General features: G+C 39.5%; 1 protein-coding gene across 1 annotated transcript; it reads right to left on the bottom strand.

The window, feature by feature from the left end:
* Positions 1-18024: 18024 nt before the first annotated feature.
* On the bottom strand, positions 18025-43058 carry LOC147887242 (uncharacterized). Its single transcript, XM_087394254.1, has 3 exons — positions 42835-43058; positions 42267-42744; positions 18025-18360 (listed from the first exon to the last, which is right to left on the bottom strand). The coding sequence occupies exons 1-3, from the start codon at positions 43056-43058 to the stop codon at positions 18025-18027; spliced, it is 1038 nt and encodes a 345-aa protein (XP_087250380.1).
* Positions 43059-72089: the final 29031 nt, after the last annotated feature.

Raw genomic sequence — 72089 nt, 5'->3', positions numbered from 1 at the left:
ATTACTTTGAGTTGTGTTCGCACTCGCAAGGCGACGTCCACTCCACGATGGCGCCTTGCAGTGGCAGATCACGAGAGCATACTTGCAACTATTGGCATGAGAGCTGATCCTGAGGAGTAGCACATTACATATCTTATTTTTTGGGATCATCAGTTGATCAGATTGATTTTTATTGGGTATCACTAGTTGATTACACTTTTTTGTATTCGATATGTATAGGCTCACTGTGTGACCGTACCATTGTAATTTTCATGGACTCATATTTTGTATTTCACTATGATGGCTGTATACACGTTCATACACATCATTGTATTAGATTCTATTTTTAACATGATGTCCGATGTCTTCTCAATGGGATTTGTTGTGTTTGTAATACAAAAAATTGTTTATTAGTAGTAATGTTGTAATTTGTTTTGTGCATTAGGACATTTTAAAAACGTGACTAAGAAAATCGCGCACGTACTAATGAAATACGCGTGTGGACTTGCTTGTTGGGGATGAAACTTCGCACGACTCTTAGGCCACCCTAGCCAATAGTCCACGTGAGATTTGGTCTGAATTGATTTGGTGTGCGCCACGTGGAAGGTACAATGCGTACATTTTTACAATCCCTACTAGCACTCGTGACTACGTATGAGCTATGGCGCATGTACTAACGAAATGCGCGTGTGGACTTATCTGTTGGGAATGAAACTTCGCACGACTCTTAGGCCACCCTAGACATACATCCACGCAAGATTTGTTCTCCAACTTATTTGGTATGCGCCACGTGGAAGGTATAATGCGTACATTTTTACAATCCCTACTAGCACGACTACGTGTGAGAAATGGCGCACGTACTAACCAAATATACATGTGGACTTATCTGTTGGAGATTAAACTTTGCACGGCTCTTAGGTTACCGTAGACGTACATCCATGCAAGATTTGGTGCCCAACTGATTTGGTATGCGCCACGTGGAAGGTACAATGCGTACATTTTTGCAATCCCTACTAGCACGACTACGTATGAGCTATGGCGCATGTACTAAGGAAATACACGTGTGGACTTATCTGTTGGAAGTGAAACTTCGCATGACTCTTAGGCTACCGTAGACGTACATCCACGCAAGATTTGGTGCCCAACTGATTTGGTATGCGCCACATGGAAGGACAGTTGCGTACATTTTTACAATCCCTACTAGCACTCGTGACTACGTATGAAAAATGGCGCACGTACTAATGAAATACACACGTGGACTTATCTGTTGGGGACGAAACTTCACACGCCTCTTAAGCTACCCTAGATGTACATCCACGCAAGATTTGGTCTCCAACTGATTTGGTATGCGCCACGTGGAAGGACAAATGCATACATTTTTACAATTTCTACTAGCACGACTAAACCCTAAACCCTAAACCCTGGACCCTAAATCCTAAACCCTGTTGGGCATGAAACTTCACATGCCTCTTAGGCTACCCTAGACGTACATGCACGCAAGATTTGGTCTCCAACTGATTTTGTTTGTGCCATGTAGAAGCAATCCCTACTAGCACGGCTAAACCCTAAACCCTAAACCCTAAACCCTGGACCCTAAATCCTAAACCCTGTTGGGGATGAAACTTCACACGCCTCTTAGGCTACCCTAGACGTACATCCACGCAAGATTTGGTCTCCAACTGATTTGGTTTGCGCCACGTAGAAGCAATCCCTACTAGCACGGCTAAACCCTAAACCCTAAACCCTAAACCCTGGACCCTAAATCCTAAACCCTGTTGGGGACGAAACTTCACACGCCTCTTAGGCTACCCTAGACGTACATCCACGCAAGATTTGGTCTCCAATTGATTTAGTTTGCGCCACGTAGAAGCAATCCCTACTAGCACGGCTAAACCCTAAACCCTAAACCCTGGACCCTAAATCCTAAACCCTGTTGGGGACGAAACTTCACACCCCTCTTAGGCTACCCTAGACGTACATCCACGCAAGATTTGGTCTCCAACTGATTTGGTTTGCGCCACGTAGAAGCAATCCCTACTAGCACGGCTAAACCCCAAACCCTAAACCCTAAACCCTGGACCCTAAATCCTAAACCTTGTTGGGGACGAAACTTCACACGCCTCTTAGGCTACCCTAGACGTACATCGACGCAAGATTTGGTCTCCAACTGATTTGGTTTGTGCGACGTAGAAGCAATCCCTACTAGCACGACTACACATTAGCGTACCACCAAAGTCAAAAGAAAATAGTAAAATTAAATTGTGGCCTAACATGTCACACCTTCCTTGTACTCCCATACATGAGTGGAGTTTAAAAGGGAGAAGTGGGATTGTTAATATGTGTATATTTTTTTGGTGCATAGCCTGTGCAACAACCCTTTCTTTTTACATAAACCAAATACCAACACTTTTCCTTATACCAACCGCCAATCCTTTCTCTTGTACATAAACCACTAAATGCAAAAGAAAATAGTGAAATAAAATGGTGGGCTAGCATGCTACACCTTCCTTGTATTCCCGTATACATGCATTAATTGCCAATTGTGTTGATTTCTCTTCTTTATGTTCATTATCTTTTATACATGCATAATAATTAGATTGGTGCATTGGCAAATGTCGTATTAAGGAAATTGAAATAGTCCTTAGAAACTTGGAAGGCATATGCGATTGTGATTTGGAAGGCACATGTGATTGTGGTTCAAATATGACAAATAATTAGGTCTTGTTTTCTTTGATCACCAATTAGCACAAGTATTGTTAACAATAACAGACAAATTAAACACTGAGTCATAATAAATAACAGCAAAATCATGCAAAGGACAAGTCTAACTCCATTTTTGAAAAAAATCCCCAAAAAATTTATATTTTTTAAAAATTGTAGGGACAAAATATACGCTTCATGTCAATAATATTAAAAAACTAGAATTGTGAAAAAAGAATGCATAAAATATTACTTATATTTTATTGCAGAACCTAAAAATATCTAGTATTACCATTTGCAAAAAGTATTCTCTCCTTTAATTTAAAAAACATGACAAATTGCAAAGGAGAAGAAACTGCTTCATTCAACTAAGAGAGTTGCTAGAGCTTTTTCTTTGAAATACCAATCGTTTTCTATGCAAGTGCCCATATCAAATCCATATAAAAGAATTTCTACACCCTACAAACTAAGCATGTCCACACATTGGTGATTTCTAGAATTTTTTCCTTTTGTCATGTTGTTTAAGTATCTCTAGATCACACATTCCCTCAAGTTCATTGGTGTTGAAAGAATTTTTTATCAATTGATTTACACATAGGTAACAACATTGCCCTCGAAGTCATGGATAAGTTTTGTACCAATATACATTTCTAGAATACTTTTTGTAAATAGCATAAATTGAAAGTTGGTAAAATTGATGTTACTTTAATATCTAATTTCATTTGATGAAACAATTTTACATTGGGCTATGGCATTGTCTAAAAAAAGTAATTTTCTTTTTATACAAATTAGTTTATCAAATGGTTGAATTTCAACATATTTTGATATTAAGATCGGAAGGCTAGATTTGGAAGCATGAATATGACAATAGTTGTCTTTTTGAAGAATTGATGAAAATTTGGATTTTGAAACACACTTTATTGACAAACATGAATAGAATAAAATTTTTGTTTAAAAAATGAAAAACTTTAATCCGCAAAATAAAATTTTCATCCAAAATAAGATGAATTTTGATATGTTTAATGTTTAATGTTTGCAATTAATGTTTAATGTTTACAATTACTTCACATGGCATTCTTTTTTAAATACCTTATGTATTAAACAAACTATAAACTGAGATAAACTGAGATAAACAAAGTGTGAAGAACATCATGAAAGTACGAAAATGCTCATACATCATAAAAGTGGGAACAATATCATGAAAGTACCAAAATGAATCTGTACATCATCATCATCATGCTGCAAAAGTGCATCCCTATACAAGAAACGTGTGAAGCCTAAACAATCAATCTGAATCTGAATCTGATAACTCTACATATGATCCTCTAGTGGAACGCTGACGTGGCTCCTGTATGACTCGCTGCCCAACCGTCCGCTATGTGCCCTCAGGCAATGCCGGCTCAGATGGGCCAGCCTCATCACCTGCATGAGATGGGCCAGCCTCATCCTGATGAAGAGGAGGGCATGCTGCATGCACCACTGCTGCCATCTCTGCATCCCTCGCCTCCTCTATGTACGCGCGTCTCAGCTCCCATAGCCGTGCATCTGCGAATACTCGTGCCTCAAATCCAGCGTGAGTAATCGTCTCTACATGTGAAATACGCTGGTCTCGGCCCCGCCCTAGCTGCTGCTCCACCCACTGCTGCAATGATGTCTGCAACTCTGCCTCTCGCTCAATCCGACGTGCCTCCTCCGCTCGTGCCTCGTCACCTGGCATGAAGTCACCGTACGAAAAGCGGCGTGGAACGCATGATGCAACCACTGATGTATCCGCACCCTCCTGCATCAGCAATGCTCTCTGTGCCTCCTCCCTGTAGTGCTCTGTCAGGACTACACGGGCGAATGGATCAACAGCCTGACGATGACCAGGATATAGATCATCCATGCCCAGTCCTCGGTATGTCGCCACATCAATGTCGGCAAAGCATACCGGGCACACTGAACGTGCCACCATGTGGCGGGTCATGCAGTGGAGATGTGCGATGTGGCCGCACCCTAGTCCAAACCACCCTACGGTGTCAAAGTCCTCGTGGCAGAGGACACAAGTGGAGGTAGGAAGCCTCGCTACGACTGCTGCGTCTATCGGTGTCCTAGTCGGCACATCTACAGGAGGAGCAGGGTATAGGGCCACACTATGGCGCGACGGATCACGACTGATATGCCTCAACTGCAAGATATAGTGCTCTGCGCGATGGTATGCTATGCGTGTCCGAATCCTTTGCTCCTACAAATCTGTCTGCAAGAGTCGTACGCGAGACTCCATCTCCTGATGCAAGAGTCGTACGCGAGACTCCATCTCCTGACGCAATAGATGTGCCTGCAATGCAAACATGTCGCGTACATGGTGAGAATTAACCAAAAAACTTCAGTTCAAAACATGCTACAAAAAAATAAACTAACATAATCAAAATAACTAACCTCGTCCCTAGACTCGGCCAAAACAGCCTCCAACTCTGCAATCTGTCTGTCTCGAGCCTCCAACTCGTGCTGAGGCGCCGTAGATGTGGGAGGTGGTGTAGATGTGGGACGCTCCATCGATGATCGAGGTGGGGGAGGTGGAATCGCAATAGATCTCGATAGGGCCGAGACCATGTGCTGCAAGGATGATGCCACTGAATGAACATCCCCCCTAATCTGTCCTCCCACCGCTCGCAATGCCGGTGCACGGATGGTGTGCAACTCTGGTCCCTCGCGTCGACGCCGAACACCTACAATCTGCCGCTCCTGGCGCCCCATCCTACCATGTCCCGCTCCTGATCCTGGACGGGTACTGAGGTAGTCCACCCGATGACCAAGGACAAACTCAGCATAAAGCTGCATGGCAAACGACCTCGCTATCTGGCGGTTGTGAGGCAACCGACCACCATTCGCAGCAAGATATCTCGGATAAATGTGTGCTGCTATGATGGGGTGCCTACACCGTAAAATATGCAAGGGGAGCCCTGATCGTGGTCGCTGGCCCTCGGTGTGACCATCCCAAAACATGTCATCCAAGGCCTCCCTGTGATGTGACTCCCGCTCAAATAACTGTCGAAATCCAAGCCACCACCAGTGATCTCCGCCTCGGCCTGTGCCTGAAAGCTATCCACAACATCCTCAACTGTCTCCAATCGACTCAGAGCCTCAATAACTGAATCCAGGCTCGCAACCAAGTGAGGGGGTGCCCTAGCATCCTGCAGTGCCCTCATCTCAGCTCTCAGCATCTCTATCTGCATACGAATAGTGGTGCTAGAACCTGTGCGCTGGCTGGCGCATGCACAAAAAAAACACATGGAAATTAATATTCTATTTGGGTAATGAAAATAATATTCTATTCAATATGACTTATAATCTATTTACGTAATGAAAACTATTTGTACGTACTCCTTGATGAGGTAGATCCTATGCACCTACCGACCGGTAGATGGGCCAAATGTGTGGCTCAATATTAATCAATATTATTAATAATTCTTAATTTTGATTAGAATTTTTTCACTCTAGTCGTTGCATTTTAAAACTTAGATGTCTCAAATATTTTCTCCTTATATGTTTCCCTTTTTTCACTTTTTATCCAATATGAAACTTTTCCACATGTGGTGTAAGGACCACATTGTCCACTAATGGCCCCTATACTAAGGACAGATAGTGGAGAGGTTTGGTTAATAAGACCTTCTTTGAATGCTTTACTGCCTTGGGTTTGCAATAGATATGGAGGAGATAGAAGGATACCTAATACATTACTTTGAACGATACACAAGCAAGGCACATCTAGTATTTCTCGGACTACACATTAAAAATGAGAGCGGGTTCACACTACAGACCTTTTAAAGCGAGAACTTTGAGAAAATAATTAAGCCTTCTCAATATTATCTATTTTGGTTGGGCAATCCACCTCAACTACTGGCCATTCCTATAGATCATCACTTGGTTCAAGACATTTTGTATAAGACTCACTCGACTTCTAGTTGTAAAAATAGTTTTGGAATGAGATCATCCACATACGTAGCAACAACAAAGGGCACAAGATCCCTAGAAGAGGATTCAAAAACTTTGAAAATTAAATCCTTGGATGTCCCTATGCAATGGGAAGGGTTGCATACGATAACTAATGTTAATTTTGGTTGAGCTCAAGTAATAAGCGTCACCATTGCCTATGGTTGGACTAGCAAGAAAGAGACCACCCTTGCTTACAATGAAACTAGCATATAATTCCTTGAGCATGTGGTTGACATTCCATGTGTGACATAGTTTCAACGAGGGAAAGGAGATATGTAGCATCCGCACTATTTTGGTTATGAGGTGGTTCACGTGATTATTGATACAAAGTCTTTTTGGGAAAACATCTTAGTCGTTTGTAAAAGACAAGATAAATGTTGTTAACATTAGTCATAGGTTTCCCTACGGTGCAAAAAGGGATGTATGTGTGCCACATGGCGAGCTGCCATGTAGCAAACAACATGGAATGGGATGCTTCAAATGTCGACTCTTGAAGGTTATGGAGTTCTCTCTCTCTTAAGTCTCTTATCTATGATCATTAAGGGATGATTAGGAGAGATTTAGTCATTAACAGGCTCTATTTGAACTTAGGTCTATAGTTGATCAAAACACTTGCATATATTAGCATGAATGTGGAATGAATATAGATCCACTAGAGTCCCATGTGCAATGAATGTTAGGTATTCTAGTTAAACTTTCAGTTTCTCTATGGCGTATTTCTTTCTTCTTATACATATAAGAGAAGTAGATGAATTATGGAACTAGACAACAAACATGATCAAAGTGCTAGATCTAAAGCATGCCATAGTGATAGCATAAGAATCTCAAACAGTTTATAGGCACAGACCGTAATATTCGAGTTCTTGAAGACCCATCCAAATATTCTCAATCTTGTAATATTCTTTTTTCAGTTATGCTAGAGTCTATGCATAACTTAGAAGAATTAGACATTTGCAACTCCATGTCTTCTTAAGGTCTAAGCCACTATTTCATGTCTTCTTAAGGGATATTGAAGATTTGGACTAAGCCACTATCTAGGCATTTCCAAGCTATAGCCTTATCATGCATGCTTAGTCTAATCAATCTATTGACTAATAGGGGACATATGCCTTCAACTTATTTCCTAGTAGAATCGATCCTTACTAATTGCCAAATAGTTAAAGGATGATTTATCATTAGTAATTTCCCAATATATTAGGGATGATTACCCAAGCTTAAACCTAGTTTCCTTCTAAAGAACTTGCTTGTCCCAAAGTGTCTAGTCAACTTCAAGCTTTGGTCACCAACCATGTCACTAGTCAATCTTTAATGTCCAACTCCAATAGTTGACTAGTAGGTTTATGTTTGTGTATTAATTCGATAAGTCGAGCGAGTCTTATACAAAATGTCTTATTAATTTGATAAGTCGAGCAAGTCTTGTGCCTCATTAAACGTTTTTTAAATTTAAAATTTTCACATTTTAAATTTTAAATGTCGTAATTCAAAAAAAATAATAATTTACAAATGCATTTCAAATTTATAAATACTTAAAAATTATTCCTATGAACGTTTTTTTATTTAATAGAAAGAGCTCTATTTAACAAAAAAAAATCTCATTTCACATTTTAAATAAAAAATGTCGTAATTTACAAATTTCAAAAAAACATTAAAATGCATTATAAATTTTGAAATTTTTTATAATTTTCCTTATAAACTAAAATTTAATTAAATTCTACCAAAAAGAAAATGCTACATTAAAAAAACAGAAATATAGAACTCCTAATTCAAAAATTTTAAAAAAATTTACAAATGCATTTCAAATTTATAATATTTTATAATTATTAATATGAACGTTTTTTTAAAATACAATTTCATATAAAAAAGCTCTATTTTGAAAATACAATTTCATTTTCACATTTTAAATAGAAAATGTCGTTATTCATAAATTTCAAAAAAACATTATATTGCATTTCAAATTTAGAAAATTTTTATTATTTCTCTTTTAACCTAAAATTTTTTATTATTTCTCTTTTAAATTCTACCTCATAAAAAAAACAAAAATATTTAACATTTTCACATTTTTAATAAAAAAAGCCTCATTAAACGATTTTTAAATTTAAAAATTTCACATTTTAAATTATAAATGTCGTAATTTAAAAATTAAAAAATAAAATTTACAAATGCATTTGAAATTTATAAATATTTTATAATTATTAATATGAACTTTTTTTATTTACTAAAAAAGGCTCTATTTAAAAAAAATAATTAATTTTCACATTTTAAATAAAAAATCTCGTAATTTATAAATTTAAGAAAAACATTAAAATGCATTTTATAATTTTTCTTATAAACTAAAATTTTAAATTACGTTTTTTAAAATTAAAATTTTCACATTTTAAATTATAAATGTCGTAATTTAAAAATTAAAAAAAAAATTTTACAACTACATTTCAAATTTATAAATATTTTATAATTAATAATATCAACGTTTTTTTATTTACTAAAAAAAGCTCTATTTAAAAAAAAAAGTTAATTTTCACATTTTAAATAAAAAATCCCGTAATTCATAAATTTCAGAAAAACATTAAAATGCATTTTATAATTTTTCTTTTAAACTAAAATTAAATCAAATTCTACATAAAAGAAAATGCTACATAAAAGAAAATGCTACACAAAAGAAAATGCCAACCTGGACTCTCCCGCTCTTGCTCCGTCCATCTCCGTCGAAGTCCGTTCGTCGCTCTCCGTCGCTCGCGCTCTTCCGTCGAAGTCCGGCAAATCCGAAATCGGTGAATGAGGCAGAGCTCGATCGAGGTATGCCGAATGAGGGGGGTCGCTCTCCTTTTATAATAAAAATTAGGGTTTACCTACCTCGATCGAGGTATTTTTTCCATGCGCATACATCCCGGCACATATACCTCGATCGAGGTATTGGCATGGCACGATACCTCGATCGAGGTATTCTTGACATAACCATGCATATCGTTGGCATGCCACAATACCTCGATCGAGGTATTCTTTCCATGCGCATACATTCCGACACATATACCTCGATCGAGGTATTGCCATGCCACGATACCTCGATCGAGGTATTGTGACATGCCCATACATCTCGGTACATCCACGTCGATGGAGGTTTTGACATGCCACCATACCTCGATCGTGGTGTGTTGGCAGAAATGGGATGCCAAGTCATGTGTCCACGAAACCTCGATCGAGGTATGTCATCCGCCCTGTTGGCTGCCCTTTCGGATGGCACATACCTCGATCGAGGTATGCTGGACATGCCACGTGACCTCGATCGAGGTTGAGCTGGATGGCCACAATACCTCGACGAGGTAGATGTGGCATGTGTAGCTGGCTTGCCAGCAAACCTCGATCGAGGTACAGGCTCGGTCCGGCAAAAAAGCTACGTACCTCGATCGAGGTATGGGCTAGGCTCGGTTGTGCTCGTGTGTGATTTTCATTGGAGCTTATACCTCGATCGAGCTATAGGAGACCGAAGCAAAACCTTTGTATTTTCACTCGAGCGGGTGTCACACTCACCCGAAAGTGGTCCGGAAGTGGACACCCTTAGCTTGCTACCTCCCATATACTGCTCCTCAGTAATCAACCCGTCATTATAGAAGTGCCTCCATGTATCTCCTCTACAATGGTGGCGGTGGTAGGCTATCTCGACAGGAGTAGGGTACCTGCCCACAATATCCAGCTACAAGATGACACAATTTGCGGAGGGGTTAGTACAAAGAAACAACCTCCTAATAAACTACATAAACAATATAATTTGAGATCGATACTTACAAATTAGGCCTCCCATGATTCAACACCCCCTGCTCCAAAATGCACGCTTCCATATTGCTCCATTTGGATCCTTCGTGCCTCCATGTGCTGCAGACTGGGTTCCTCCTTCGCTGACTTCATTGCTTTCTTCCACTCACACTTGTGAGCGGTGTGGGGCGGGCCCCTTAATGGTTGACCTCCCTCGAGCTTGGCAAGATTCGCTAGTGCCTACTTCTTAAGCGAAGATCTTTTATTGCCAAGTATCGTAACAATCTTTGACTTGGCCCATTTATCTGTGAACTCAACATTGGGGGGGTTAGGATACCTAGAGCGAATAGTAGTGATGGTCTCATCAGCCAACCTCTTTGGATGGTCTTTGTAGTGAATAAAGCAATCTCTGTAATTGTTAGCAATTACAGAGCACATGAAGGCCATGATGTCCTTCCCCTGTGCATCCATCAAGATGCCTTCTATCTGAGTGATGTCATAGTAGATCATACCATCACCTGGAGGCATGTCTAAATCATCTCAATCATCCTCGTCCCCACCACCACCCCTCCCAAAGCACTATGCCATGCATCCCCCACCGCTCTCCCTACTACTATGCCTACTATTGTGTCGTGTCGAGCTAGTATGCTGGCCACTCGTAGCTGGAGAAGTGACTCTCGACTACATGGGACTACTTGGACCACTCGTAGCTGGAGAATCGAGTCTCAACTGCACGGGAGTACACCGATGGATCTACGAGGCAGAAGGGCCTCCTAATGGCATGGGGGAAGGGGCATAGGACGGCATAGGGGAAGGGGTTCGGCTATGTTGATTCCACTGGGGTAATCTCAGCTGGTGTGGGGTTGGGGTGGTTTGGAGTCTGTAGTGCCGACTCCTGGGGGGTGTTTAGAGTACCCGTCATGTAACCGTATTTCGCCTCAAAAAATTAATAATAGATTGTATGTGGAAACTTTGTGGGGTTTGTAGTTGATTCTAAAAGTTTGAAAGATTTCCAAGTCAAGAAAAACTTGAATGATAAATGCATATTTGTCTTCTTTCTCAAAATGTATGTAGGAGGAAATGTGATGTCCACTTTCATGTGGCATTCAACATTTAAGGAAGGTGGGTGAGCTTATTGCAAGTCAACAATCATCTGGAGAATCACTTATACTTTTCTATAGAAATAGACAATTGTATTATTAGAAGTCAAACGTCCAAAGCCATTGCAAAATAGATATTAAATGGATATATCCCTCGTGAATATTGTGTATGATCTAGTCAAAGAGATGAAGTCTACATCTTATCAAAATCAATTTTAACTTGTACATATTGAGAATAAGAAGTCAATAGCCATGCTATGAAAGTTTCCTCAATCATATGACATTGAGATACAAAATTCAAAAAATACTATTTACCTCTTCTTGGAAAGGAGATAAGACATAAGTTTAGGGGGATAAGTTTGCAAAAAAATTTCATGAAGCCATCAAATTCAAGAATATAGAACATAACACGATTGGCTACCCATGTGATAATCTAAAAATGAAGCTCTTTCACAAAAGTGTGAGTTGTAAGAGTTCCAACATTTAAAAAGATTGCAAGTGCTTTTTTATTATTTTTCACCTCAAGAAAATAATAACCCTTCATATTTAAGAAAAACTTGAATGGTAAATGCATGTTCTTCTTCTTTCTCAAAATGTATGTAAGAGGGAATATGGACTTCCATAGGGCCTTCAATATTTATGAGGGAATGTGGACTTGCATTGGGTGGAATCTAGGGTGGAAGCTCATTGCAAGTCGACAATCATGCAGATAGTAGAAATAGACAATTGCATTATGCATGCAACAAAAGCAAACTTGGTAGCATGGATGATTTTTTCATGTTAGTTTAGCTAAGAAGCAAAACTTTAATATTGGTGTCAAAAGTTTGTATACCTTAATAAAAATAAAACATTTGAAATATTCGCCTGGATTTGAAACTTTTATGAGAAATATTTTAAAGTTTCAGCAGGATTTACATCTTTACTTCAAAATTCAAAGGGAAATATATAAAATTCTACCATGTTCTATCAATATCGTGAAACTAAAAAAACTAGCTTGATAAACATTTGTGAGGATTTTATATTAATATATAAGTATAGCTTTGATAAAAACATCCACGCTTGGTAGCAAAATTTAAATATTATAATTTATTTTTAATTATACTTGCATTTATGAGTATGCTTTGAAATTGCGCCTTTGGAGAATGGGGACAATGACTTAACATCTATATATTGTTTTCTTTGCATAATTACCAATAACGGAAGTATAAAGACTTGACACTTAAAATATCAATGTGAAGTTTTGTAACAAATTTCCCATGTAGGTTCTCAAGTCAACCATCGATGTGATCCAAGCCACACAGTGTCCAAACATTGTATGATAAGAAGCCATTTAACTGCATCAAGCCATCTTGGATGGTGTGACTCGAAGAACTTGCCAGCATGATTCTGAAATAGAGTTGCTTGGCAAAGATGGGGGAAGAATCTTGTGGGGGGAAGGCATGGAGGGGAAGGAAGACAAAAGGAAGGTTGGATTAACATATGGGTGGGGAGAAACTGTCAAGGCTGGAGATGAGAGATTTCAAGAGAGGCAAAGAGGAGGAAGTGCTTAAAGGAAGGCGGGGGCCTATGACGCGCACCAATGACGTCGGAGAAACGGGGTCTTGGGTAGCACAAGAACTTTCCATGCGACCTTTACGTGAGCTGTTTCCTTTTACTATTTCTCCGTCGCCATTTCTCGTCATGAAACCCCTCCCCATAAAATGTCCCCGCCCTTTTGGTTTCTAATCATTTCTGCTTCTTCGCCTCCTATGCACCATATAATACTCATATTGCCCACCATACTGCCTCGTCCTCTAATTCGCTTCATACACTCATCGTCTTGCTTCACTCCCCTCTCCGCTTCTCCTACACTAATTGCAGCTTCTCCAACTTTTGTGTTGCCTTAATCTCCCGTCGCTATACCTAGCTCTATCCTTCTTCACTCACCTTCTGCACCTGATCTCCCGACACATCGCACGGCTCATACTCAATAGCATGGGCTTCCACCCACTTGTAGCTGCCTCGATACTCCTCGCTAGTTTGTTGGGCTTGGCTTTCCTACCCCAACGTGTGACAAGTGATCAAACTCTTCCATCAGGCCGTACTCCTCACAACGCTCTTCCCATTCCCCCTATCATCAACGTGAGTGCAGGCATCCCCGTCACTCTCGGCGCTTACAAGATAACTTAGGTACTTACACGGATGTCCCTCAATGAAACACATATCGTCAGAAGAATCCGAATAAGACACTAGTGCATGTTGTGAATTATATTACTGGGATTGCTATGTCGTGAGTAAAGGATCTATCTCTTGTGGCACTTATCTGACAAAATTCTCTCTTAATTTGTTTTGCAAAAGCTACACAGAGACCTCCCTGACAACACCCTATATGGCTATGGGACAAGTCGTTCTATTGCCACGTATCTAGGGCCAACTCTAGAGGCTATTCAGGGGATTGAGGCCTCTGTCCGATGGGAGAATCATATCATGGATCAAAACCATATGCTTGCAGTAGACAAGACACTGCATTGGGCAAATCCATGCCACGGAGGTGTCCCTATTGTGACACACTTACACGGAGGGGAGGTTGATAGCTCGTCGGATGGCCACCCAGATGCCTGGTTCAGTCAGCATGGGAAAACCGGCCTAACATACAAGAATCAAAACTACACTTACGCAAATACTCAGGAGCCTATGATGGTATGGTACCATGACCATGTGGTTGGTATTTTCACTCTCTCTTTAAGTCATAAACATATGTCCTTTGTGCAAATAGGAACAGATGGGGGCTTCCTCCCCAAACCCAGAGAGCTTACCGAAAAACTTTTACACCAGTTGAGAGATTAGACGTCCTCATCGACTTCTCTAGTCTCAAACCTGGGGCTGAGGTTGTTCTGAAAAATTCAGCGCCTGCTCCATTTCCATTTGCCTGCTCCATTTCCATTTGGTTTCTCTGTATTCGACAATAACAATCGAACGAAAGTGGTGATGAAATTGGTACTGGTGGGCAGTAGAACTAAAAAGTCTCCTATCGCTGCTATACCCAAATCTCTCCCTGGACCCCTCGAGAAAATAAACCACCGAGACGCACTTATCCGCAACCTCACCCTGCTGCAGATTAATGATCAGAACAACAACACCATTCAGACTTTGTTAGGAAACCAGTCTTGGGTGGATCCCGCTATGGAGACGCCGAAGGAAAGGTTTGTAGAGGTATGGAGGATAATCAATCTTACTAATAGGTCTCACGCAATCCATCTTCATCTCATTTCGTTTCGGGTACTCGACCAGCAAGACGTCGACGCTATGAGGTACCAATCTGACGAGTGCTCCTTAGACGTGGCCTATCCCAATACAAGGAGCTGCTACATAGGACCGAGGACGAAGCCAAACACAAATCAACTTGGCTGGAAGGATACTGTTGCGGTCTTGCCTTAAAAAGTTACTAGGCTACTACTGCGGTTCACCAAGAGAGACGGAAAGTCTTTCTCCTTCGATGCAACAGTAGAGCCTGGGTATCCATGGCATTGCCATATGATAGATCACGAAGACAATGACATGATGCGCCCGATGAAGGTTCTGAAGCCGTGAAGCTTGAGCTTGCTGTGTGAGGTTCCATATGAATGAGAAAATGCATATTCAAGAACTGCTTTCAACTCTGTAGCAATGCACAAAGATATCCAGACAAAATCTTCACATTGAACCCTTACCATTTTGTCGAACTAGGTTAATCCAATTCATCCCAAAACATTGTGAAGTTACTCATGATTTCTACAAACACTGTAACATCTAATTCAACTATGTAACATTGGTACCCGTTTTAGGATTCCCTCAAAAATTCATTACAATTATAACTTTTTCAAAAAAAGATCATATTTTGCGTAGTGAATTTTTCAAAACTTTTAAAATCCTATCAATTTTGGTACATAATGCCCGCAAATTATGAAGGACCTCGACTATAGAGGACTGTCAATGTATTTAGAAAAATCAAGAAGTCTGTAATTTCTTTCCTTCCTTTGAACTTTTATTTTCAATAGAAAAACTAAATGATACAACTTTTAATCCTGCGTGTAGTAACATAACCTTATCAAAATTCTTAAGTTAAACTTTGTAGTATCACATAAAGTAATGAAAGGGTAAAAAAATATCATAAAAGTAATGGGAAAAAGTAAATGCCTCCTTCTTCAAAACATTCAATGCATATGGATTCTCGAATGTCTTAGAAACACTTGTCTATTGAAACAATTCAAAATCACAAAGTTGTCAATATAATTCCATAATTGGAGTCTACTCAATTCTCCCATATGTGTCATCTATATCATCTTCATAACCATCCCCAATAACAAATTATTGGGAACAACTAAATGTTCAAAACATTCAAAGCATAAGGATTCTAATATGTCTTAAGAACACTTGACTATTGAAACCATTCAAATACAAAAAATTGGCACTACAATTCCATAACTAGAGTCTACTCAATTCTCCCATATGTGTCATCCACCTCATCTTCATCACCCTCCCCAGTCTAGGTATCTTGTATGGGTTTCTCAATCACTTTCTCTTTCACAACCTCCTCCCATGTATCGGCTAGCTCGCCTACCTCCGTGAAACCGAGTTTCAATATCTCAGGAGGTTGGGGTTCCCTTGACGAGCCTACCACCAAATCTGCCCACCAAATCTGCATTGAACTTCCCACCTTTCAAACCAAGCTCTTGATGCTCATCAGGAAAGTGATGAATAGCAGTCACTCTCTTCTTTATGTAATCACATTGAATAGGATCTTTTTCATTCAGTTACATTTTGACCCTTTTTTAAGACACATGTTGTGACTGTGCCTGAACCAGCAAATAGATCGAGTACCCACTCATGCTCATTTGAAAATAGATCTATGAGTTGATTACTTAGGACTTGTGGTTTTTGATAAGGATTTACTATCTCCCCATTCTTATCCATGGTCACATGCCCAGGAGATTCTAATTCTTCACAGGTGGAATAATGAAATGATTAGGAGTAAATGGAGTTGATGAGGGAAAATTGATGTGACCAATATTTTTTTTTCCATCCACAGACCAATACCCAACTAAAATGTTTTCATCTCATTTGTCTCACATTGGGTTTCATCCTATGACATGCAATAAAAATAAGTTTTAAATTTAAACACAATTATAACGATAATAATTGACCCAAAAAAATCTTTGCATTTCATTGCTGCACTCATCAATAAAGGTGGTCACGTCCAACACATTTATCATAGATGACACTCATCACTGCCCCAGACTGCAAGTCTGAATGAAAAATTATGACACGCCAAAGCGTTGCCGACGTAATTGACATGAACTAGTCAAGAAGACTCATTAGTTCCTTTGCTTTATAAGGGACCTCATCAAAGGTGGATCCGTGAATATTAAATCCATATGGTACGTCTGCAATGACCAACGTGTACTCATGATTCTTTGGAACTATCCTTGACAATTCATTGCAATCTCCATTGAGCAGACGATAAAAGTTTGGCGGATGGTTTTCCCCCCTATCAAACTCTAACAGTTCATCACTAAAAGTGATAGATTGTTGTCAAGTTCGACACTCTTTTTCTTTTGCAACCCAGTCAATCAATTGATTAAAGCTTGTAGGCATCATACTACTCTCAGATCCCTTCTTGCCTCTTTCTGAAGGTGGTTGTCAAAATTTAATAGTTTAATATTTTAAAGATTCAAATCTATAATTCAAAAGAAAAAATTCCATTAGAATATGTATACCAAATTTGACATACCATGCTTTTGAATACAATGAAATATGGAGCCAAGGTCTCCATCCTGCTGCTCTCTGGATACTCCTCCCGAACAGCATTCCAATCCGGCATGTTCAATTGCCAAATCATTGATTCCTGCATTCTCATGTATATTTTATGCCTTCATTGAAAACACATGTAACACAGTTGAAACAAAGTCTATTGAAACATTATTTGTAAAGAGATTAATGTAAAATCAAGGAGAGACATGCATATGATGCAAAAGAGAAGTTCACTTACTCATCAAATTCATTGCCCATTTCATCCAAAGAGAGATCCCCAGACACCACTCTGCCAAGCATAGAATTAATTAGAATCTCATCTTTAATTCCCTGCATGCTCTTCCATGCTGTGGTTCAAATTTCTTCAAGTAATGCCTTCAACGTCTAGGTAACTTCTTTCTTGACTCCTTTAGGTATGAGTTTCTTCTGCCCTTTGATTTCAAAATTCTCCCACTTGGAAAAATTTGCATTTTTCAAATCCCAAACTTCTCCACTACGAAATGCAAATTCAAACATCCAGTCCCATGATCTGAAGCTGTCACTTGGCCTTGACAGATCTTTTAAAATTGTTGCAGAAATCCTAGTCTCATTCAACAAAGACAAGCAAAACTCTAGAGTGATCAAAGAACGATCCTCATTGAGTTTCGTAATGAACTCATTTGATAGAAACAAAAACGTTCTATCCAAGACATGGACTTCCGATACTCATTGTCATTATTGTGATCAAAAGCCAGTAAGTTTGCCTCTGAATCAGTCAAACCAGCATAAACTGTACAATTACATGTCTTGTAATGAGAGTATGTGGAAACTCAATATTCAACTGCCTTTTTGCCTCTGTTGAATGGGAGCCTCCAAGAACAAAGTAGTTATAATCATTTGCTTTCCGACGATCAAAAGATGCCTTGTCTGAACAATCTTTTGGATCCACGAGCACAATGTAGTTCACAACTTGTGCATGCAAATTGTCCTTCATTCGTGACCTCAAATTCTCAATATGAAAAGGATGTATTTTTCGCACCTCAAATGGTTGAAGGCCAGTCCTAGGATCAATAGGAGGTCTGATAACATGATCAATGTGCAAGAAGAAAATCTGTCCATCCACAAGGTTATCTCATTGTACCTTTGCTCGGACTCTATTTGTTGTGTATCTGAGGTGCCATCTCCAATGTCAGCTCTTGGTACTTGCAGCTCACCATTGGTTGGGATTTCAATGATATCCAATGGCTGTACTGTCCTTGGAGCCTTTGATCCCGGTTTACTCCATTTTTTCCCTTGTGCAATAGATGGAGTCTCCTCGACAACATCCTCATAAGACTCAAGAGAAAACGCACTTGCAGCCAATAGAGGTCATTTTAGTGGTGCGCTCAAACCATGCCCACTTGGGGGGGCGCTCAAACCATGCCCACTTGGGGTGCACTCAATCCATGATGGCTTGAAAGAGAAGGTTCTCTCAATCCATGTGAACCCCTAGGAGTTCTTAATTCTTGTGTATTAGAGCCAAATTTTTCAGCTTCAACACGAGAAGATCCCTTTCCTTTTGACTTTGAAGAACCTCTTGGTTTGATTGGTGATGTTGTAGTATCTTCTTCATAACCCTCCTTTGTATGCTCCTCAAAATCACTATTAGAAGTTGATACCTCCATCTCCTCGATTATTTCATCAACCTCAACAATTTGATTTGTCAAGTGATAAAATAAGATCCTGGACACACAAAACAAAATTGAATCTCTCATAGTATTCAAAAGAAATTACATAAACAAAGAAAATTAGAAAATACTTATGGATAGTAACTAACCTTCCCTTCCTCTTTGATCTGTTTTAATTGTTCAGCTATAGTGGGTGGAGTAACAGCTTTCAAAGAGAACTTCTCTTCCATAACAATACAAATAATAGGTTTCTTATTGTTATCAATCCCAAGCATTTCAACACATTCCTTGTTGGACTCACTTCTTGCGATATCTTTAATCTTTATTATTGGCTTAAAAACTGATCTTCCAGTGGGAAGTGTCTTTGGAAGCAATAGAGTCATCTCTTCCGTATCAATGTCAACTTTGATGGTCCATTTTGAATCAATGTTATTGTGTACTTCCGCTATGTCCCATAAATTTTGAATTTGCAACAAACCTTCATCAAACGGAGCAGGAACATCATAAATCTATTGAAGCTATTGCACCTCAAGACTTGGATCCTTGGCACTTTTCTTTGGTTCCTTGGTGCCTTTATTTTCCACCCTTATCTTTTGGATCCTAGTGGAAGCATCCTCCGATGTGGGATTTCCGACACAGATTTCTCCGAAAGTTTGTTTGTTCGACATGATACCTACAAAAGACATAAACAATGTCAAAATATTATGATATCATGGAGAGAATATCTCAAGTTGAAAAAAACAAAAGCTAGTACATCTACATTCTAACATCTACATTCTTCATGGAAAACGATGTAGACATGCTTATTACTGGAACATGATTTTGGACTAGAGAATAAAAAACAAAAAAGCATGAAAAGTAACAGCACCAATGCAAAAATGATAAAATTATGGCTAAAATGACTCTCTCTTAAATTTAATTAAAAAACACTAAAAAATAACTCCATAATTCAAAGAGAAAATTCTACTTTTCAATACAAATCAACCAAAAAATGAACAAAATTTACTGACAAACCCTCTCCCTTATTCTCTCTCTCTCTCTCTCTCTCTCTCTCTCTCTCTCTATCTCTCCATCTCTCTCTCACTCCCTCACACCCCCTCTCTCTCTGTCTCTCTCCCCTCTCGCTATCTCTCGATCTCTCTCTCCCTCTCTTTCTCTTTCTCCCTATTTCTCTCTATCTCTCTCTATCCCCTCTCACTATTTTTCTCACAGTAAATGGCAATCAGTGAAGAAAAGGACCAAATATGAATATTATTGTGAGAATATCAACCCTAACTATTGGATCACATAATCTCAGAAAGAGAACAAAGCACACAAATATATATGCACACCTATCTCTCTCAGGGCAAGAAGAAGCATCGCAATCATCCAAACTCGATCACACTCCCTAGAAGTGGAGAAAAAAGCATGGGAAGGAGTATCAAGGGAACAAAGACTCTGCCAGCTATGCAACTTAGATGAAGTGGAAAATGAGGCACATGTTCTTTTGACATGTCGGCGATATGAGCATCTAAGAGAAGATTTCAGCAATGTTATTTTCATGAAATATTTAAGTCTCCTTTCATGGATTTATAAATTTATCACGTCAAGGAAAAATATTAAAAATAATTAAATTAACAAATAACTTAGATATAGCTAGAATTTCTAATATAGGATTATTTCAAATTCTTGCATGTTAATGCAAAAGTATAGATTGAGAAAACAATATTTTTATGTGAATTTGATAGTGCCACAAAGTGAACTTTTGATTTGGGAAGAATATTTTCAGAAAGTAAAATTTTGATTTGGGAAGGATATTTTCACAAAGTAAAGTTTTCATTTGGGAAGGATTTTTGGGCTTCGTCCAAAAACAACACAAAAAGTCCAAAATTAATGAAATAGGTGTTCTTAACGAATCCTGCTTCCAATACTGATGATTAGTGCCCTGTGCACGCTAAACGTTGGTACTTAAGCATCATAATAGGATCCGTGTGTAGTAGTGCTCTTTCACAATAGTGTGAGTTGTAAGAGTTCCACACATTACAAAAGATTGCGCCTGTGAAAAACTAAGGGGGTCACTATGTATAAACCCTCTATATCACGTGCGTTCAAGGCCTATATTTTAAATCCCGTATCTGTAAAATTTTTCATTAATAAAATGTACCCCTTTTCTATACAAATTTGTAAATTTTTTCCAAAACTATTTTAAATAGTCCCTTATGTATATTTATTTCTGTAAATTTTAGAAATAAAAAATATCCTGCTGTTGAACTCACGTGATAGGGTTACATATGATGAGTGACCCCCCCGAGGTGAAAAAAAAACTTTTTAGTGTAAAGAAGCTCGGTATTTTTGTCGGAAAAGGGCTTGTGCCTTGTAGTGAGTTCTAGGGGGATAAGTTTGCATGAAGCCATCAAAACGAAGGATTAAGGGCATAAAACAATTTGATATCAGCTTTGATAATCTAAAGTGTGATCAATGAAGCTACTTAGCAACGCTATTGAGTTATAAGAGTTCAATATCTTACCAAATATTGCAAGTTACTTTATATTCTTCTTCACCACCCACAAAAAATTAATTATAACATAAAATTGCGTGGAGTTGGTAGTTATTTTCAAAGTTTGATATATTTCCAAGTCAAGAAAAACTTGAATGATAAATGCATGTTATTCTTCATTCTCAAAATCTATGTAGGAGGGAGTGTGGACTGCCTTCAACATTTAACGAAGTTGGATGGAAGTTAAATGCAAGTCAACAATCATGTAGAGAATCACTTATACTTTTCTATAGTAGAAATAGACAATTTTTTTATAAATGCAGCAAAAGAAAACTTGGTAGCAAAATTTAACTATCATAAATCATTGTTAAGTATACTTGCAATTCTTAGTATGCTTAAAAATTGATGATTTGGAGAATAGGGACAATGACTTAACATCTATATGTTGTTTCCTTTTCACAACCAATGAAGGAAGTATAACGGCTTGACACTTCAAATATTTTTGAAGTGCAATGTTTTTTGAATCAAATTTCCCATGCAGGTTCTCAAGGAAACCATTAAGTGATATAACCCAAGCCCTAGACTTTCCAAACATTGTATGAAAAGAAGACATTTAATTAGATCAATCCATCTTGGATGATGGGACTCAAAGAACTTATTAGCATTACTCTGAAATGTGCCCTAGGGCTCTATCACAACACTATTGAGTGGTAAGAGTTCTAGACATTCCAAATGATTGCAAGTGATTTAAATTTTTTTCACCTCAGAAAATTGATAACAGATTGTATGTGGAAACTTTGTGGGGTTGTAGCTGATTCTCAAAGTTTAAAAGATTTCCAAGTCAAGAAAAACTTGAATGATAAATGAATGTTTATTTTCTTTCTCAAAATGTATGTAGGAGGAAATGTGATGTCCACTTTTGTGTGGCATTCAACATTTAAGGAAGGTGGGTGAGCTTATTGCAATTCAACAATCATCCCGAGAATCACTTATACTTTTCTATAGAAATAGACAATTGTATTATTAGAAGTCAAACGTCCAAAGCAATTGCAAAATAGATATTAAATGGATAAATCCCTCGTGAATATTGTGTATGATCTAGTCAAAGAGATGAAGTCTACATCTTATCAAAATTAGTCAAAGAGATGAAGTCTACATCTTATCAAAATCAATTTCAACTTGTACATATTGAGAATAAGCACTCAATAGCCATGCTATGAAAGGTTGCTCAATCGTATGACATTGACATACAAAATTCAAAAAATACTATTTACCTCTTCTTCGAAAGGAGATAAGACATAAGTTTAGGGGGATAAGTTTGAAAGAAAAATTTATGAAGCCATCAAATTCAAGAATATAGAACATAACACGATTGGCTACCCATGTAATAATCTAAAATGTGATGAATGAAGCTCTTTCACAATAGTATGAGTTGTAAGAGTTCCACACATTACAAAAGATTGCAAGTGATTTTTTATTATTTTTCACCTCAAGAAAATAATAACCCTTCATATTCAAGAAAAACTTGAATGGTAAATGCATGTTCTTCTTCTTTCTCAAAATGTATGTAAGAGGGAATCTCGACTTGCATAGGGCCTTCAATATTTACGAGGGAATGTGGACTTGCATTGGGTGGAAGCTGATTGCATGTTAACAATCATATAGATAGTAGAAATAGACAATTGCATGGTAGCATGGATGATTTTTTCATGTTAGTTTCGTGAAGAAGCGAAACTTTAATATTGGTGTCGAAAGTTTGTATGCCTTAATAAAAATAAGCATTTGAAATATTCCCCTGGATTTGAAAATTTTATGAGAAATATTTTAAAGTTTTGCGAGGATTTACATCTTTACTTTAAAATTCAAAGGGAAATATATAAAATTCTACCATGTTCTATCAATATCCTGAAACTAAAAAAACTAGCTTGATAAACATTTGCCACAATTTTATATTAATATACTCGGGGGGGTCACTATGTATAAACCCTCTATATCACGTGCGTTCAAGGCCTATATTTAAAGTCCCTTATCTGTAAAAAATTTCATTAATAAAATGTACCCCTTTCCTATACAAATGTGTAAATTTTTTCCAAAACTATTTTAAATAGTCCCTTATGTATATTTATTTCTGTAAATTTTAGAAATAAAAAAAATCCTTCTGTTGAACTTACGTGATAGGGTTACATATGATGAGTGACCCCCCCGAGTTAATATATAAGTATAGCTTTGATAAAAACATCCACCCTTGGTAGCAAAATTTAAATATTATAATTTATTTTTAATTATACTTGCATTTGTGAGTATGCTTTGAAGTTGCGCCTTTGGATAATGGGGACAATGACTTAAAATCTATATATTGTTTCCTTTGCATAATTACCAATAACAGAAGTATAAAGACTTGACACTTAAAATATCAGTGTGAAGTATAAAGACTTGACACTTAAAATACACAATCTGCTGGGCGTCTCAATAGCATGGGCTTTCGCCTGCTTGTAGCTGCCTCGATACTCCTCACTAGTTTGTTGGGCTTGGCTTTCCTACCCCAACATGCGACAACTGATCAAAGTCTGCCATCAAGCTGTACTCCTCACAACGCTTCCCCAGAACTAGAATTTTTTGTGGACGCTCTGCACACATCCCCGTCACTCTTGGCACTTACAAGATAACTCAGGTAATTACATGGATGTCCCTCAATGAAACACATATTGTCAGAAGAATCTGAATAAGACACTAGCGCATGTGAATTATATTACTAGGATTGCTATGTCGTGCGACACTTATTTGACAAAATTCTCTCTTAATTTCTTTTGCAAAAGCTACACAGAGACATCCCTGACACCACCCTATATGGCTATGGGACAAGTCGTTCTATTGCCACGTATCCATGGCCAACTCTAGAGGCTATTCAGGGGAGTGAGGCCTCTGTCGGATGGGAGAATCATATCATGGATCAAAACCATATGCTTGCAGTAGACAAGACACTACACTGGGCAAATCCACGCCACAGAGGTGTCCCTATTGTGACACACTTACATGGAGGGGAGGTTGATAGCTCGTCCGATGGCCACCCAGATGCCTGGTTCACTAGGCATGGAGAAACCGGCTTAACATACAAGACTCAAAACTACACCTACGTGAATACTCAGGAGCCTATGATGCTATGGTACCATGACCATGTGGTTGGTATTACACGATTGAATGTTTTCACTGGTCTTTTGGGTATCTACTTTGTCAGATCTCATGCTCAAAATCATAAGCTACTCCTTTCTGAAGGAGCTTACGAGATCCCTCTCGTCATCCAAGACAAGCGCCATCCTTGTCAATGGGAAACTGTGGCCATATTTGGGTGTAGAACCTCATTATTAAGCAACTCCCTGTCTATTACTTTGTTGCATCCTTTCCCTTGAGGCACAATATAGGTCATCCTTAGGTCTTCATCATCTCTCCATAGTCATGGGAGAGAGCTATCCACATCAATAAGAAACTCAGAAATATATACAAGTGACTCTTGTACCAACCAACCCTTGGCCATTCGACGTTCGGGTCTTGCATTTTGTCTCACGAAACCCTTCAAGGTCTTCATGGAGCGCTTGAGGAAGAACAACCATCGTGCATGTATAGTACCACATATAGCAATCTCATCCACCAAATGCACTATGAGATGTAGTTGGCTTGTGAGAATAGAACGTGGAGATGTCTCCTCCACTAAATAAAACCACCTCCATTGACATAACGCGAGCATTCTCAAGCGTGGTGGGATTTATTTCCTTTGAGCTCACATACCTAGAAATGAAAAAGTACACCATATTAGCAATATGAACACCTTGCATGGAGCATTGATACACATCATATTTTGTATCATGTAAAGTACTCACAAGCTCGTCCATCTTGTAAATACAATCCTTCACATCCTTCGATGCACTACGAGAAATGCTAGTAGGTAGTATGAACTGAACACATGAGGAATGGTTGATTAGTTGCTTCTAATTCACTCACAAATTTGAAAGAAAAAAGATATTATGCACATAAAATACTTACTTAGAGCATCTTGTGCCAATCATGAGATTTCAAGCCATATAATTGCTCTACACCTCTTTGCTTGCTCTTTGTAAAGGCCCCCTTCAAACACCTCATGCATCCAGTGGGAGTACGAATTGTAGTAATAGCATGCCTCACTGCCACCATCTCTAGCTTTGATAACCTCCACGGTGCACGAGGTTAAAAAACACGCCCATTTGGTCTCTCTTGTTACCAAGCTTCATGCATCCTCCGTGTGGTACGTAGATCCTCCCTTATGCCTACGGAATCTCGTGTTCCATTCAAATGTTCCCAAATGGTAGATGCCACATTCTTAAAGATATGCATGGGATCAAGCAAGTGATTGATCTTGAGGTGGGACCAATATGGTAAACGATAAAAGATGGAGTATGTAAACAAAAGTTGGTGTTAGCAAGCAATCTTTATTTCCAGCCAATATAGCACACAATAGTTACAACCCTTACTGGCTCATGCCAAGTGGTGGAGGAGTCGTGGAACCATCCTAAATTCTCATCCAATCTCCCGCAGTGAGTGATTGTGGGAGGACTTCATTCCAAGGGGCAACATATCTAGGATGATCAGGTGGGAGAAATCGATGGTGATTCTCATAGATGACCTTATTCAATGCATCTTCCCATGAGGCAACAAGCGAAGGACCACAAACAGGACATGCATGATAACCTGATGTAGTGAGACCTGAACAATGGATGCAATTAAGAGTTGAAGGTGGGTTTAGGGTGCCGCATCCTTTGCCTACTGATAATTAGAAGTGCAATGCTTACTTGAACACTCGCAATAGCCTGGGAAGTCATGCACTATCCACATCAAGATTGCTTTGTAGTTGAAGTATCATGATGAGGGAGGCTTGCTCACATCATGAACCTCGATACCTCTCCAAATTATCTCTTACTTGTCAATCAAAGGCTCCAAATAAACATTAGGATTTTTGACTTTATGTTTCCCTGGCATTAGAAGGGATAACATAACATCTCCTTTCTTAATTGCCATAGAGGGTGGAAGATTATAATTTACCAATATCACTGGCCATACACTATAAGAGGTGCTTTTGAGACCAAATGGATTTACACCGTCCATACCCAATCCAAGTATCAAGCTCCTAGGTTCTTCCTTGAAGCTTGGCCATGTGTCTGCAATATGCTTCCACACAGGAGTGTCTGCGGGAGTTCTCCACTTGCCATCGGTTGATCGATGGGAGGAATGCCATGACATGAGCTCTGCAATGGATTTGCACTTGAACATATGTTGGATGCAAGGGATTATGGAAAAGTGTCATAGAACCTTACGAGGCACATCCAAAGTTTTGAGATCTGCTCTATATCTTACCTCTCCACAAGTAGGACACTCTCTTGCATCCTTATATAGTCCACAAAACAAAATGCAATCGTTGACGCATGCATGGATGCGCTTGTAATCTAATCCTCCAAGAGAGGTCACATGTTGCCTTGCCATATCTCTTGAGGTCAGTAATTTATTCTCCCTTGGAAGCATTTTACACAATAGCCTGCACGTGAAGACCATAAATGAGGAAAAGCATTCGAGTAATTGACCCACGAGCATAATTCACCATGTTTGCAAAAGGGACTTTAAAGCTTACTTGAGTAATGCATTCAAACTTGCATTGTTCCATCCATAGATGGTCTGCAAGTTTAGTAACTCAAGGGAGGCACGTAGAACAGAGAATGTGCACCCCTCAAACAGTGGAGTCGATGGTGCGGTAAAAGACCATCCTGCTCCATGCTATCCTCCCTCCCTTTGGATTGATGGACATATAGATCCCCCACCATATCATCAAACACTTCCTCCTCCATGGCTTCATGAGGTAATGGTGGAGGGCTACTATCACCATCACTCCATGCATCCGTAACCGTCACTCTTAAAGATCCCACCTCATATCGCCAATGTTTTGCCTCCTCATGATGAGCATAGGGCAACATATGCGGGTGTGGCACTGCATCTTGTATCAAATTAAAATGGGATCATAACTCAAACATATGAACACCCATAGTATCTCAATCAACCTTAACTCTTTAACACTTACCATGTTTACGGTCACATCCCACTCTCCATACTTTGAGACATGATTGAGTGTAATCCTGCATGCACGATTCATGTTTCCTCGACATCCATCACACATACATTTGATTTTTTGCTCCAACCGCATTTCATGATGGTGGATATGGAGGGATTCATGCTCACTGGAGCTACTTGTTGAAGATGAAGACATCCTATAAATAAACAACCCAAAATTTTTTTTCTTGTATCAAATATTTAATCTTAAAACTCTGTGGCGCGTCTAATACAACATCTAAAACGATGTCTGTCTGTTCTATGGTGCGCATCTATAGATGCATCTAAACCGTGTTGTAGATGCATATTTAAATGCGCATTTAGACACGTATATAGATGTGCAATTAGACGTGCCTATAGACGTGCTTATAGATGCAATTTTCAAACCTATTGTTAGTGTGCTTGCTTTTCTTCACATACTTTTAGCATCACGCGGCTTCCTTTGCTATTAACAGACATAGTTCCGAGCATCCACACTTATCTCCAAGAACCCACACTTATCTCTAGGCTTACATAATCATCTCCAAGCACACAAGAGAGGAGGGTGAACAAGGAAGAGAAGAAAGAGAAGCAAAGGGTGAACAAGGAAGAGAAGAAAGAGAAGAAGCTTTGAAGAAGGACGAGAAGCTTTCATACCTTTATCCAAGGTAAGTCTCTTTACAGTTGATCTTCTTTGAAAGTTGCTCTCTTTGGATCCATCCTTTGTTGTATCCAAGAAACGAATGTTTTTGGTACTAGTGTTGTGCTTTTGTGTCGGGCGCATGTCCTTTTTAAGTTTTTAGAATAGTCCGTCTGTCAGAGCACGTCTATAGATGCATTTGAGAGTGCGTCTATAGATGCGTCTACTCTGTTTTTGGAAACAAATAGCCGCATCTATAGATGTGCTGTTATATGCGAAGATAGACATGCTTTGTTGTTTTTCCTTGGCCTTCCCTTCCCTTCCCTTCCCTTCCCTTCCCTTCCCTTTCTTTTCCTTTCTCTTTCCTCTTCCCTTTCCCTTTCCACTTCCTCTCTTTGATTGAAAAAAGGGATTGCACTCTATATTTTCCTCTTTTTTTCCTTCTCTCTTTTATCCTCTCTTTCCTTCTCTTTTCGTCTCTCTTTTTCTCTCATATCTCCTCTCTTTTTCTCTCTTTTTTTCTCCTCTCTTTTCCTCGATTTTCCTCTCTTTGCTTCTCTCTTTTATCCTCTCTTTCCTTCTCTTTTCGTGGTAATTTTTCTCTCTTATCTCCTCTCTTTTTCTCTCTTTTTTGCTCCTCTCTTTTCCTCTGTTTTCCTCTCCTTTCTCCTCTCTTTTATCCCCACTTTTTCTCTCTTTTTCTCCTCTCTTTTCCTCTCCTTTCTCCTCTCTTTTATCCCCACTTTTCCTCTCTTTTCTACTCTCTTTCCTTCTCTCTTTTTCTCTTCTCAGCTCATCAGTAATCTTCTTTTTTTCTTTTTTCCAGTTCATCATGTGGCCAGGAAGCTCTTCAGGCTCACCTGATCTTTGGGAGACCATCTTTCGGGAGTTATATAACCTTTTGGGACACCCTCCCAGACTGGGGGAGTTATACGGTTACATGACGGGCACTCTAAACACCCCCAGGAGTCGGCACTACAAACTCCAAACCACCCCAACCCGACACCAGCTGAGATTACCCCAGTGGAGTCAACACAGCCCAGTCGGCTACATAGCCGAACCCCTTCCCCTATGCCGTCCTATGCCCCTTCCCCCATGCCATTAGGAGGCCCTTCTGCCTCGTAGATCCATCGACGTACTTCCGTGCAGTCAAGACTCAGTTCTCCAGCTACGAGTGGTCCAGGTAGTGCCGTGAAGTCGAGAGTCACTTCTCCAGCTATGAGTGGCCAGCATACTAGCTCGACATGACACAATAGTAGGCATAGTAGTAGGGAGAGCGGTGGGGGATGCATGGCACAGTGCTTTGGGAGGGGTGGTGGTGGGCACGAGGATGATTGAGATGATTTAGACATGCCTCCGGGTGATGGTACGATCTACTATGACATCACTCAGACAAAAGGCATCTTGATGGATGCACAGGGGAAGGACATCATGGCCTTCATGTGCTCTGTAATTGCTAACAATTACAGAGATTGCTTTATTCACTACAAAGACCATCCAAAGAGGTTGGCTGATGAGACCCTCACTACTCTTCACTCTAGGTATCCTAACCCCCCCAATGTTCAGTTCACAGATAAATGGGCCAAGTCAAAGATTGTTACGATACTTGGCAATAAAAGATCTTCGCTTAAGAAGCAGGCACTAGCGAATCTTGCCAAGCTCGAGGGAGGTCAACCACCAAGGGGCCCGCCCCACACCGCTCACAAGTGTGAGTGGATGAAAGCAATGAAGTCAGCGAAGGAGGAACCCAGTCTGCAGCACATGGAGTCATGAAGGATCCAAATGGGGCAATATGGAAGCGTGCATTTTGGAGCAAGGGGTGTTGAATCATGGGAGGCCTAATTTGTAAGTATCGATCTCAAATTATATTGTTTATGTAGTTTATTAGGAGGTTGTTTCTTTGTACTAACCCCTCCGTAAATTGTGTCATCTTGCAGCTGGATATTGTGGGCAGGTACCCTACTCCTGTCAAGACAGCCTACCACCATCACCATTGCAGAGGAGATACATGGAGGCACTTCTATAATGACGGGTTGATTACTGAGGAGCAGTATATCCGGGCTACTAGAGCACCCCCCGAGGTATTTGAAAGTAATTAAATAATGTCAATATTACAAGTAAAGATTTGATTTTTCATACATTGATATATGTTGTCCCTTGTTTACATGACCCTACACAAGAAGATGAGGAAGAAGACGAGGATTAAGGGTGGAGAAGGGAGCACAAAAGGGAGTGTAGAATGGAGCGAGGATGTGGAGAACTTAGATTAGTCATAGAAGTAGTGCTAGCTACTCTTTTTTGTAGTTAAAGCCACTAGCTTGGCTTCGTGCCTCTTGTATATACATTCCTCTTATTTTTGGTACTTGAAGCCACAGGACGTGGCTTAGCTTCATGCTATATGTATACAAGCACTTTTTGAGCTATGAATTAATATACACTCTTTTTATTTTTTTGGCTTTCAATTTTCTTGTGCAACGTTCTATCAATTTATGCCTTGTGAACTAAACGTTTTGGAGTTATGATGTTTTATTTGGAATTGTTATTGTCAGCTATAGACGTGCTTGCAAGAGTGCTAATTAAAATATGGTTGGCTGTAAGAATTGAACTACACAATTTGGAAATGGGATTCCTGTAACTACATAGCATACACAACATACACAGCATTTTGTTGAAGCACACAAAATTTAAAAAATATTATGTAGGGCATCTATCAGGGCATCTATAGACGCGTCTATATAATCATCTGTCTATTCGAGAGGTGTCTATTTGTGTGTCTACAAATGCATCTATAAACACGTCTACAAATGCGTCTATGAACGCGTTTAAGAATGCATCTGTCTGGTTTTTTAATTTTCTAGCAAAGTGTTTATTTACGTGTCTATATGCGCATCTATAGGCATGTGTGTCTGTTATATAGACGTCCCTTTGGGTGCGCGTCTCTATACATACGAATAGACGTGCAAATAGACACGCCCATAAGTTTTTTTTAAGTTGAGTGAACGTGTCTGTGTGCACGTCTGTAGGTGCTTTGTCTTGTTGTAATTGTCAAATTTTGATATATTTTTGATAAATGCATGTTATTCTTCATTCTCAAAATCTATGTAGGAGGGAGTGTGGACTGCCTTCAAGATTTAAGGAAGTTGGATGGAAGTTAAATGCAAGTCAACAATCATGTAGAGAATCACTTATACTTTTCTATAGTAGAAATAGACAATTTTTTTATACATGCAGCAAAAGAAAACTTGGTAGCAAAATTTAACTATCATAAATCATTGTTAAGTATACTTGCAATTTTGAGTATGCTTGAAAATTGCCAATTTGGAGAATAGGGACAATGACTTAACATCTATACATTGTTTCCTTTTCACAACCAATGAAGGAAGTATAACGGCTTAACACTTCAAATATTTTTGAAGTGCAATGTTTTTTGTATCAAATTTCCCATGCAGGTTCCCAAGGAAACCATTAAGTGATGTAACCCAAGCCCTAGAGTGTCCAAACATTGTATGATAAGAAGAAATTTAATTAGATCAATCCATCTTGGATGATGGGACTCACAGAACTTGTTAGCATTATTCTAAAACGTGCCCTAGGGCTCTATCACAACACTATTGAGTTGTGGAAACTTTGTGGGGTTTGTAGTTGATTCTCAAAGTTTGAAAGATTTCCAAGTCAAGAAAAACATGAATGATAAATGCATGTTCGTCTTCTTTCTCAAAATGTATGTAGGAGGAAATGTGATGTCCACTTTCATGTGGCATTCAACATTTAAGGAAGGTGGGTGAGCTTATTGCAAGTCAACAATCATCTGGAGAATCACTTATACTTTTCTATAGAAATAGACAATTGTATTATTAGAAGTCAAACGTCCAAAGCCATTGCAAAATAGATATTAAATGGATATATCCCTCGTGAATATTGTGTATGATCTAGTCAAAGAGATGAAGTCTTCATCTTATCAAAATCAATTTCAACTTGTACATATTGAGAATAAGCACTCAATAGCCATGCTATGAAAGTTTCCTCAATCGTATGACATTGAGATACAAAATTCAAAAAATACTATTTACCTCTTCTTGGAAAGGAGATAAGACATAAGTTTAGGGGGATAAGTTTGCAAAAAAAATTCATGAAGCCATCAAATTCAAGAATATAGAACATAACACGATTGGCTACCCATGTAATAATCTAAAAATGAAGCTCTTCTACAAAAGTGTGAGTTGTAAGAGTTCCACACATTACAAAAGATTGCAAGTGATTTTTTATTATTTTTCACCTCATGAAAATAATAACCCTTCATATTTAAGAAAAACTTGAATGGTAAATGCATGTTCTTCTTCTTTCTCAAAATGTATGTAAGAGGGAATCTAGACTTGCATAGGGCCTTCAATATTTATGAGGGAATGTGGACTTGCATTGGGTGGAATCTAGGGTGGAAGCTCATTGCAAGTCAACAATCATGCAGATAGTAGAAATAGACAATTGCATTATGCATGCAACAAAAGCAAATTTGGTAGCATGGATGATTTTTTCATGTTTGTTTAGTTAAGAAGCAAAACTTTAATATTGGTGTCAAAAGTTTGTATGCCTTAATAAAAATAAAACATTTGAAATATTCGCCTGGATTTGAAACTTTTATGAGAAATATTTTAAAGTTTCACCAGGATTTACATCTTTACTTTAAAATTCAAAGGGAAATATATAAAATTCTACCATGTTCTATCAATATCGTGAAACTAAAAAAACTAGCTTGATAAACATTTACGAGGATTTTATATTAGTATATAAGTATAGCTTTGATAAAAACATCCACGCTTGGTAGCAAAATTTAAATATTATAATTTATTTTTAATTATACTTGCATTTATGAGTATGCTTTGAAATTGCGCCTTTGGAGAATGGGGACAATGACTTAACATCTATATATTGTTTTCTTTGCATAATTACCAATAACGGAGGTATAAAGACTTGACACTTAAAATATCAATGTGAAGTTTTGCACAAGAACTGTCCATGTGACCTTTACGTGAGCTGTTTCCTTTTACTATTTCTCCGTTGCCATTTCTCATCATGAAACCTCGATCATATTTTGTGTAGTGAATTTTTCAAAACTTATAAAATCCTATCAATTTTGGTACATAATGCCCACAAATTATGAAGGACCTCGACTACAGAGGACTGTCAATGTATTTAGAAAAATCAAGAAGTCTGTAATTTCTTTCCTTCCTGACTAGAGAGGACTGTCAATGTATTTAGAAAAATCAAGAAGTCTGTAATTTCTTTCCTTCCTTTGACCTTTTATTTTCAATAGAAAAACTACATGATACAACTTTTAACCCTGCGTGTAGTAACATAACCTTATCAAAATTCTTAAGTTAAACTTTGTAGTATTACATAAAGTACTGAAAGGGTAAAAAAAAACATCAAATTAATGGGAAAAAGTAAATGCCTCCTTCAAAACATTCAACGCATATGGATTCTCAAATGTCTTAGAAACACTTGTCTATTGAAACAATTCAAAATCACAAAGTTGTCAATATAATTCCATAATTGGAGTCTACTCAATTCTCCCATATGTGTCATCTATATCATCTTCATAACCATCCCCAATAACAAATTAATGGGAACAACTAAATGTTCAAAACATTCAAAGCATAAGGATTCTAATATGTCTTAAGAACACTTGACTATTGAAACCATTCAAATACAAAAAATTGGCAATACAATTCCATAACTAGAGTCTACTCAATTCTCCCATATGTGTCATCTGACAAAATATGAAGAGGGGAGAGGAGAAGAGTGGAGATGAGGAGAGGGGGCACAGCTAGAGAGCACACCACAAATGACTAACTGTACACTAGATTTAGTTAAAAAAATAGAATATATACAAACCCTTTTAGGGTTAGGGTTAGGGGATCTAACCCTTTCCTTTATAGCACTCTATAAGGTTAGTGCTATGCACAGATGATCACGTGATGGTGCTATGCACACATGATCACATGATGTTGAGCGTGAACTCTCAACACCTTCCCTCAAGATCAACATCATGAAGTAGGCCTTCCCTCAAGATGATGATTCTGGGGAATCGAAGAAGGACTGAGCATTACATTCCATCACACCCCTTCAATGGGAATGTCCTTCCTCTGCGTCAAACCAAGAGCTAGTCGGTGTTTCTCGAATAGCTCTTTACCAAGTGGTTTGGTAAAGATGTCTGCAACATTTTCTTTGCTATCACAATGCTACAATGTGATGTCACCAAGTAACACTCTTTCTTTGATGAAGTGCTCTCTGACATCAATGTGCTTTGTCTTGGAGTGATATATTGGATTTTTGGCCAATACTTGAGCAGATTGATTATCACAGTATATTGTTGTTGGCTTTGACTCATCAAAGTAATCTGTTTGTGACAATAGTCTTTTGAGCCATATAGCCTCACATGCACCTGTAGTGAGTGCTCTATATTCTGCTTCAGTCGAAGACAAAGAAACAGTTGGTTGTTTGTTTGACAACCATGATATGGCACCTTGACCAAGGAAAAATGCATATCCCTGTGTCGATCTCCTGGTCTCATGATCTCCAGCATAGTCACAGTCACAATATCCATGCAACCGTGGATGACTTCCTTTGTATTCTATCCCAAACTGTCTTGTACCTCTGATGTATCTCAAGACTCTTTTGGCTGCATTCCAGTGAGACTATTTTGGATTTGCCATAAATTGTGCTAGTGAGCTTACTGCATAACAAATATCTAGCCGTGTGATTGTCAGATATATAAGAGATCCAATGAGCTGCCTATAGTATCTATCATTGACTGTAGGCTTTTCTAAATCTTTAGTAAGTTTCAAACTCTATTCCATGGGAGTCTCGGGGGGGTCACTCATCATATGTAACCCTATCACGTGCGTTTAACAGAAGGATTTTTTTAATTTCTAAAATTTACAGAAATAAATATACATAAGGGACTATTTAAAATAGTTTTGGAAAAAATTTACAGATTTGTATAGAAAAGGGGTACATTTTATTAATGAAATTTTTTACAGATAAGGGACTTTAAATATAGGCCTTGAACGCACGTGATATAGAGGGTTTATACATAGCGACCCCCCCAAGATGGGAGTGGCTGCAATCTTGCAATCTGCTATATGAAACTTCTTCAGGAGACTGTCAACATACTATGTGCTATCTGAATCTCTCCAGAACTCAATTCCAAGACAATAGTGCATAAGTCCAAGATCTTTCATGTCAAACTCTACAGATAAGTCTTGTTTTAATTTTCTGATGAAGCTATCCTTGCTTCCTGTCACATTCAGATCATCTACGTACAAAAGTGCAATAGTAATGTCTTCCCCTTGAACTTTGTAGTAGAGAGTATGATCTGCATTGGACTTCATGTATCCCAGATCAGCAAAATACTTGTCAATTCTATTGTACCAACTTCTGGGTGCTTGCTTTAAGCCGTAGAGACTTTTCTTGAGATGGCAAACCTTGTTCTCCTTTCCTGGTTCAACATAACCTACTGGTTGTTGCATGTAGACTTCCTCGTCTAGATAACCATTGAGAAATGCATTCTTGACATCAAGCTGATACACATTCCATTTACTGAGTGTCGCTAGTGATATCAAGAACCGTATGGAATCCATCTTTGCGACTGGAGCATAAGTCTCATCATAATCTTGACCATATTGTTGTGCAAATCCTTTTGCAACTAATCAAGCTTTGTATCTCTGAATACTACCATCTGGATTGTACTTCACTTTGTATACCCATTTGTTTGCTATGGCCTTCTTTCCTGGTGGAAGGTCGCTTAATTCCCAAGTGTTATTTTTATACAAAGCATCCATTCCTTCATTCATAGCAATTTGCCATTCTGGCTTGTCTACTGCGTCTTCGAAGTACACTGGCTCGTTTGTAGCCATGATGGTAGTCATAAGAGCATAGTTGGTGGTTTCCACCTGAATTGCTTTGCCTTTCTGAGTATATGTCAATCTGGCTAGAGGTCTGCTTTCCCTAGTAGACCATCTGAGCTGCTGTGGTGCTGCTTGGGGTGTTGTTGGCAATTCTTGCTCTTCTTCATCAACCTGTTCTGTAGATGACTGTGAAGTCGATGCTTCTATCTCCTGTGTAGGTGAGGTTTTCCATTCTGATTCCTCATCGAAGATTACATCTCTGGAGATAATGACTTTGCAGTTGATGGGATCATACAATTTGTATGCTTTGCTTTCTTCACTGTAGCCAACTAAGATGCATTTGCGTGACTTCGCATCCAATTTCCTGCGATGATCATCATGCATGTGGGCATATGCTATGCATGTGGGCATATGCTATGCAACCAAATATCCGGAGATGCCCAATGTGTGGCTTGTGTCCAGTGAATGCTTCATAAGGAGTCATACCTTGTATCGGTTCGGTAGGAAGCCGATTAAGCAAATAGTTAGCTGTAGCTATTGCTTCTACCCAATACTGATTCGGAAGATGCTTTTCACTAAGCGTTGCTCTAGCACTGTCTGCTAAAGTCCCATTCTTCCTTTCGGCTCTTGCATTCTGCTGAGGAGTATCTGCACATGTGAATTGTCTTCGAATGCCGTGATTTTTGCAAAAGTTCATGAATACTGAAGACATGTATTCACCTCCTCTGTCTGATCTCATGACCTTGATCTTTCTGCCTGTCTGGTTTTCGACCATGGCTTTGAATTTTTGAAATCTGGAAAACACTTTAGATTTCTCTTTCAGAAAGTAGACCCAACAATATCTGTTGTAGTCGTCGATGAAGGTCAAGTAATAAAGTGAACCATTGATGCTGCGGGTCTGGGCATAACCCAATACATCTGTATGAATCAAATCAAGAATACCTCGTGCATGAGAGGTACTTTTGACAAAGTTGGTTCGCTTTTGTTTGCCGAAGCAACATGCTTGACAAACCTTTCCAAGAAACTGTAGCTTTGGAATCCCAATTGCCATATTCTGATTCCTTAGATCTAACAAGTACTTGAAGTTGACATGACCATATCTCTTGTGCCATTTTGCAGATAGTGGCATCTATTGCATTTGAGCTGACATGGCATGCTTATCTGGTACTGTAGCTAGCATCCTATATAAGCGTCCTTCCTTGACACCTTTTGCTACTAGCTGACCTCTTTTGGATTTGTCTCTGATAGTGCATTCATCACCGTCAAAGATGACTTTGTAGTTGTCAAGGGCGTGTTTTTTTATGGATGTGCATATCACTCGAGAAAAACTTGGTGTATAATGCGTGATCGACCATGCAAAGCATATCCGATCAGACAATACTTTGCAGGCACCTCAACGTAGTTGAAACGGACTTGTGTGCAAAGTGGAGCCCCCATCCGATAAGTACTTGGTTGAATAACACACCTAGGGCTGTGTTTTTATATGGTTGTGCATGACACTAAGGCAAAAACGGTGTTTTATGCTTGATCCACAATGCAAAGCATATCCGATGGTCACAATACTTTGCACACACCTTCAACCAGGTGGAATTGACTTACATGCAAAGTGGCATTCCCATCGCGTAAGTATTGACCTGATAACACACCTAGCAGCGTGTTTTTTTTATGGATGTGCATGACACTAGAGCAAAAATAGTATTTAATGCTCGATCGATAATGCAAAGCATATCCGATGGGAACAATACTTTTCCTACACCTTAACCTAGGTGGTATTGAAATTTTGTCAAAGAGGTAGACCCATCCGATAAGTACTTGGTCAGATAACATACCTAAGGGCGTGTTTTTTTGCATATGTGCATATCACTACGGGAAGAACGTTGTATAATGCGTAATCGACCATGCAAAGCATATCTGATGGTGACAATACTTTGCACGCATCTCAACCTAGTTGAAACAAACTTGCATGAAAAGTGGAGCCCCCATCCAATAAGTACTTGTTTGATTAACACACTTATGACCTTGTTTTTTCATGGTTGTGCATGACACTAAGGCAAAAACGGTGTTTTATGCTTGATTGACAATGCAAAGCATATCCGATGGGCACAATACTTTGCACACACCTTCAACTAGGTGGAATTGAGTTACATGCTAAGTGGCACACCCATCCCATAAGTGCTTGATTGGATAACATACCTAGTAGGCTCGTGGCTTTTTATGGATGTGCATGACACTAGAGCAAAAATAGTATTCAATGCTCGATCGACCATGCAAAGGATAACTTGGTGTGTCCATCTGATGAGTACTTGATCGAATAACTTCTCCCACCAATAAATTAAGTACTAATTAAAAATTATAATAAATGAGTAGATTATTAAAAAGAGACTAATATTTATGTAATTGTTGCTGCTGCAGCTTGCTTGTGAAGGACTCTCACAAAGGAGATGGCTATAGATTTTGTTCCAGGGATGGATGTGATTTTATGTAGCAAAAGAGAAGTAGTTGCATTTGCTACAATCCATGATAGTGATCCCAATTTAGTTTGCCACTTTCGAAAACTTTGCGAAGATAAGGTGGCAGTTACTGTATCAAAGATTCTTAGCGCACATGTTGAGCTAAAGTATAAATGTGGAGATATGGAAACACTTGGAGATGTTATGCCCTACAATACATCCAACAAATCATTGATAGCATGGGACAAAGATGAGACTTATGCAACAGACATTATCAAGAATACAAAGTGCACCACCTTGGATTTTACTATAGGGGACATTTTACAAATGAGATCATTTGCAAATAAGACTGTAGCAGAAGGTGAAGTATTGGGATTTGAACAAGTGGAGCAATGGTCATTTGCACAGATGAGGATTCTAAAAGTCACTGATGATGGTATGGTTGATAACATAACATCCTTATGTGATTCGTACTATGAGGTAGGCAAGAATATGAGATGGAGCATGCAATTTTTAAACATGAGAAAGAGGCACGTGGTTTTCAATGATAAAGACAAGGTATACTACAATATCAAAGGACCTAAAAAGCGTGCCCATGTGCTAGGCTCTATCACTTCAAATGTGGATGATTTCAAGATACTCAATTATAGAAGTGACATCTTATCTGGAGTAGATGAGTTCATTGGTTCCGAGAAACAAAATGATTTTAGAAGCGAAGCCTTATCTGGGGTGGATGAATTCTTGCACAGTGAGAAGGGCAAAGGTTTCAATAGCAATGTCTTGTCAAGTGTGGATGAGTTCATGCATATTAACAAACCTGGTGTCAATCAAGCTTGTGGATTTGTGAAAGCCATGCAAGATGTCCCAATGAGTGATGTTCTCTCAGGAGTGGAAGAGTTTCAAGGTTCTCAATACTCTCGTAGAATATTGAATTCATTGAATGGTCCTAAGAGTATGTTAAAAACGAAGATGAGATCAACAGAGGATTATTCAATATTTAACTTTGATTGTGATATGGACAAGGATGCAACGACCAATCATGGATGCTTGGTTACAAACAAATGTGAGGAGAAGAAGTGCATAAATACATATAACAATGTGCATGAGGAACGAAAACGGTCATACATATGCATGAAGAGAAAGCGAATCTAGGCAGATCCACAAAAGCAGCCAAAGAGGAAGAGAGTAATGAAGGAGGAGAACATGTTAAATGCATTGGGATATCTATGTTGCAAGCGAAGATGTATGCGCTTCATTGATCTTGCAGACATCAGGGAATGTAGAGGACACGTGTGGCAAAGAAGAGGAAGCAAAAGAAATGAATACCTTCTCACAAGTCTCTCTTGCTTTCTTCAGAATGGCAATAAAAGGTTAAGTTCAAGACAAAAGGTAAAACCTCTCGTAAATGGAAAAAGGATTTGCAATAAGGCATATTGCAATATTACTGGATTATCCCATGGTACATATTGGGATTTAGTCACCAAGGCAAAGGGCGGCAACAAATTTAGCATTCACGGTAATAGAGGAAGGTCCAAATCAAGAATCTCAACTGTCAGGGCAGCAGCAATTTTGCAAGACTTCATACATGAAAATGCTTTACCTGGGGAAAATTTTATTGTGAACTTTTTAATGCGAGCTTTTTTTGAAATTTATCAAAGTTTGCGAGCTTTTTTAGAGTCCCATAAAAAAAGACCTAGTAATCAAAAAATAACAAAGTAATTACATATTATGTATCTATGGATTTATCCTAGGAAATACCAAAGCAATTAGCAATTCTATGGACTAAAAAAGACAAAGCTATTAATCCAAGTAATTTATATTGCAAGTCAGTAACAAATGATATCATATATAAAAATGAGCCATCACAATACCAGCAAATATGTGTTATGCATTCAAGTCTATGGATTGTTACTAAGGCAACAAAGGTTTGATGAAACTTCAAGTAAGCATATGCCAATTTTCATGTAGTTCTATTATTTGAAAAGGCCAAAGCAATTAGTAAAATGTTCCACATTAAGAACATTGTGTTGACTCAACACAAGAAATTTTGAGCAAAAAATAGTGTCACATCAAAAAGTGGGCTATCATAACACCAACCAAGTTTATATTTTGCATTCAGGTCTATGAATTGATCCTAGGTCGACTAAGCACTGACGAAACATCCATAGTGGAAAGGGTTGGTTGATGAATAAGCATGTGTTGATTTGGATCCAATCCCAATACACAAATGAATATGTAATAGATATGTTTGCATGCCAGGTAAGGTTTTTGACCCAACTCTCTTTTTTGAAAATCTGGACGTGTACACATGGGCTCAATCTTGATGTGCACATCGTAAGACATTCGAGCCTTGTCAGACCAGCCTTGTCAGACCCTGTTGTTCTCAAATGGAAAATACTATGATGAAGAAGCTCCACTATCATTTCTCCCATGACAACAGCATGCATATATTGAGCACTAGCTATTCTTTTTGTAGCCTCCTTAGATATGCCATGCCTCCATTTTGTGGTTCTTACCAATGTGTGTTGAGCTAAATTCCTTGGTATGGATGCTGACCCTCCATGTGCATCACAAAAATTAGTTGGCATCGATGCCGATCCTTGAGGTACATTTGGTGTCCTCCAATTTACATGGGCTTGATCTGCAGTCTAAAACTAGCCTTGATGAGATTGCCTATCTCCTCACTTGTGATGTTTGTTTCCACATCCACCTTCCACACAGATGGACGTTCAAGAACATGCATGATATTATGATATGGGTGCCATGTATGAGTTATATCATCATTACAAAACCACATCCATTGTGCTTTTGGTCCTCCTACCCCTAGATGCCGCCGTTCAGAGTAGAAATAGGGTGCCACCACTCCTTGTGAACTGCTTTGTATATATCGATTACACTTAAACTTTCCATCTATGAATCCAAGACACTTCACTTTAGAGTTTTTGGAGGTCCTTTGAATTGCCCAAAAGGTACGGTGGATAGGCACTTCAACAATAGAGAGGCCACTAGGAAGGCCTCCTTGTCTCATAGGTGGAGCTGTTGGGGCTTGTTCTCTTGTGGGCATGGTCTCATTCTGAGCTCCTTCAGCTTCCCCTACATTGCCATGTTTTTCCCATGATGTTTTTGTAGACTCCCCTTGAACTCCACCTCGCTCCATTGTGGAAGCCCTAACATCCACTGGTTGGGTATTACCTTGTAGTTTTATTGAATGCCAATCTCCACCTTCTGTCTCGAACCTAATTTTTCTCGGCCACCCTCTTTGTTTACAATCTTTGGTCTCCATCACATACCCTGGCTTATGTGAGGTGTTTTCTAAATGTATACTTGATGACTTGCTTCTCTTTCTTTGGGGGACTGCTACCTTATCCCCATGTAATGGTCTTGGTTCTTCATACATTGGTGTCCTTGCAACTATTTCATGCACCATTTGTGCAACTTGTGCTGGTGAAGGTGTACTCCTTGAGGCCACTCTTTGCATCAAGGCTTCCAAGTTAGGACCATCCCCAACATGTCTTCCAATCATATATGCATATTGTTTGGCACTTTGTAATAGGGCATTTGCCATGTCCGAGACACAACAATCATATAATTGTATCTTTGTCTTAAACCCTTCTCCTGCTAGCCAACTACCATGCATGCTTTCAGCTAGATTTGACCTTGGAGTGTGTGCCTCCTCCAAGGAACTCTTTGTTACCTGTGGTAAAAAAGGAGGTAATTAGAATTGGCTTATTACATTTATTTAGCTTACTACATTTATCTACAAAATACATACCGCGCTCATGAGATTCCTCCAATGGGCAATCCGCACATCCCACCAACTAAACCATATGTCCATTGAAGGAATGTCGGCCTCACGGACATGTCCTGCATGCCACCACTTCCGAATGAGCTTTGCTTGGTTGGTAGCTTCTTGCTTTGTCTTACATAATCTCCAATTCTCACACATGGTGATATGCTCATTCCTCATATCCTCTTTGATGAATTTCCTTGTGTGCTTATGCAAGCTTTGTTCCCAATGGAAGAGACATGAGTGCTCTCTCCCAACAATTATGTTGTTTGGACCCCCATTGAAAATATTTCTCACAGCTATCCAATTTGCTCTAACTTCATCAGACATGAAACCATGAAAATTTGCAGGGGGATACCGACATTGTTTCATTGTGGCATTCAACATCTCCCAAAATAGGATTTGGCTTGCAACATCTTCATCTTCCATCTCACATGTGGCGATGGTCATTAATTCCTGCACACTGGCAGACAAAGCCAGCATTATTAAATATTATACCACAACTCTCTTGATGATAGCAACATGGATACATAAGGATGGAGGGAAGTTATACCTAGGATCATAGACATGACATGCCATTGTGCTCCACCCAATCACTCGATGGGTGTGATCAAATTGTACCCATGAATTTCTCAAATCACCATTTCCTCCTCTTCTCATGCGATTAACAAGATCCACACCAGATGCTAGACCATTGGTTGACATTTTAAAAATAAAACATTTTTCATCTGGCAAGCCTTGCCCTGGAAAACGACTTCCATGGAAGAATGAATACATAGACCTTTTCTTTAGTAAAAGAAGGCTGTCATAACCTTCCCCAACAAGTAACCTTGCCTTCTTCTCTTGTGCAACAATCCATTTGAACCTGTAACATCACAAGTCAACTATTTAGAAGGTCCCTATACCATTCTAAAGTTAAGTAAACTAAAAATCACTTAGCTACAAACAAACATACCGTTGATTCTCAACTAGTGGTACCAATTGCTCAAGAAAGTTGGTCAACTCTATATCTCCCACACTTGCCCCTTCATTATTGTCTCCTCTCATCAATGATCAATTCAAGAGTTCTTTGGCAACACTCATTTGAGCTTTGCAACCTTATCCTTCGCCCCCTCTCTCGGCTCTCTCCTCCCTCCTTCCACCTTTTCCCCTCCTCCTCCTTACACAGCTCCCCTTTCCTCTCTCGGCAATCCCTCTCTCGGCTCTCTCCTCCCTCCTTTCACCTTTCCACCTCCTCCTCCTTAGCACTCACACAGCTCCCCTTTCGTCTCATCTCAAGAAGCTTTGTAAAGGCGTGGTTAAGGGAGTCTCGGCTCTTCTAAAAACTCACACGACTGTCAAAGCAACAGGTAAAGCTTCGTTCAAGCGAATTTTTCTAAGCCGAACTATCTTATTTTCAATCGTTAAAGCTTCAAGAATTTTTGAATTGGCCTTGCACTCAGACAAGAGATGAATTCTCTCTGAATTCTCTCAGCAACTTGTATGAAAAAAAAGGGGGGTGCTCAGCAATCCCCTAGAGTCTAGCGCAGACTCTAGGGGGCTGCTGAGCCCATGGATATGGAGACCGGTGTGCTAACTTACTACTTCCACTTCAACTTCCGTTTCTACTTCTGCTACTTTTGATATTCATCGTGATTCTTGCTCTTCTCTTTGCATTTGCATAGAATGAAAGGTGCTCTGTTGTAAGGTTTCTTAAGCTTCTAGAAGCAATTTGATAGATAGATGTTTGCATGGGGATACAAATCGCTAGCTTGCTTTTGTTAAGCTCCATCATATGTTATTTGATTAGAATCCTATTAAATTCGTCGTCATACTTACTATATAGAATCGATATCTGCCATCGCAAAGAAGAAAAAAACATGCAAGGCAAACAAACAACGCAGGTTACCAACAAAAGACCTCGCTTTATAGCGATTTCTAGAGCCATCTACGTTATGCCTCATGACAATAAAGATCAATACAATAGCTTTTGCCTTCAAATGCAAACTCTACTTTCTACGTATTCGCTATAGCTTGCTTGCACGGAATGGTTCCTCTCACCACATGGGTTCTCATCTCCAACTTCAAGCTCTCCTACAATCTGCTGTGCAAGCTGAATGGGCTACTGAGCCCCCCCCCTTTTTTTTGGTTTCATAGAGTCTGCGCTAGCGCAGACTCGGGGGGGCTGCATAAACCACAATTGACGAAGATTGGCTGTCTAGCCACTCCAAACAGGCGTCGTTCTTTCCCGCGATAGCTATTCGCCATCTTTGCTTGGCGTGATCAGAAGGGGTAGACTTCTTTGAAACTTTTGCTCCTGTGACCCGTCCGCATCCTCCTTGCTCTATATGTTGTTCATCACTCGAGTGTCCATCACATGGATGTCACCACTGCTTTTCTGCATGGAGACTTTGAAGAGGATCTCTACATCGAGCAACCAGCTCACTTCGAGGTTCGTGGAAAGGAGCATCTTGTTTGCAAGTTGCACAAAGCTCTGTACGGGCTCGAACAATCATCTCGAGCATGGTATATGAAACTTGATCACTTCTTCATCAACAATGGTTTCTCCCACTTTGACACTGACAATTGGATTTATAGTACTCAGGATCAGCAACACGTGTGCATTGTAGCAGTTTATGTTGACGACCTACTGATTGTTTCCAACTCTGATCACCTTCTGTTGCAAACCAAGGATCATCTCCAATAGACTTTCCAGATGAAAGATCTTGGTGTCACAACTCACTTCCTAGGTATGCACATTGAATGGTCTACGAATCGAGATTGTGTCTGCCTTTCTCAAACTCGATATCTCACCTCCCTTCTTGAGCAATGGGTTTTTTTCCACAACAAACCCGTTTCTACCCCAATGACTACGTTGCCTCCCATCCCTGATGAGAATCTTCCAGCCATGGATTTTCCATATCGAGAAATCCTTGGAGCTCTGATGTATGCAATGCTTACTACTCGCCTAGATTTGGCCTTCTCTGTTTCCTATCTCAGCCGATATGCCTCCTCTCCTCATGAACTTCACGTTGCTGCTCTTAAACGTGTCATGCGCTATGAAGTCACAACTTTTTCAATGGCCATGTTTTATAGGATCATGTAGGGACAAACATGACTACCATTTTCAAATCCATCAAATTACTTTATGTGGTTTTGCAGCTGCACAATCGCCTCTTTTCCTCCAACTACTATTTCAAAGAAGTTATGAACGAGAATTTTTTGAGAATATGACTAGAAGGTAACCTTATTTGGATTGAGAGCTCTGTTGTTGTTATCTTTCATGAGCAAGATATCAAAGATGGAGAGCTTAGTTGGAGCGTACCATTGATTGATCGGTCATGGAAGGAATTGAGAGGGAATTGATAGCTCAATCTAAGAGGTAGAGTTTGATTTTACTTTTCCGCTTCCATGGGAAGAATGTTATGTACCTGGATACTAATCCTCAGATTTAGGGGAGCTTGGGATTAAGCCTAGCAGCTAACGTGGGTCTAGAGGACTTGTGCAGTACCAAAGGGCCAACTGTCTATATCTAATTGGGAATGCTATTTATAGTGGGATGCTATTTATAGCAGAATGTTCTTCTATAAAAAAGAGGCCACGGGCACTGGCTTGGACCAAAGGCTGAGACTTCGGCCATATACATGCATATCACAAGATGGCATGTCTAAGGTTCCTCATGGACGAGTTCTAAGGTTCCTCATGGATGGGTTCACAGTGTCATTGATCTCTATGCAGTACCACAGTAAGGTTTGACACAGCAGCAAGGTTGAGGTTTGGCAGTCTGTTTCAGTAGTTCTATTCCAATTTACAGCTCAGTAGTTCATCTCTCAATTTCACTCAGTTCATCTCTCAGTTCTCAGCCGTCTCTCTCACTCACGTAGTAACTACTGTTGGCAAGATCCATGGTTCGAAATTATTCGAAGCTTTCATAGGTCATCTCCAATAGTCTCTAGTCCTATTATTGAATTAGGATTAGCATTCATTTAAAGATATTGGTATTGAGGACTTCTTTCAAGGAATTGATATGTATCTCAATTGTCTTAAGGGTTTGCATTGCAATGTCTCAAGGGTTACAAATTTCACTATCTTAAGGATTTGAATCATTTATATATGCTTATGCATTTTATATTCTACTATCTTAAGGATTTGAAACATTTTGTATATATAGGTTTCATAGTAGTGAGCATTTTCATCCTAACAAGATGGCACCAAGGCGAAAGAAATCAACTTCAAGAGGTAATTCTAAAACTTTTTGGTACTGATAACCTTGGCATATCTATGATGGACGTGAGCAATATATAACTCATCCTTGCTAGTTGTGATACATATTCAAAGAAACTAAAACTTATGCATTGAGATCTGGACCATCAAGAAGATATGTGAGTGAGGAGTGTACATCTCGTACTCCACAAAATGATGCAAATAACCCACACATGGAGACACTTGCAGAATCTAAGGCTACTATCACTCGAGAAGAGTCATCATCTCATCCCATGATTAGTCTTGAACAACAAGAGGTGCAAGAAGAGCCTCAAGGCTAAGGAGAGCAAGAGAGTGCAGAAAAGACAAAAGAAAAAGCTCCAACACATGTAAGAGTACTTGGGAAGGGGATTCAAATTGGACTTTTGCAAGATGTCCTTGATCATATACGGTGCTTCTTGACTTTGGTTATTTACATGATGATGGAGAAGAGGTACATTAAATCACCTAAATGTTTGTTTATATTGGTCTAATAAGCATGATTGGGGTGTATCTAACTTGAGGTGTCATCATCCATTAGGTTCACAATCTACAAATGGGTATCTTCTGGCGTGGAAAATCGGACCTCCCACACATGGATCGACAGGCAGGTGCAAATGTCTCTAATAAGCTTTTTCCAGCAAAGACATCAGTGCTACACAAGTGTAACCATAAACATGTCGCAAAACGGACACAAGTTGCATCAACTTACTTACGAGGATGGGCAGAAAGATCAAATTACTTGCACGAGTAAGACCCTATACAAGCACAGATTGAATTTATGGGGTATAATTGAAGTTCTTTCAAGGAAAACAAATATGGATTGTCAAACATCCTCTGATCCCTTTTAGTGCTTCTTGTAGGTGGATACTCAAAACATTCACAGACCCTGGTGATTGCATCATCAATGTCTTTGCAGGTTGCTTTGGGATGGCAAGGCTTTGCGAAGAATTAGGTCGCCATTGTCTTTCCATAGAGAATGGCAATGTTGTTGCTGACACGTGTCTGCGATCAATCAGTACAGAATAGCATTTCCATAAACTATGTAGTATTGACAGTAATACTTGTGATCATCACTTTTGATGTTCTTGTTGAGGTTGTCATGTAACACATACTATGTCCTTGGTCATGGTGGTTGTGTGGCACAAGAGTGTCTTTATTGGTGCTCAGAATGGGAAGGCAAGGCAGCCCTGCAACTGCTGTTCAATGGAATGCAGGTGAAAAAAAGTCTCTTGATCTCTTTATTTGTTGATAGTGCACTGTGTGGATGGGACTTCTCTTCATGTTGGTTTTCGATTTCTCCTCATCTCATCCCAATCTAAGCCGTGATACCTTCATTTTGATTTGAAAGAAAGGTTTTTCCAAATTCCATGCACAAATTATTGTACACACATAGTATTGCATGAGGATCCTTCCATTACTTCATAAGCCTTACTTTACGAAGTTGTCATGTCAAGTTCATTCATATCCATAAGCAAGGCCCTCTCTCTCTAGGTGACATCAGGAGATGTTGGCCTCTAACACCCCCTCTCAGCTCCTGGATGGAATAGAGATGCTAGGGAGATGGGTGAATAAAAAGCTCACAATATTCATGAAAATTGAAAAAAAGCTCGTGACAAAAAGCTCACCAAAAAATCACATCCGCTTTACGTCAACCCCATATATCTACCAAACTCCCTAACGGTGACGCGATCATTGAAATGCACCTTCCAATGGGCTTGACAAAGCTCGAAGTATTTGACTCTATTGCAGAAAAGCAAAGGCAAAGAGGGGATGCCATAGCTTCTTCTCATACTTTGTATACCCTTTGGAAGAAGAACTTTGGATATGTTAAAATCCCAAGGAGGCAAAAAATGTCAAAGTGCAATGTCTGTGATGATTTAAAGCGAGCGATTGAGAGTGCCACATGTCCAAATCAAAGGGAATTATACAAAAAAAACCAAAAATCTCATCATGACCCTATTCGACATTCCAGACAAAAATATGCATTTTGGAAGGAGCAAGTTATTTCGCATCCCGATGACTACATGTGCCTTATTGTAGATGGCATGGATTAGAATACAACAACATTGCCTCGTTTTGTTGCCACTCCACCTAAATTACAAGGAAAGCACTTTCTAAAGACATATCTATGTGGAGTGTTAGTGCATGGAATTAAGTTCTTTGCAAATATATGGATTAATTCCTTGCATCTAGATGATAGCAATCAAGTTGTAACATCTATTATGAAGGCAATTCGCAATATACATGCAGAAAAAGGTCGCCTACCACCAAATTTGAGAATACAAGCTGATAATTGATGGCAAGAAAATAAGAATGTACTCATGTTTGCATTCTGCTCCATGCTAGTTGCTCATCGAATCTTCAATGAGTCGAATGTGGATTTTTGCATGTTGGGCATACACATGAGGATATCGATCAGGTTTTTAGCAAAGTCTCAAGGGAGCTTAAATGCAAGGATGTGGAGACAATAGATGACTTGGTAAGAAGATGTGGCAGGCAAGTTGGTGGACGTAAGGAAAGTACAGTATGTGAGATGCTCGAAAGAATGTATGATTGGAAGAGCTTCATTCTACCTTTCATACAAACGGGTGGTGATGCATTGACAGGTCATACCAATCCACACCACTTTCATTTTTTTTTAAAAGATGAAAAACCTGTAATGCAATGGCAACAGTATTCTCATGATACAAAATGGAAACCTGTAGAACCTTACAGTCTCTTAACTTCAATTCCCAGCAAGGAAAGGTATCCAACATGGGCTCCTATACAAGAATTCAATGAGAGGTCTAACTGTGAAATAGAAGGATTAAAAGCATTTATTACATACAAAGAGGAAATGCTCCGGAGATATCCTGATTCAAAGCCTACTTGGAGAGAACACACTACCACTGTAATTAACAAGACACGAAATTTAATAAAGGACCTGAGAGAATGCGAGGCTCAAAGGATGTCAAGGAAGAATGCAATATGTTTTGGCCAAATGTTCATAACGATTTGCACCCAGCTCCAGTCTTTGAAAATGAATTTGTATCATTACTCCCACATCCATATTGTGGACCGAAGAAGAGAGAGTTTATGCCACAAGTAGTTATAGAGGTCGATTGTTTTGTTCTGGTTTGGCCATCGGATGATGAATATGAGAATGTGAAGTTTTGGGTTGCAAAAGTAGTTGATGTGCAAAGAGATGACCAAGGGAGAGCTACAACATTTACAATGGTATGGTATGAGCCAAAGGGCAGGAAGGAGAATATGGATAACAACACATTGTATACTAATTGTATAATGAAGGAGTGGGTCCCAAATGATGAAGCGGTCTCTCAAGTTTCGACGGAGACAATCATAGTGTCTTGGCATTCAAGGGCAAAGAAATCAAAGAAGCGCATGGGATATGAGGTAGAAGGAAAAATAAAAATACCACAGCAAACTATTTTGCATATACACGAATTTTTAAGGATGCTCGCCATGGAGGAAGTAGAAGGAGACATCGCAAATGAAGAATGTCCATGATTAAAGCTTTGTATTGAAGTCCATTGAAGGATTTTATTTGGGTATTAGGCAAGAAGCCAATCCAAGACAATTATAATCAGAGTCATCAACTCCTATGTCAAATGAGAGTCAAAATATGCACTGGATGTCACCCAAAGGTACCTGCTTGCCAAGACAATAGGGAGTTAATGCAGATGGCACCTGGCAAGGGACTATCACATTGAGCAATAAGACAATGGGGAGTCAATGCACCAAAGGGGCAAGGCTTGGCAAGATAACTTGTGGGAGTTAATGCAGATGGCACCTATATTTTGCACTAGATGTCACCCAAGGGTCAAGGCTTGGCAAGACAATAGGGAGTTAATGCAGATGGCACCTGGCAAGGGACTATCGCATTGAGCAATAAGACAATGGGGAGTCAATGCACCCAAGGGGCAAGGCTTGGCAAGACAAGTGGGAGTCAAATTATGCAGATGGCACCTGGCAAGGGACTATCGTGACATTGAGCAATAAGACAATGGGGAGTCAAATTATGCAGATGGCACGAATTGAGGCTCTTTAAGAGCAACAATTTAAATTGTAAACATATGTTCAATCTATATCATTTTGGATATAAACACTCTAGCTGAGAGCAACGTCTCTCAATGTAATCATATAATAATAGCTATAATTGCTATTATACCTCTTTGGTTCAATACAAAACTTGGGTCTTATGACATCATGTCTTTTTTCTATTTTTTAAAAGTTTTAAAAATTTTGTGCATATTGCGAGTGACAATGTTATTTTCATGAAATATTTAAGTCTCCTTTCATGGGTTTATAAATTTATCACGTCAAGGAAAAACATCAAGGAAAAATATTAAAAATAATTAAATTAACAAATAACTTAGATATAGCTATAGGATTATTTCAAATTTTTGCATGTTGGTGCAAAAATATAGATTGAAAAAACCATTTTTTTATGTGAATATGATAGTGCCACAAAGTGAACTTTTGATTTGGGAAGAATATTTTCAGAAAGTAAAATTTTGATTTGGGAAGGATATTTTCACAAAGTGAAGTTTTCATTTGGGAAGGATTTTTGGGCTTCATCCAAAAACAACACAAAAAGTCCAAAATTAATGAAATAGGTGTTAAACCAATTTTGGTAGAAGCACCTCTTGAACAAGAGGTATTCTTGATTTGATACATACATATGTATGGGGTTATGCACAGTCCCGCAACATGAATGGCTCATGGTACTACCTTACTTTCATCGATGACAACAATAGATATTGTTGGCTCTACTTTCTGAAAGAGAAATTAGAAGTCTTTTCTAGATTTCAATTCAAATCCATGGTAGAGAACAGAGAGGCAGAAAGATAAAAGTCACAAGATTAGACAAAGGAAGTGAATACATGTCTTGAGCATTGATGAACTTTTGCTGAAGTAATGGCATTTGAAGACAGTTCACTTATGCAAATACTTCTCAGCAAAATGGAATATTTGAAAGGAAGAGCTATACTATAGCACAAAGTGCTAGAGTAGTGCTCAGTGAGAAGCATCTTCCAAATCAATATTGGGCAGAAGCAATTGCCAATGCAAACTACTTGCTTAATTGGCTTCTGACTGAACTGATTCAGGGTATGACACCTTATGAGGCATTCATTGGATACAATGCATGCATTGGGCATCTCCACATATTTTTTTGCATAGCACATGCCCACGTACATGACAATCAATCCAGAAACTTGGATGTTTGGTCACGTAAATGCATCATGGTTGGCTATAGTGAAGAAACCAAAGCATAAAAGTTGTATGATCCCATCAAATACAAGGTCATAAGTCTATGCTGTTCCATTTAGATGTGCTAGATCAGTTGGATGATATACAAATGGGAAGATATTATCTTACCCCGGTGGTTCAAGCAAGGCGAAAGTGGAGGGTGGATTTGGCTTCAAAAAAAGCTATTCAAATGCTGACAAATTGGTGTTGCTGTCCAATAGTCATTTAGGGTGGATGCCGAGGAAGTTGAAGTTGTGGTGGTGGGGACCTTTCAAGATATAGAGCAAGACTGAACCGAGTTACAGTATTCTTTGGCAAAGTTCCATATTGTCATTCTCTAGAATTTGTTTGGATTGTTGCCCTTCCATGTTTTTTGCATTGAGAGTAGGTGGAGGGTCTAATTCCCATTCTAGTGATAATATCAATGTTTCAAAGTCCTCTATATCTTGTGTTGAGAGGGGTGTAGAGTCATCCTCTTGCTCTATTGCAAACCCAATTATTATTGCCAATAGATGGGCAATGTAGCTTTTTCCATTATGTGTAGTGGATACATAATTGGTTAGCAGCAAGGATATGTGTTGAATCGAGTCTTGTAGTTTTGCACTACCAAGGAGTGTAAGAGTTTTTACTGACATATAGTTTTTTCTCACTCCTATATGAATGAAAATTTCAGCCAAAAACTTAGTTGCCTCTTTGCGTATGGGATCCAAAATCACATCATGGTGTATTCCCCCGCTTTGTGACTTTGTGATAGGTGGGAATAAATACTGAATTTCAGAGAATGTTTCTTTGGATATTCTTGTTACTGTGCCATACTAATCTTTCTCCAACTCTCTGCTTTTATATGATGTTATGAATTGACAAATGTATTCTGTCATAGCAGGTGTTGGTAAGAAGGATTTTAGCTTCTCAAAAAGACTACCTAGTCCCTTTGACTGCAAGAAGTTGTAAGCATCGGGTGACATGGCGAATGTTGAGACTCATGGCCATACAAGTTTTATTCTTCCATCTATTGTTAGCTCTTTGTTGGTCTAGTCATCAAGGTGTTCTGCACTTGCATCCTGCATTTGATGGTAAGGCTTTTAGAAGGATTGCCTTCTCGTCCTCCGCCTCCATGCTTGAACCCAGGTCATGTAGCTACCTAAGGAGTAATTGCATCCTTTTGAGAAAGGTGCCCATATTTTCATTGTCACTCATTCTCAAGTCAAAAAGCTCTCAAACTTCAATATAGCCTTTGATTTTTTCATGTGCAGCCCGAACAATGTTTCCAAGAGTTTCCAATTTTTTGCCCCCGACTTCTTTACGTCTACATGGTGAAAATAATATAGTCCAAGTGCCCTTCCAATGAACCCTATTTCCTCATCATTTTTCTATGTCCATGTCACTAGTTCTTGTTCACTCTTTGGATTTTTATCTGATCCATTGACTCTAGAGGCCTTTTTGCATCAAGCAGAGTCGAGTTCATAACTGCCAAGATGAAATTTTTTGACCAGTAAACACTACATTCTGCTGCATCTCCACCGATCATCCACAGAGATATAAAATCTTCTAACATCCTCCTGGACCACGACTTCACCCCAAAAATTGCCGATTTCGGTGTGTCAAGACTAAGGGCACTCGATCAGACCCATGTCTCGACGGCAGTGTTGGGCACGTTCGGGTACTTGGATCCTGAATACTTTGAAACTTTGCACCTCACTGACAAGAGCGATGTCTATAGCTTTGGGATGGTGTTACTCGAGCTAATAACTTCATTGTCGCCAGTGGCAATGGGCAGCAATCTAGCTTTACTGTGTGACAGAAAGTTGAGGACAGGAGAGTTCTCTGAAATCATAGATCCCCATCTCGCAGCTTCGATGAGCGCACAAGAAAAGAGCTCCGTTTATCATTTGGCCAAGATTGCCCTCAGTTGCTTATCAATCCAAAGCAATAGCAGGCCGTCCATGAGAGGGGTTGCTGATCAATTGTATCGTATTCCATTACGCAGCTCAAGCTGCACGCAGCTCATTTGTCGTGCAATCTCCAACTCGTATGATGGAGTGAGCTCAGAAGAAGACGAGGGACTTCCACTATGTGTTACACATGGATTGACCGCATCATCAGCCTCCGAGATTCGAGAATGAAGGGAAGATTTGTATGGAAGAGGATCTTGTGAGAGTGGAGGAAGGTAATGCAACGAAATAGGAGCTATGATTGTGGACTAAATTGGATGTAATAGATAGTGAGGTGAATGTGGTGACAGCAATTACTGTGCGCAGAAGATTAGGATGAGCCCCAGGGCCCGAATGAGCCTCTTCAGCCTATGGAATGTCTTGATAGTTGTTTTGCAATGCACTAATTTTATTTGCCTACCTTGAACTTTTCCGTTGATGTTTTTCTATGTTCTAGATGGTTTAAAAGACCCCTTAGTTTTTAAAATTTTAGTGATTGCAATTGTAGTGATTGCTATTCTTTCGTTGAGGTAGTACCATGATCGCTGCATTATTCTTGAATAAAAGAATCACGATGGATAAAATTCAACGGATTTGGAGAAGCTTTCAAGAAACTAAAGTAAGGTGACACATAGACCCAACTCTAGATCTCATCTTTAAAGAGATTCTTTCAAGCACGCTCTCACTAAAGAGAGAAGCTACCAAGACCAACCAAGAGCAAGAACGCTCTCACTAAATGGAGGAGCTACCAAGAGCAACCAAGCATCTTATTTGAGAAGGAAGCCTACATCATCTTGCTAGATCATATTCTTGGTGTATACATCTTCTACCATTTAGCTAGTTCTTGAGCCTACTTGGCCACCTAGACACGTTGTATAGGAATTTGTCCTCTTCATTATGAGCTTGGGGGGTTCCAAGGTGTTGTGTTCTAGAAAAGGACAATATATGCCTCCATTTGGCAATAGTGGTTTTATCAAGATGTAGGTGATGCATTTGTTGTAGGCATTAATTAGTTTCTGAATAACACCCCCTCAGGGTGCCTAATCACAAAGAGATCTTCTTCGAGCTGCATAAGGGTGGTAGGCTTAAGGGGAAGGCACAACATGTGCTCTCATGTTCTTGGTATCTTAAAAGTCCATGTGCTAGACCTAAAACAAAGGAAACTTGATCACTAGGATCTATGATGATTCTCTACGTGCTTGAACTAGGCAAGCCTCACTCACATGCATGTGTCCTATCCTTGTAGACCATTAGAGAGAGCATATGTCCTCGAAAGTGCCTACTATGGCATTGGCTTTGTGAAAACAAGCAGATTTTAAAGCCACAAGCCATGCGTAACCAGGGCTAGCATCGCAAATCTCCTCACAGACTCTCCTCACAACTTGTTTTGAATCTTCCGCCGACTTGTAAGCATTCAATAGCTCCTCTTTTCGCTCCTAACTTTCCTCATCTTCATTGTTTTGTTCAATACAGCTTCTAACCGCCACCACATCCTGTACAAAAATTTAGCTCGTTAGCATAAGAAGTATGTGATTAAAAGAAGTAAAAAAGAAAGCTAGAGATATTCACCTCTTTTGCTGAGTTCAAATCAAGCAGCCATGTGCATAACATATCCTCCTCAATTGGTTTTCCATCATGGGTCCATACAAGGGATCTAAGATAGAATTTGAGTTCAGTAAATGAAGTCACATAGTAACTGGCCATTGTCTTGGAGGGAAAGTGAGAGAAGGAGACTGAGGGACTGATAGTGAGGGATGCATAGTGAGCCGCCCCTCCTTCAAGAGTGATAGAAAGTGAGGAAACAAACAATGACGTAAAGTGAAATAAGAATATAAGTTACTAAGAAGGATTAGGATGTAAGAAATAAGAGAGTGTTTGTGGAAGGACTAGGATGGAAGAATACAAGTTCACTAACGCACGGTATGTTTGCTATGATAAGGATAAGGGTTGGAATAAAGTGAGTGAAGCATTGGGAATGCTCTACTTTAAGTGAGTGGAGACGGTCCAACTGACACTTTAACCGATAGTGTGTAATGAAAGGTTTGGAATAAAATCTTGCAGAGCATTGGGAATGCTTTACTTTAAGTGAGTGGAGCATTGGGAATTGATACGTTGAAGTGAAATATTAAAAATAATTATCATGTTCTTCTCATCACACATTTATTTCCAAATAATCACATCATTACACATTCATATCATAATTCTCATCACACATTTAATATTTCCAAATAATCACATCATCACACATTCATATCATAAAATTGTATGCATGAAATAAATATATAAATATCATGAGTAAATGCCACTTAAGTGATAAGTCACAAATTGGTGTATAATCAACCAAGACATCATGATTCAATACATTGCAACAAATAAATGTCAACCATAATACTCATGGAATAAACAACATCATGAGAATATGCTCCTCATGCATATATACAAAAACAACATCATACATGCATCACAACTCTTTTGATGATTCTAGTGGAGGCTGTGGCAACTCTTCTGGTGCATCCAGTGGAGGCTGTGGTGCTCTAGTTGTACACTAAGTCTCTACTTCTTTTGTAGTGTGTAGTGCTTTGGGAGTAGACTTAGTATCCACTTCCTTAAATGCAAGCGGAGGCTGTGGCAACTCTTATGATGCTTCATGTGGAGGCTATGGTGTTGTAGGTGTACACTGAGTCTCTACTTCTTCTGTAGTGTGTGTGAGAACATGTGGGATAGAATAGATGCATCTTAGAAGAGGAGTGAGAGCACAAGATGTAACCAAAAGTATTCTCTATTGATTGTGAGAGAGGTGACTCTCTCTTATAAGAATGGGGAGAAGGTGGCCTAGATCAAAGCCACCTTCCCTACATCAGTGGCAATTAGCCCCTACATCAATGGGGGGGACTGGCCTACATCAAAGGAACCTCCCATGTGGGAGCCTTTGGCTTACATCATCACTTAGGTCACACACTAGACACATCATAGCACTAGATGTGCTTCTACAACACACACACATGTGACTCCCCTAGATGCACACATGCACCTTAGAGCAAGCCCTTGACCATACTTATCCCAACATACACCCCCTCAAGGGTTTTCCTCTTGTAATGTCAAGGATACATCTAGTCTCATAGTTTCTCATGCCATCTCATGGTGGTCTCTCATGGCCATCTCATGGTGGTCAAGGATAAATCTATGTCTAGGATCTCATGCTAGCAAAGGTGCCCAAGGGTCAAGGTTTACGAAATTGGGATAGACCAAACACATATCACATGGCCTACATCATATAGTGACTAGAGGTGATTTACAAAAGACAAAACACATAGCATTCTTTTTGGAGTACTACTCCAGGCAGAGAACCTAAAAATTTGACCAAGTGATGATAAACAAAAATTCAAAGACAAGTTGCTCAAAAGGCAAAGTCCTTGTCTTCTGCCACAAAGTTGGATGCTTCATTTGTTGATGGAGTTTTCTCAATTAGATTTGCCTTGGCATTCTTTGTAAATGCTTGATCATGTTCAAGCTTTCCAGTGTCCAAAAGTGATGCCTTTTGTTGAAAAGACTCATAAGAAATATGAGTATCATTCTTCATCTTGAAAATTTTGAGGAAGCCTTCTATGTTGATCTTGACATCCATATACATTTTGTCATTCGCCAAAGGGGTTGGTATGAAATTCAAATGTGGAGAGAGCCGATCTCCCTTTTTCAATGATAGTACCAATAATATCTCATCATCAAGAATGTTGTACTTGAGAAAAACAAAGTATTTCCAAAAGGAAACATACTTTGAAACATAGTCATCAATATTTGCATCCATTTGTTCACCACTATGACTGATCATAGACTGCGTGATTGTAGAGGAGAATTCAATAAAGTTTGTCTCACCATATGCATACCATACTTGCTCATATCCATATATGTTGGCATGTCTCCACCATGTTATGCCTCAATGATTTTAGAACTAAAGTCTGCTATCAATGCATCAACCTCAACACACATTTGTACTTATTTTCAAGCATGAAGCCTCTCAAAATTGTTTTCCTCTTCTTGAGGTAGCTAGAGTTCAATAACAACAAGAATTGGGCATATTCCTTTCAACTATCAATTCAAACTAATCAAATACTTGTAGATGAATAAAATTCTTGAACTTCCTCCACTTGCTCAAAGTCAATGCAATGGATTCTTCAACCAAAACTGTCAAAATCCTTCAAACAATAAACATGGAGGTTGGAAGCCATAATTCACATAGCTCGTAGCTCTATTCAATGGGATTTTTATGCAAAATTAAAGGCCTTATATTAGAGAAGGTCCTCTACCAAGGAAGAGTACAATGTTGCACCAGGTCACCATAGAGAAGCCCTTCAAGTTTGATTGCGTTTTTGGTGATTCTGACTGATTTCGTGGACCATTTGTCATCAAATTTCAGCAGAGGATTTGTCATAACATCGTCCACCACTCCTCTCTCTTCCCTAACTTTCTCTCTCTACTCTCTCTCCTCTCCCTCCCCCCACTCCTTTCACCCTGGGGGCAGCAGTCGTCGGCATTCTCTCTCTCTCTCTCTCTCCTCCACTCACTCCCCTCACTCACTCTCCTCACTCACTCCACTCACTCCCCTACCCGCCTCACTCCCCACTCACTTGCCTCACTCACTCCCCTCACTCCTCTCTCACCTCCCCTACCTGCCTCCCTACCTCTTGTACTCCCTCCCTACCGCAGTACCTCCCTACCTCTCCTACCCGCCTCCCTACCTCCCCTACCTGTAGCACCTCTCCTACCCATCCCCTTTGCCCTCCCCGTACTGCCCTCTCCCCTTCCCTACCTGTGCAGTGCCTCCCCTACCCTCCCTACCCCCGCAATGCCTCCCATACCTACCCCCTCTACCCTCCCCGCATCGCTCTCTCCTGCCCCCGTAGTGCCTCCCCTCCCCTCCCCTACCCTCCCCCTCACCCTCTCTATGCCTCCCCTACCCTCCCCCCCGTGCCTCGCTCCCCCGTGCCACCCTACCCCCATGCAGTGCCTCCCCTACCCGCCCCCTCTGCCCTTCCTATGCCGCCCCCCTCTACCCTCCCCGCTGCTCCTCCTCCCCTCCCCACCGCCTCCTCCCTCTCGCCACTGCCTCTCACTACCTCCCCCTCTCCTTGGCTCCTCCACCTCCCCTACCATGCCTCCCTCTCTGCTCTCCCCCCCTTTGCCCTTCGTGCACCCCCCCTCTTCCCTCCTCGCTGCCCCTCCTCCCCTCCCCGTCGCCTCCTCCCTCCTGCCGCCACCTCTCACTACCTCCCCCCCTCCACCTCCCCTACCCTACCTCCCTCTCTGCTCTCCCTCCCCTCTGTCGCCGCCTCCCCCCTCCCGCCCCAGCCGCTTCCTCCCCTCCATCCTCCCACCTCCCTCTCGGACCTCTCTCTCTCATACCCCTCTCTCTCTTTGCTCCCTCCATCCTTTCCTCCCTCTCTCTCCCCCCTCCACTTCCCTCTTCCTCTTGGAGACCGCGGCCCCCAGGGCTGCTCTCCTTCTCTTTAAACTTTCTCCCTCTGTAGTTCCTCTCTCTCTTTCTTTCTTTCTCTCTTTTCAAATTAAAAAAAAAAAATCTACAAAACTTAGATAAAAAATTAATCAAAAAAAAATTACAAGTACTTGGAAAAAGTTTGTAACTTTGCTCTTTCTTGCTTTCTTGCTCTTCCTTCCTTGCTTTCTTGCTCATCCTTGCTCTCTTGCTTCAATAAAATGAGGGGATAATGGATGAAGGCAAGGAAGAATATATATAAGAAAAACTAGGTTTTTCTCCTCCTCTCCTATTGGCTTTCCATTCCTCCCCTCTCCCATTGTTTGGCTCCCATTACTCGCCCTCTCCCATTAGACCCCCATCCCTCATCCCAATCTTCCATTGGCCCTCCTTATTTCTTCTTCCTTCCCCATTGCCACCACTCCCATGCCACATTTCCACCACGTCTCATGCTCCTCCCATTTTCCCATCCCACCCTTCCATTTCCCAAAATCCCATATTTCCCCATCCCACCCTCCTCTTTTTCATCCCCTATTAACTCCCTTCACTCATTCCACTCCCTTATTATCCTACTCCCCTATTACCTCCCCCTCTCCCATTCCACGCCTCCCTCCCCACTCTCACTTCCACTTCCCATTACTCACTTGCCATTTGTAGACTATTAATATATTATTATACTATTTTTTATACTTATTATTATACACCCCTATTACCTCCCCCTCTCCCATTCCACTCCTCCCTCCCCACTCTCACTTCCACTTCCCATTACTCACTTGCCATACACACTTGCAAACTATTAATATATTATTATATGATTTTTTATACTATTTGCAAACTTACATGTGGGCAAAATCACAAGTGTCAAAGCAAGCCTATCGTGGTCATACAACAACTGTGATTTTATTCAAGGGTGTATTTATCCTCATCAACAAGATTATTTTGGTGTTTATTTTGACACAATACTCAAGGTATGAAGTGCATGATTTGTGCATGAGGTGTTTACCTTGGTTCACCAAAATTGTTTGCCACACACACACACACATACACACATACCGGGAATTTGCTAATATTATCACATCTACATTTCTACGATGGGCACAAAACTTTGTACACGCCTCAACCTAGGTGGTTTTGACTCGCATACAAAGTGGCGCACCCATCCCATAAGTACTTGTTCGGATAACACACCTGCAAAAGCATTTTATGATGATTGTGCATAACATTAGGAAGAAAATGGTGTATAATGCGTGATCAACTATGCAAAGCATATCCAAATGGCACAAGACTTTGCATGTTTCTCAACCTAGGTAGTATTGACTTGTTTGCAAAGTGTCATCCCCATCCGATAAGTACTTGTTTGAATAACACACCTAGGACCGTGTTTTTTGATAGCTATGCATGACACTAAGGCAAAAACGGTATTTAATGCTCGGTCCGCCATGCAAAGCATATCCGACGGGCACAATACTTTGCACATGCCTCAAACTAGATGGTATTGTCTTGCATGGAAAGTGGCATGCCCATCCCATAAGTATTTGTTCGGATAACACTACTGCGAGCGCATTTTTTGAGGATGGTGCATAACACTAGGGGAAAAACGATGTATAATACGTGATCGACCATGCAAAGCATATACGTTTTGTTGAATAACACACCTAGGACCGTTTTTTTTTATGGTTGTGCATGACACAAAGGCAAAAATGGTGTTCGATGCTTGATCGACCATGTAAAGCATATCTGATGGGAATAATACTTTGCATGCACATCAAGGTAGGTGGGATTAAGGCCCGTACAAAGTGGCACACTTGTCCGATAAGTACTTGTTCAAGAAACACATCTAGGAGGCTATTTTTTTATTGTTGTTTAATTGAGGATATCTCCCCTCCCTCCTTTATCCCTCAAAATTTATACCACTCTTCTCCAATTGAAGCCCTCTCCCCTCCCTCCTTTATCCCTAATAAATATCTTGCCATCATATACTACCAGAATCCCCCCCTTTTATTTAATTGAAGCCCTCCTTCACCCATTTATCCTTAAATATTTTATTTAATTGATGCCCTCCCCCACCCCTCTTTTGCCATCATACAATACTAACCCCTCCCACCAATAAATAAAGTACTAATTAAAAATTATAATAAATGAGTAGATTATTAAAAGGAGACTAATATTTATGTAATTGTTGCTGCTGTAGCTTGCTTGCAAAGGACTCTCACAAAGGAGATGGCTATAGATTTTGTTCCAGGGATGGATGCGATTTTATGTAGCAAAAGGGAAGTAGTTACATTTGCTACAATCCATGATAGTGATCCCAATTCAGGAGGACACGTGCACGTGTGGCAAAGAAGAGGAAGCGAATGAAATAAATACCTTCTCACAAGTCTCTCTTGCTTTCTTCAGAATGGCAATAAAAGGATAAGTTCAAGACAAAAGGTAAAGCCTCTCATAAATGGAAAAAGGATTTGCAATAAGGCATATCGCAATATTACTAGATTTTCTCATGGTACATATTGGGATTTAGTCACCAAGGCAAAGGGCGGCAAAAAATTTAGCATTCACGGTAATAGAGGAAGGTCCAAATCAAGAATCTCAACTATAAGGGCAGCAAAATTTTGCAAAACTTCACACAGGAAAATGCTTTACCTCAACCCCATATATCTACCAAACTCCCTAACGGTGATGCGATCATTGAAATGCACCTTCCAATGGGCTTGACAAAGCTCAAAGTATTTGACTATATTACAGAAAAGCGAAGGCAAAGAGGGGATGCTGTGGCTTCTTCTCATACTTTGTATACTCTTTGGAAGAAGAACTTTGGATATCTTAAAATCCCAAAGAGGCAAAAATGGTCAAAGTGCAATGTCTATGATTATTTAAAGCAAGCGATTGAAAGTGCAACATGTCCAAATCAAAGGGAATTATAGAAAAAAAACCAAAAATCTCATCATGACCTTATTCGACATTCCAGACAAAAATATGCATTTTGGAAGGAGTAAGCTATTTTGCATCTTGATGACTACATGTACCTTATTGTAGATGGCATGGATCAGAATACAACAACATTGCCTCGTTTTGTTGCCACTCCACCTAAATTACAAGGAAAGCACTTTCTAAAGACATGTTTATGTGGAGTGTTGGTGCATGGAATTAAGTTTTTTGTAGATATATGGATTGATTCCTTGCATCTACATGATAGCAATCAAGTTGTAACATCGATTATGAAGGCAATTCGCAATGTACATGCAGAAAAATGTCACCTACCACTGACTTTGAGAATATAAGCTGATAATTGCTGGCAAGAAAATAAGAATGTACTCATGTTTGCATTCTGCTCAATGCTAGTTGCTCATCGAATTTTCAATGAGGCCGTCAAATGTGGATTTTTGTATGTTGGGACTTGGTAAGAAGATGTGGGAGGCATGTTGGTGGTCATAAGCAAAGTACGGTATGTGAGAGGCTCGAAAGAATGTATGATTGAAAGAGCTTTATTCTACCTTTCATACAAATGGGTGGTGATGCATTGAAAGGTCATACCAATCCACACTACTTTCATTTTTTTTTAAAGGATGAAAAACTAGTAATGCAATGGCAACAATATTCTCATGATACAAAATGGGAACCTGAAGAACCTTACAGTCTCTTAACTTCAATTCCCAGCAAGGAAAGGTATCCTTGGACATGGGCTCCTATATAAGAATTCAATGAGAGGCCTAATTGTGAAATAGAAGGATTAAAAGCATTTATTACATACAAAGAGGAAATGCTCCCAAGATATTTCGAAGCCTACTTGGAGAGAACACACTACCACTGTAATTAACAAGACACGAAAATTAATAAAGGAACTTGAGAGAATGTGAGGCTCAAAGGATGTCAAGGAAGAATGCAATATATTTTGGCCAAATGTTCATAATGATTTGTGCCCAGCTCCAATGTTTGAAAATGAATTTGTATTGTTACTCCCACCTCCATATTGTGGACTGAAGAAGAGAGAGTTTATGCCACAAGTAGATATAGAGGTCGATTGTTTTGTTGTGGTTCGGCCATCGGATGATGAATATGAGAATGTGAAGTTTGGGTTTGCAAAACTAGTTGATGTGCAAAGAGATGATCAAGGGAGAGCTACAACATTCATAGCGGTATGGTATTAGTAGCGAAAGGGCAGGAAGGAGAATATGGATAACAACACATTGTATACTAATTGTATAATGAAGGATTGGGTCCCAAATGATGAATTGGTCTCACAAGTTTCAACGGAGACAATCATAGTGTCAGCATTCAAGGGCAAAGAAATCAAAGAAGCGCATGGGATATGAGGTAGAAGGAAAAATAAAAATACCACAGCAAAGTATTTTGCATATACACAAATTTTTAAGGATGCTCGCCATGGAGGAAGTAGAAGGAAACAATGCAAATGAAGAATGTCCATGATCAAAGCTTTGTATTGAAGTCCATTGAAAGATTCAATTTGGGTACTAGGCAAGAAGCCAATTGACAATTATAATCATATAGATTAAACTAGGTGCAATTGTACTAAGTCATCACCTCCTATGTCAAATGAGAGTCAAATTATGCACTAGATGTCACCCAAGGGGCAAGGCTTGGCAAGACAATAGGGAGTTAATGCAGATGGCACCTGGTAAGCAATAGTCACATTGAGCAATAAGACAAGGGGGAGTCAATGCAGATGGCACGGATTCAGGCTCTTAAAGAGCAACAATTTTGTAAATATATGTTCAATCTATATCATTTTATACAAAGACTCTAGCTAAGAGCAACATTTCTCAATGTAAACATATTATAGCTATATTTGCTATTATAATTATTTGGTTCAATACAAAACTTGGGTCTCATGGCATCATGTCTTTTTTCTATTTATTAAAAGTTTATACTTTATGCATATTGTGAGTAACAATGTTATTTACATGAAATATTTACTGTAAGTGACTTGGTTGAAGATTAGCGGACGTGAAATGTTGGCCCTTGGGTTAAGGCCTACAAACCATAGAAGTGAGTGGGGTATTGAGCGACAGGTTTGCTAGAATTAGTAGCAGTGTAGTTTAGTTTTTTGAATCGAGCATCAGTAGCAGTACACGATACAACAGAAGATTTAGGAAAATCGACTAATGGTGAGAGACGATGTGCTGAGCTGAGCGCAACATCTTTTAGAAGGCAATTTTGCTTCATCTATAAAAGGAATATTTAATAGGGAGAAGGGAAGAGAAGGTGCTAGTACAAGCACACTCTCCCACTTGCCTGATCTTTCTAGGCTAGGAAGCTTGATACCGAGTGTTCACTGCAAGCCAAGGGAGCTTGGTTATATAAACATATAGTTGCATCAATATGATTTATCCTTTTTAAATGAATTATTTTCTACTCGCTATACTATTAATTTCTAAGTTTTGTCAACTTGGTTCTCCTGTCATCATACATTTGCCCTTCAACAACTATTCCCAGACTCCATGTGTTTAATGTTGGCCATTGTTTTGTCACCTTGAGCACACACTAAGGATTGCAAAAGCAAGAATTTTCATCCAAGCACTACATAAGGTTTGTTCATTTCCAAGCATTGATCACCTTAAAGTTATCTTGTCAAGAGCGAGAAAATAGGAGCATCAACACCGAGTCATTTCCTACTACTATTGAACCTAGGGCCATGTTCACTCCAACAAACATATTTTGTGCAATATAGGGTAGAGAAGACTTCAAAAATACCTATTCTACTCTAAGAATGTCACTAGGAAATGATCCAAATGTTTCATTTTCTTCTCAGACTACCACCCACACAAGTCATCTCTTCGGATTCTCTTTTAGTAGAGGTTTCCTTCTATGACTGTGCTGCACATGAGTTTGACCTTATGGTCAAGGCCAAAGTAGAGCACCCGAGAGTCACTTATAGAGAGTGGCATGGGTTGATGATCTAGGTCCCTGGCCTCCACTGACCAGCTATTGAAGCTTTGCTGGATCGCTTTGCTAAACGAGTTTGATGATTCAAATGGTAGTAGATAGTTGTAGCTACTAAGGCCATCACAATGTGGATTAATCTCCCAGAGGTGTCCCACAGTCCAATCACCAAACAAATGGACAAAACCCAAATTTTAGGATAAGAGATATAAGTAGAAATTTGCACACTTGGTTATTATGAAGATCTAAATGTAGTCTAGGTGATTGATCAGTGGAAGGAATACATCTTGATGAAGTGCTGGTAGGCAATAATGCCTTATATCCTTGGCCATTGTTCCTAGTTGAGTCACTAAAAATTCACTGGCCCTGTACATGTTAGGTTCGAAGATTGGAGCTTCTATAGGTCCTCTACCTTTTCTACCACCTATTTCTCTAAGGCACCAATGATCTCCCATAGAGCCTACCTAGTCCTATTTTAATCTTATAGGAATTCTAGGAAGATCTAGCCCCCAACTTTGAAGAGTGACTTGTTCATGTGAGTCCGTGATTCTTCTTCAACTCCTTGTGGACACAGATGAAGATAAGTTAAGGAAAATATTTTCTTCTCATCAACAAGTACACAACCTGAGTTTCAGTGACTAAGCACCCAAGTTGGATCACCAAGCTATGTAGCAGGAAGATAAGAGATGGTCCGATTTGTGTCTACAATGGTAGTAGATTCCAAAATTATTCTAGGAGGTTGGATCACAACCTCCAAGTTAGATAAGATTTGAGATTATTTAGGGGATGAGTCCTATAGACCGTACTCACTCTATAGCTCTCTCTTTTGCTTGATTGTTATGAGCTTGAGGGGGGGGGACCAATATGTAAAAATTTCATATAGCACGTGCCATCAAGGGGTACTAAAAAACCCCCTACCTACAGGTTTTTATAACCCATATACATTTCTTCTATAAATTTTGAGATGATTAAAGTATCCCTTATATGTGAAAATTTTCACTTTTTCAATTAAAAACCCCCTTATGTATGTATATTTTATGTAACTCCATAAAATCCTTCCCCTCCCTTTGCTTTTTCCTTCCTCTCCCCTCTCCCCTCCCCTCCCCCCCTCTCTCCCTTCTCCCTCTTCTTCTCCTTCCCTTTGTTTTCCTCTTTTGCTCCCCCCTTCCCCTCCAAAACTCCAAATTGCACGGCCATGGCCTGGCTGTGCATAAATTTTTGATTTTTTGCATAGCTGCGAACACAGCCATGCAAGATGTAATGGGGAGGGTTATTAGGAAGGGGGAGGGTCGTGGCCATGCCACCCTTCCCCCTTCCCCCCCCCCCCTCTCTCTCTCTCTCTCTCTCTCTCTCTCCCCTCTTTCTACCCCTCGCCTCTCCCCTCTTGTGTGGCTATGGCTGTAGCCATGGCCGCCCCCCCCCTCCCCCCCTCCCTTCTTTCCCCTTCCCTCTTCCCTCCTCTCCCCTCTTCCTTCCTAACCTCCCACTTACCATCTCCTCCCCATCCCCCTTTCCCTCCCTTCCTTAGCCCTCCCCTCCCCTTCCTCCCCTCTGCCTCCCCCTTCACCTCCCCCTCCTCTTCCCCCTTCCCCCTTCCTCACCCTCCCCTTCCCTGCTCTTCCCCCTTCCTTCACTTCCCCTTCCCTTCCCCTTCTTTTCCCTTTTTCTTCCCTCCTCCTTCTCTTTATCCTCCCCTCCCCTTCTTTTCCCTCTCCCCCCCCCCCCTCTCTCTCCCCTCCCCTTCCCCCTTCCTTCCCTTCCCTTCCCTTCCACTTCCCTTCCTTTCCCTTCCCTTACCTTCCACTCTCCCTCCCTTTCCCATTACTTTCCCTCTCTTTCTTACCGCCCTCCTTTCTCTCTCTTTTTCCCTCCCTCCCCTCTATCAATAGCCCTGCTACCACAGCATGAATCCCAAGCTAACAAGGATGAGCTAAAAGCCCCATGGGCAGGTCTATGCCATGTGGGCAAGTGTACCACACTCGCCCTCCCATATGTGTACCAATGGTCTTCCATCGATGAACCAAGGGCATGTTCATGTCATCCATGCATGTGTGACATCTTGTGATTCCATATCTGTTAGATTTTGGAGTTTTGAAGCTCTCAAAAGGTGTTTATTGATACCATCATGAGATTTTAGAGGACTCTTGTGATAAATTGATGTCATCCAAGGGGCATACATATGTACATATAATGTTTTCATGCATTTAAGTTATTTTTATTAATTCCACTTATTAATAAGTTAAGAAAAAGTTAAGTTTTTAAAGGAAAAATCTTAAGAATAATAATTTATATTAAAGTAAGATGCAAATTATATTTCCCATTTTTTTCATTTTTAGTGCAAGAGGATTATGTGAGTAAATAATCATTTTATGTGGAAAGAACAATTTCATAAAATAAACTTTTGATTTGGAAGGGATCATTTCAGAAAGTAAGCTTTCCATTTGGGAAAATTTTTAGGATTTGTCATCGTACAAAAAATAAGTCCAAATTTAATTAAATGCTTGTTCTAAATGCTAGTTGTGTGGCATAAGAGTGGGCTAAAAATTGGGACCAACACCGAAAGCACAACCGTGTCAACATTGACATGCTCCATTCTTAGCCTCCAACCCCAACTTCTTGGTATCTAGACCCCATGCCTCATGGGGATCACTTGTAAATAGTCTAGCATGTGGGTTCAATAGAAGAAGTGTTTTTAAATGCCTTTTTACATGATTTTAAACATATAGAAGGGTATCATATAAAGGGGGTATACATGGATTAAATAGAAAAATGATATATTTATTCATGATAGATTTACAGATAAGGGGTTTCACAAATAGGCCTTGAATGCACATGATATATAGGGTTTATACATAGTGAACCCCCCAAGTCCCATGCAGCTATTAGGCTTTCCAAGCTCATCACAAGACCCTTGTCCCTCCACCGCTACCATGGGACCTCCCTTGTCACAGTAGTAGCGATAGTGCTTGAAACCCAAGTGATTAAGGACTAGCCCCTGACCTTGCCAATGAAAGCCTACAATTTGGCCACATATTTTTGAGTAATGTCTCATCTACAAGCCAAGGCATCCATGAGGAAATTGAAAATTTGAAGCCGACGAAAAATGTTAACCTCATGTTACCTTGGCCAACTTGGGTGGAGACCACCATGCAGGGTTACCACAACTAGCTTAGATCAAAACCATGCATACAAGCATGGGTAAAACCAAACTAATTGCAAACATCCAAAAACTACAATTCCAAGTTACCACAAAATGCTAACACAAGCTAAACTAGGAAACTAATCCATGTAGCGGATGCAAACTTCCAAAAACTGCAACTTCATGTTACCACAAAAGGCTAACACAAGCTACACTAGGAAACTAATTCATGTAGAGGATTTGCAAGCTCCTATGTCTTGATTTGGAAGGTGGACATCTCAATTGCCTCAACCATAGGTCCATATCTATCCATAGGTACATAGGTTTAGAGTCCAAGTTATAATGAGATTGCTCCCATACTCTAATTTTCTTTTGTTACATCTAGCACAAGCTAGATGGAGTTGTGCCTTATTGCTGTTAGTGCATGTGGTGCCTCTACCGAGGTGAGAGAGAGTGCCTCATCATTGAGTCTAGAGCTATGGCTATTTGTATTTGATGGGGTTCTATTCATAATACAAGTCCTATTGTTAACCCTTTTTTTCCCATTTTGTATATTACATGATTTACATCTTGAATGATATCTTTAAACTATTGAAAATGCTATTATACCTATGAAGCATGTATCTTGAACTATATAAGATATCCAAAATATTTTAAAAACATCAAATAAATTTTCTAGAAATATATGGAAGCAATTTTTAATTTTAAAGTGCACTCCTTAAGATTCCCACAAGCCAAGTAGGAAACCAATTGAGAACCTTTGTTATGGTTTACCTAGGAGTGTCCAATACTATGCTACAATAGGTTCTGCAATGCTTGTATTATTCTATACATGCTATTCACCACACAACACAAATCCCTATGATAGAACTCTTGATTCCTAACTTTGAATTTAAAGCACCAAGTGGTCTTTGCATATTGATAAACCTAGGAGTGCAATTCAGAGCATCTTTCTAATAGGCAATATACACTCACATTGAATGCTGAGCAATAGGCAATAAACTCACATTGAATGCTGAGAACTAGGTTCACTAATCAACTGCGGGGTGAGGGGAAAAGTGACTCGATACATGCCTTTATGGCAAATTTTCATAACATAACTCCTATTTTTCAAAGGTTTATTGCTATGTTTACTTGGAAGGACCATCAATCTTGTGATTGTGTTTTATTTGAAGGAGGTTGAGCATGATCATGCTCATACTTTGCTCCGTCTTGACGATAGACTTCTTCATCATTTTGGTGAACTATTGACAACAAAAAATTTGCGGGATTACTTGGAGAGTTCATTTTCATAGTGACTTGTTTTTTTCCATGCTTGTATCTTTACTTTTTATGGCATTTCAATGTGACCAACAAAATTGATCTTTAATTTTTACATACTTTTTACGGTACTTTGTATGCTTCTGTCTTTTCTTTTTATGTCATTTTGATGTGACTTACCATCTATTTCTCCAAATTTTCTAGAGGAGTAGAGAGTGCCCTTGACCTTTGTGAAAGGAAAGTGGAAAGACGTTAGGAAAAAATAGAGCTCATTTTGGGGCCTTTTAGGTTGGACAAAAAAGTCTAGAGATTCTCCAATGAGAGAGAGGCCAATGTTACATTGAAAAAGCTTTTATTTTTTCCTAAAAAAGACTTTCTCAATCTAGAGATGCCCAATGCACTGACATTTTGAAGTTCTTGCTCTCATTTATTAGTGTATCATAAATACTATGTCCAAGGATCCAAGTGGGTTTCTAATAATTTTGTGCAAACTTTTGTGTTTTTAACACCGTCTTTGTGTCCAGAGTAGGTGAAAATCCCCAAAACAAAATTTGAATCACTTAATTTGAACACTCCGAGGGGTCAAGCTGACCAAAACAAATGCCAAAGACCACTGTACAAAAGAATGTTATTTGGGTCCTTGGACATAGTAGCATTTAATAGAAATCCATTTGGGTCCTTTTGGGTACTTAGATGTAACATTTATTAGAAATGAATTTGGGTCCTTGGACTTAGCATTTATGACACACTGACAAACCAGAGTGGGAACTTCAAAATGTCAGTTCATCTTTTTCACAAATTATAACCCTGATTGAATGCTCAACCATATAAATTTATGCTTCTTTCTCTGGAACCTTCTAATTTTGAGATAAGAAAATAAGAAAAATAAGCTCCATTTTTTCCTAACGTGTCCAAATCGTCCTGAGGGAAATTTCCTCATTATCATTTTGAGGTATTGATATCCTCTTGGATTAGTGGAAGTATCAAATGTAGAGAATAATTGTGCATGTTCATGGAAGCCCACTTATCTCTTTATGCACATGCTCAATCAATGTGTGATGATGATTAAGGTATAATGCACATGGAGTCCAAGAAGATCAATCAAATTTATAGAGTCACATTAGTTAATACACGACTCTCTTTATGTAGTGAGTTGTGCCAAAAAAAACACCATGACTTTTATTATATCCAAAGTTACTTTGTTTTCATTAGTTGATATCACCTAATGTTTGTGCAATACTGTACCTATTTCATATTAAGGGGGAATCTTTCATTTGTACATCAGGATGATAGGAGTGGTGTAAATATACTTTTGTGTTACTAATCAATATGGATATTGGATAGAATTTGGAAATTTAGGAGAGGTGGACTTGAAAGTTGGATTCTATTTAGTGGGGGATGATCTTCCCCCCTTGTTTAAAGGTAGAAGAGTGAGATTTTGATGTGTTCATGTTAGAGATCATTATCTTGGGAGGAAATAATATTGAAAGGTATGTCCCTCCCCCTTCGCTAAGCTCCCATCCACTTTCAAGTGGGGGTGAGTCAATAGGTCTTCCACGGCAAGCTCACGAAAGGTCCTCTAAACTCTTATTTTTTAAGATGTCTTTTCTCCTCCTTTGAAATTAGACGGTGGTACAAAAATTCTTGAATGATTGAGAAAATCATTTGGCAAAGAAAAAAATGGACATAATTGAGACCTAGTGCATATGTAAGTGAAGGCCCTGACACTAAAAGTGATAATTCCCATTCTCAAGTGATTATTCATGAAGTTTATAGAGGATGCCATGTAGGAAATTCAAGAAGAATGCACCAAAGTATGAGGAGAAATTTATAATCACATGGTCATTAACACAAATGACAGGATGTGCAAAAAGATTGCTTTTAAGATTAGACTATGTTAACCACTGCAATGGTTAACTATTTACATGTTGTAATAGCAAGCACAGATGTAGGAGAGGGTGCAAGGATTAGCTTATGCTATTGTCCTTGGAGCCATATGGTCCCAAGTGTTTGTAGCATGAGAATGAGAGATGTATAAGAGAGTACAAGGGTTAGCCCTCCCTTCAAATGGTGGAGTGTATTTAAGGCCAAAGTTTGGCTTTGGTCTTCACTATGTAACTACAATATTGGGAATAGAAGATCTCTCTTTCTTTACATTCTCTTGCACTTGAGTCTTCTTGTTTCCTTTGCAAGTTGCCTTATGGTTGGCACTGTGTAACTACAACATTGGTAATTGAAGCTCTCTCTTTCTCTACATATTCTCTTGCACTTGAGTCTTCTTGTTTCCTTTGCAAGTTGCCTTATGGTTGGCACTATCCCCCTCCCCCATTCCCTCCCTCCTCTAATTCTCATTCCCCTCTCCTATTCCCCTTCCTCTCTTTCCCCTCTCCCCCTTATTTCTTGTGGAATCACTTGCACACAATTTGGTAGATGCTTGGGTGACACGTGTGAAGCTTATGCATACAAAGCTCCCATAAGGAGTTTCTCGGGAGTAGAGGATTTGACAGAATGCACTAGATAAGGGAGGCCACTTCATCTAGTAAAAAAGAGTCACATGGTATTTCTTTGAATGGCAAGAGAGGGGTGATGGGATGAGATTATATGTCATCTTTCTT

This window comes from Dipteris shenzhenensis, chromosome 23 (assembly GCF_047967505.1).
Source record: "Dipteris shenzhenensis isolate YYH24624 ecotype China chromosome 23, Dip_SZ_1.0, whole genome shotgun sequence".
Taxonomy (NCBI): domain Eukaryota; kingdom Viridiplantae; phylum Streptophyta; class Polypodiopsida; order Gleicheniales; family Dipteridaceae; genus Dipteris; species Dipteris shenzhenensis.
The sequence above is the reverse complement of the archived record's forward strand: the minus strand, read 5'-3'. Positions and strand labels throughout refer to the sequence as shown.

Excerpts from the sequence above, each read along its gene's own strand:
- LOC147887242 (XM_087394254.1), bottom strand. The coding sequence starts at position 43,058 with ATGTATTCATTCTTCCATGGAAGTCGTTTTCCAGGGCAAGGCTTGCCA. Across the intron at positions 42,745-42,834 it reads TGTCATGTCTATGATCCTAG|TGTGCAGGAATTAATGACCA; the intron begins GTATAACTTCCC and ends TTTGTCTGCCAG. Across the intron at positions 18,361-42,266 it reads GGAGGAATCTCATGAGCGCG|ATTTTCTTCTTGCACATTGA; the intron begins GTATGTATTTTG and ends GTGGATGGACAG.